This window comes from Schistocerca americana, chromosome 2, assembly GCF_021461395.2.
Source record: "Schistocerca americana isolate TAMUIC-IGC-003095 chromosome 2, iqSchAmer2.1, whole genome shotgun sequence".
Classification (NCBI taxonomy): Eukaryota; Metazoa; Arthropoda; class Insecta; order Orthoptera; family Acrididae; genus Schistocerca; species Schistocerca americana.
The window spans coordinates 232,946,459-233,018,547 of NC_060120.1; the positions used below are offsets into that span (position 1 = coordinate 232,946,459).

A 72,089-nucleotide genomic window follows, 5' to 3' on the forward strand; every position below is an offset into this window, starting at 1 on the left:
TTGGTGGCGGAGTTAACGGATTCGAACGAACAGACACAACTGGTGTTCTTTCATTGCCTGCTTATCAGTTTGGTTCCCGAACCTCTTGCGATATTTCACTCCGTCTTTTCTCGGCTGTGTGCAATGTTTTTCAGTGAAAATTAGCGGGTGTGATCGGTTAACGTCTCCGAACAATGGCATCTGCCGGCCTACTCAATGGCCTAATGCCGTGGACATTATGTATAAAAAATCGCAGGGGTAGACATGTAGAAGGTAAATTGTTGTATGAAGCCATGAACTCCTCTGTGACGGACTACATTGTGCGCATCTTAGCCAAATTTTCCATCCTCAATGTTGGCTTCCTCCAGGTCCAAGCCTTCCTACTGTACTAAGTTGCACAATTCACAAGCTGTGAAATCATCGCCACACCTTCGAGAAACCTTTAACTTCTAACTCTCACTGTGGCACGGTAGTCAACACCACACTACAAGGCTGTGACAGCTATTGTTTTGTAGCATTTTATTTGTGTTTCTTTTATGCAGTGCAGCAATTAACATCAGTTAACTTGAATACAGTCACCTCATATTACGATCGAGAGGAGGTAGGTTAATATTAAGAATTAACGAGTAGAGCAGATCATTTACTTAGCTTTGGAATCGATGCTGTGCCACAATACAAAAGGCAATACAAAAACACGGTTAACTTAATTAGTTCATCGTATAATGAGGTTACAACTGTTAAGCACAGTCAGTTCGTTTGGATCCTCTTTTATCTTTGCCATTAGTGCAGTACATCCCGCGACAAGCGCTTTTCAGTTGTGCCATCCGCTCCGACACTCTGTGCCCTTCTGAGCCTCTGTGTGCTGCGCACCGTCCATCCCTTAGTGCAACGGGTCCAGGAAAGCTTTCACTTGCTCGCTCTTGATGAGGCCACTGTGATGTTCATGTGGGTCCCTGGTTATGTCAGTCTGACGCTGTTGACAAGGCTGCAGCCCTTCTACCTCGGAATGCTAGTTCTTCAATTCCCCTTATGATCTCTGTGTCACTTTGGCATCACCACTGCTCTTCACTTCACGGGAACAGGCTTCCGGGGAATTAAACCTCTCCCAGCGGCTTGACCGACCTCCTCTCGACGCTCTCTCCGCGAAGAGATCATTTTAGCTAGGTTGAGTATCGGGTACTGTCATTTTAACCATCGCCAATTGTTAAGTAGTGATCCACCAACACTTTGAGCTCATTGTCCTTAACCTTTGACGGTTCGCCATTTCCTGACGGAGTGCCCTTTTTTTAACCACTTACGTTCTAATTTATGTTTTCCGCCTGGGTTATCGGCCGTTTTCAACGACGCTCTGATATCGACCACGTTTTACTTTTTATCCTTCGTAGATATATGGCGAAGTACATCAAATCTGTAGTTCAGGACCTCCGTTGTCTCTATGGCGTATTTTATGGACCTTTCTCCAAGTCCCTGTTTCCAGCTGTCCTTCCGTCCATCCATTGGAGTCGCTTTTAAGTCATTTTTCGTCTTCGTGTACTACTGTTCTGACATGGGTGGGTATGATATTAGTTGTTTTTGCGCCCTAAAACAAAAATCAAGCAGACGAATACACTTCGATATCAGTGGCAAATGGCATCGTAGGTTTAATGGCTCCGTCAAAAGGGCGCGTTAACTAAGGCGCGCCGGCCAGTGTGACCGAGCGGTTCTAGGCGCTTCAGGCTGGAACGGCGCGACCGCTACGATCGCAGGTTCGAATCCTGCCTCGGGCATTGATGTGCGTGATGTCCTTAGGTTAGTTAGGTTTAAGTAGTTCTAAGTTCTAGGGGACTGATGACATCAGAAGTTAAGTCCCATAGTCCTCCGAGCTATTTGAACCATTTTTGAACAATCATAGTATAAAGAATAGCAGTCCGTTAAAATGAGAATTTCCAGTGGTGTCTGTTATTTGGTACCCGCTCCTATTAGATTAGATTAGATTAGATTAGATTAGATTAGATTAATACTAGTTCCATGGATCATGAATACGATATTTCGTAATGATGTGGAACGAGTCGAATTTTGCAATACATGACATAATTAGGTTAATTTAACAACATACTTAAGTTAATATAACAACTTTATTTTTTTGTGTTTGTTTGTTTTTCTTTATTTTAATTTTTTTTATTTTTTTTATTTTTTATTTTTTTAATATATTTTTTTTCTTAATTTATATCTAAAAATTCCTCTATGGAGTAGAAGGAGTTGCCATTCAGAAATTCTTTTAATTTCTTCTTAAATACTTGTTGGTTATCTGTCAGACTTTTGATACTATTTGGTAAGTGACCAAAGACTTTAGTGCCAGTATAATTCACCCCTTTCTGTGCCAAAGTTAGATTTAATCTTGAATAGTGAAGATCGTCCTTTCTCCTAGTATTGTAGTTATGCACACTGCTATTACTTTTGAATTGGGTTTGGTTGTTAATAACAAATTTCATAAGAGAGTATATATACTGAGAAGCTACTGTGAATATCCCTAGATCCTTAAATAAATGTCTGCAGGATGATCTTGGGTGGACTCCAGCTATTATTCTGATTACACGCTTTTGTGCAATAAATACTTTATTCCTCAGTGATGAATTACCCCAAAATATGATGTCATATGAAAGCAATGAGTGAAAATAGGCGTAGTAAGCTAATTTACTAAGATGTTTATCACCAAAATTTGCAATGACCCTTATTGCATAAGTAGCTGAACTCAAACGTTTCAGCAGATCATCAATGTGTGTCTTCCAATTTAATCTCTCATCAATGGACATACCTAAAAATTTGGAATGTTCTACCTTAGCTATATGCTTCTGATTAAGGTCTATATTTATTAATGGCGTCATACCATTCACTGTACGGAACTGTATGTACTGTGTCTTATCAAAATTCAGTGAGAGTCCGTTTACAAGGAACCACTTAGTAATTTTCTGAAAGACAGTATTGACAATTTCATCAGTTAATTCTTGTTTCTCAGGTGTGACTACTATACTTGTATCATCAGCAAAGAGAACTAACTTTGCCTCTTCATGAATATAGAATGGCAAGTCATTAATATATAATAAGAACAACAAAGGACCCAAGACTGACCCTTGTGGAACCCCATTCTTGATAGTTCCCCAGTTTGAGGAATGTGCTGATTTTTGCATGTTACGAGAACTACTTATTTCAACTTTCTGCACTCTTCCAGTTAGGTACGAATTAAACCATTTGTGCACTGTCCCACTCATGCCACAATACTTGAGCTTCTCTAGCAGAATTTCATGATTTACACAATCAAAAGCCTTTGAGAGATCACAAAAAATCCCAATGGGTGGTGTACGGTTATTCAGATCATTCAAAATTTGACTGGTGAAAGCATATATGGCATTTTCTGTTGAAAAACCTTTCTGGAAACCAAACTGACATTTTGTTAGTACTTCATTTTTACAGATATGTGAAGCTACTCTTGAATACATTACTTTCTCAAAAATTTTGGATAAAGCTGTTAGAAGGGAGATTGGACGGTAATTGTTGACATCAGATCTATCCCCCTTTTTATGCAAAGGTATAACAATAGCATATTTCAGTCTATCAGGGAAAATGCCCTGTTCCAGAGAGCTATTACACAGGTGGCTGAGAATCTTACTTATCTGTTGAGAACAAGCTTATAGTATTTTGCTGGAAATGCCATCAATTCCATGTGAGTTTTTGCTTTTAAGCAAGTTTATTATTTTCCTAATTTCAGAGGGAGAAGTGGGTGAGATTTCAATTGTATCAAATTGCATAGGTATGGCCTCTTCCATTAACAGCCTAGCATCTTCTAATGAACACCTGGATCCTACTATATCCACAACATTTAGAAAATGATTATTAAAAATATTTTCAACTTCTGACTTTTTGTTCGTAAAGTTTTCATTCAATTTGATGGTAATACTGTCTTCCTCTGCTCTTGGTTGACCTGTTTCTCTTTTAATAATATTCCAAATTGTTTTAATTTTATTATCAGAGTTACTGTTACACACGTTGTCTGCTAGATCGTTTATATATACAGAAAATAATAAAGGTCCTCTCACGCTTCCCTGTGGCATTCTGGCGATACCCTTGTTTCTGATGGTCACTCGCCCTTGAGGACAATATACTGAATTCTATTACTTGAGAATTCTTCGAGCCACACACACATCGGGAAACTGTTCCACACGCTCGTACCTTTGTTAACAGTCTGCAATGGGGCACCGTGCCAAATGCTTTCTGAAAATCTAGAAATTTGGAATCTGTCTGTTGCTCTTCATCCATTGTTCGCAGTGTATCATGTGTGAATTTCGGTATCCTTGTTCCATTTCACATTTTCTAACGGTTTTTCTATGTCGACAGATTATATGAACGTCCTTCGATGTTTCCTGCCCTGCTTCCATTACCAAGAGAAACGCAGAACTGCTTCTCTAATGTGTCGTCACTTAACAGATCCTCAGTTTTCCTTTCCGTTTTTCTTGATATTATTATTGTCAACAATATGGATTCACGAGTTGTTCAGGTGATTGCGCGGTAGTTCTCGTAGGTACCAGTCCGTGCTATCTTCGAGATTGTGTATACGATATTTTCTGAAAGTCTGATGATATGTCACCAGATTCGTAGATCCTACAAATCAATCTCACTTTCCTTTCATGATATTATAAATTCCAAAGGAATGTTACATACGCCATCCGCTTCATTTGATCGCAAGGCTTCCAAATTTCTGTTAAATTCTAACTACGGAGCCCCTATTTTTTTATATTGACTCCCATTTCATCTTCTACCACAGCATCAGACAAATCTCCCTCTCATAGAGACTTCTAATGTACTTTTTCCAGCTATCCACTGGCTCCTCTGCGTTCAGCAGTCGAATTACTCCTCCACTTTTCTTGATGACGGCTTTGCTCTTAATCCACAAGATTTCTTTGTCTTACTCACATACAGAACCCGTCCTACTAACGAACGTGTTTATTTCTATTTCTTCTTGTTTCACTCCTAAGTGACATATGTTTGCTGTTTACTGTTTTTCCTGAAAATTTTTCTTTTTACCTCTGTCGTCGATTACTTTCAATATTTCATCTGTTACCCAAATTTTCTTGACAGTTGACTTCCTTGTACCCATATTTTTCCGCCCAACTTCTGAGATTCCTCTTTTTCAACTGAACTGCAAGTTTTGGTATTCTATATCGCAACGTGTAAAGGCTTAGAGTGCGTCAAATGCACCTCATCATTCCTCAGTACTTCGGTATCCCACAACTTTCTACGTTGATTAAACTTCAGTCTACCGTTCATCCTTAACAAATTGTGACCTGAGTCCCTCCCTGTTCTTGGAAACGCACCACGATCCACTATCTGATTTTGGAATCTCTCTCTCTGACCATGACGCAATTCATATGCAATCTTCCCCTGTCTCCGCGTCTTTTACAAATATACCTCCTCCTCTTGTGATTTTTAATAGTGTACCCGCAGTTATTAGCTGCAGTCTATGACAGAACTCAGTCTTTCTGCTTCCTCATTCCTACTACCAGGCCCATGTTCTTCTATAATTCTATTCGTTCCTCTACTATGGAGTTCCAACCACCCATGATTATTAATAATCTAATTTACATACTGAATTACATGTTTAATGTCCACATAGATTTTGTTTGTCTCCTCAAATTTTGCATGAAATGTTGGCATCTAAACCTGAAAAATTGTTGTTGGCGTTGTTTCGCTGATGATTATGATGAGAACAACCCTGTCACTGAACTGTTCACAGTAATTCGCTCTCTGCTCTACCTTCCTATTTATGACGTACCCTATTCCAGTTACACCATTTTCTAGTGCTGTTGGTACTATCCAATATTCATCTGGCCAGACCAAATGTAATCTTCTTCTCATTTCACTTCAAAGGACCCCCCTCCCCCCTTTGCTATGTTTAGAATGAACCTTCGTATTTCTCTTTTCAGATTTTCTGGGTTCCCTGACACATTCAGACTTCTGATACTACACACATAGAATGTTACCCTTCCTCTGTTATTCAGCATTTTTCTCACGGTACCTCCACCCTTGACGTCCTCTCCCAGAAACCGGAATGAGGGTCCAATAAGCAATAAGGCAGTCATCATTTTGACTCTTTTCTAATTACAGGACACATATCCTGTTGATATAGATTATGCGTCTTTAATGCGGTGGTTTGTGTTACCTTGCGCATCGGCTCACCGTTGGAGATTGCAGTTTCTTCTGCCATTTAGGGGCAGATTCTGACACCAAGGACAAGAGGTTCTCCATTTTTTATGTGAGAATTTGGAACATCATGAACCATTTTACTCTGTCGAATGCTTTTTCTGCCTTAACGACTTTTATGTACGGGTCTTACTCCCATTATCAAACGCAATGTCAGAAGTGTCTCACCTTCTATAAAGCGAAAGTGATCGTGCTTTGGAGGAATCTCAGTTTTCTTTAGTGTGTAACATACCTTCATGACATCAGTTCGCCGGCCGAAGTGGCCGTGCGGTTAAAGGCGCTGCAGTCTGGAACCGCAAGACCGCTACGGTCGCAGGTTCGAATCCTGCCTCGGGCATGGATGTTTGTGATGTCCTTAGGTTAGTTAGGTTTAACTAGTTCTAAGTTGTAGGGGACTAATGACCTCGAGTCCCATAGTGCTCAGAGCCATTTGAACCATTTTTTTGACATCAGTTCACTTCCCCTGTTGAGAAGCTAGGCGGCACATTCCTTATAACCAGCTTAACTCCGTCCGAACAGATCTCGTAAGACCAACGGTACTGACCGACCGCCGTGTCATCCTTAGCCCATAGGCGTCACTGGGTAAGTATATGAAGGGGCGTGAGGTTGGCACACCACTCTCCCTGGCGTCGTCTGTTTTCGTGACCGGAGCCACTACCATTCACTCAACTAGCTCCTCAATTTGCCTCAAAAGGGTTGAGTGCACGCAGCTTGCCAACAGCGCACGGCAGACCGGACGGTCACCCATCCAAGTGTGTCCGATAGCGCTTAACTGCGGCGTTCTGACGGGAACCGGTGTTACCACTGTGGCAAGGCCGTTAGCCCTTATCACCAGATGCGATTATGAAAAACGTCGTTGTTCTGGTCGCAACCTGTCTGATTCGTTTGAGACCCGAAAAATATGCTCATTGGTTCTTAGCTTGGTGATACCCTCTGTGTTGAAGCCGGGGAGTTCCGACGGAGCAGTTGTTGTTACCTTGTCTGGCGCTAGCATCCGGACGGAAAGGTTCTACTTGCTGAGAAGCGGTACTGTTCGCCGGGTAAAATATATCACAAAGAATTTCACTGTACTGCATCAGAAGAGGGGCTGCATACTGTAGCGTCACCACTAACTTGCCTCATTGCTCGCGTCACTACTTGCAATGAGACGTTTATCATCAGTGTCTTGGAACTTATGTATAGCGATGGGCACTGCGGATGTATTATACCAAGCTATTTTCATAAGAGAAGAGACGCAGATCACTCGAGAACTCATTGAGTGGAAGGGATAGGTATAATTTTTCCCATTACCTTCGTGCTTTCTAATTTTAAGACTGTGAATTTGGCAGTCTACCCTCGTCAAGTACTTGACCCAGAAAGTGTTCCAAAACTGCTATGTAAGAAGATTATGCGTCGCTCGGACTGGTTTCTAGCTAGTTAGTGATGTTTTCGTGGCATGTAAGTTGGTTTGAATTTTACGATGTGTGTTTAAGGAGCTGTCTGGCCAACTGCCGCACTGTTCTGGTGTTTGGTCCCCTACTGACTGTGTGCGCAAGTTTGGCTCAGAACAAAACTTACAGGCGGACACTACGCCGTGCTAACTAGTTTCCCATGAAAGAGCACATTTTGGTTTAAGATTACAGTTGCGTATTTTATCTATTTATTGCCCATCATCTGTGAGGTGTTAAAAAGAAGAAAAAGAAAAAAACACGTTGTTTCGGAGCAAGTTGTTGTCGGCGAATGTCGTGTGTGAGATGTACTTCATCCATTTGTAGGTTGTTGTGTTTATACTGATTATGGTTTGTGTCTGCTACTGACTGTGGTAATCTTCTTCAAGGGCTTTAGTCATAGGAGCGGGTACTGAATAACAGACCCCACTGGAAGTTCTCATTTTAACGGACTGACATTCTTTATACTATGATTGTATGCTAGATGTTGTCTCGGAGAAATTGTGTCGGGTACGCAAACGTTTTTGTTTCAGTTATCATTTCGAACTTTTCGATTAACGTGTTTGTCGTACGTTTTCTACCAGCGATCGTCGAGTATTATTTCACTAATCATCATCGTCATCTTGAACAGTTTCCAGCCCCAGCCTCGCCATGTAGTCCTGTTTCCCCACCGTCTTTCTCTCTTCACTCTTGCTCAGCCCTCGCCTGATTTTTCAACACACATTCCTACACACCTTTCGGCCAGCTATCACTTTGTCTTCCGCCTGTTCGTCTCCTCCGCGTCTCCTACTTGTGAGGACTTTCATTTTACACTCTTGCGATCTGCTTACGTCTCTTTTACTCAGTACTCATGTTTCGGACGCACAGGTCAGTACTGGGATGCAGTAACTTCTATACATATTACTGTTTTGCTTTTTTTGTGGGACGTCTCTTTTCCAAACCACGCTCCTAACATTGCTCAAGAATGTCTCTGCCGGTGTGCCACGTTGACTGATCTCTTCTCATTTCTTCCATTTTCGTCTATATCATTTCCCAAGAACTTTTCACTTTCCACTTTCTTCAATTGTTCATCCACAATCCTTATTCTGCTAGTTGCTCAGTTTCTATTTCTAGTTTTTTCACCAATAATTAATGTAATTTTAATGGTGGTTCGATATCTTATATGTGCCGGAAAATCATAATATTATATTCTTCTAAGAAATTTAATTTGCAGTAGCGCTGCTCAGTCGCTATTCGAATGCGGGTTATTCTTCGCGTTTTACTGTTACAGTCAACACTTACGAGACGGAGGCCAAGTCTCAAAGCATGATGTTTGAGCTTAATACTAACTTTATTTTGCGCACAGTATCTACGTGTTCCGCTGAATGTATCAGGAGATACGACGCCTGTGGCCGTGGACCAGTTGCTCGATTGCGACTAAGGACTTGTACCTACACATACAACGTACCCGCTCTGTCGAATGGACGTGTAAAATTACGTTTTAAAACTCGTTTGGCTTGTATCGGGAAACTTAGTGACGCTTTCCGTTGACATTGGGAATTGCACGAAAGACATGACGGGCGGTATTTGTTTTGACTGACTGCAGCTACACATTGGAAAATGATATTACAAATTGCGCCCTACGCTTCTCAAGAGAGACACGCCGTGTAGATACAGCAAGGGGCGGCATAATTTTTTGTCCTTACTGCTACGATTTCTCTTATATCTACTTCAAATTTGCTGAGCGGGTACTATGTGTGACATATCTTTCCCTTATTTCTCATACATTTTTCGAGGTATTATGCATGAGACAAAAAGAGTAACTGGATTTATGCAACCTTTCGCAGTCCGCGAAAAATAATTGTGCATGTGATATTGAATAAATTTAAAAAATTAACTAATAATTGCAAGAAACGGACTTTTATTAAATCAAATGTAGTTATAAGGTTTTATAATGTACAAGCTTTTTTGAACCCAGTTCCCCAGTTTTGCTGCCACATCGAACTGAACCAGGCTGAATAGCTCTGGTAATCCATCACGGGAAGTGGGACGGCTACCTTAAGGGAGTCATAGTTACGACCGCCACCGTGGGATCTGGGGGGCCGGTTAGGCCCCCCAGCACAGCTCCGAGGGTGTTGATAGCGGTCTCGCCAACGTTCTACTCCACAAGCCCCGTGGACGAACTGGACAAACTTACGTCCTTGGGCAAATCCGCCATTCGGACCGAAACAATCGTACATGGATACTTGGGCCGCACTCTTGTCCAGCATCTAAAACTTTCGGCCGTCCTGAGGTCAGAAACCCGGGGTCCTCCCCTTACATCCAGAGAATGTGGGCTCGCTAAGGCTACCTCCACATACGAGGACAGGGCAATCCTACGCCTCGCGCCTACACACTCATACCCCCACTAAGACCGTATCCCAGACACCAACCCAGATCCGACACGTCATTGCCCATCCTAACGTGAGGGCAGGCGGGATTAAGGCCAAAGGCGCCCCCCCTCCCCCCCCCCCCACTCCCCCCGATTTAAGATCTCATGCGCCACACTCACGGATTACGACCTCCGACAACCCCCTCTAGCGGAATGGCACTGCCACTACGAGGCCAACACCATCAGGAGGGCATTGGCAGCCGGTGACCAGTGTGGTTTCCCCCCCCCCCCCCCCCGCCCATTGTACTTGTGTTAGCAGGATTATTCTTGCAACGTCTGACAAGTCACCGCCGAGGACGCTTGCGCGTTACCTCTACCACACATCTCTTGCTGCCACCGGCGCCCTTTGCCCACTTATGTGGGATTGGATTGACCAAATGGCAACTTTACGGGTAAACGCCTTGTGGTCTGAACAGGGACACCGTCGTGGCCCCGAAGAACCTCGAATACTAGTGATTCCCATTGTGTGCGTGGCCCGGCACCTCAAACGCCTTGCCCCGCCGTTTACCCGCGCTTGCTTGAATTTCTTCACGTTGACATTCAGAGCACTGGGCAGAAATCACACTGCGGCAACACCTTCTAGGGCCGTCGCAATGCTTTGTTTTAATTAGACAGTCGGATTCCCCAGTCCGTGACAGTTCTGAGTTGACCGTTGAATGGCGGCCGAAGAGAATCCGCGCCCCCTCGCGCCCCCGGAGGAGTAATGACAACAAAACCAGCGGCTCTATTTGAATCTACGCCGTTTATTGTTTTTAACACATGCTACCAGTTCTGTCACCAAAAGGTGTCATCTACAGGCCCCAAGCGTAACTTGCCATCCCCAACCGCTTTCTTATACAATGAACAGTATCGTACGCAGTGGGCCAAAATTAACTGCATTCCGTACCTAACGTGGCAACAACAAGCCCAACGTGGTCAGTCGACAAGTTGTCGACGACGAGTTGTCGTCTGAAACTGGTAGCATGTGTTAAAAGAGAATAAACGATGTAGATCCAAATACACTCACTGGTTTCGTTATCACTATCCAAGTAGACTGAACGGTAGTTCTGTAGTGGTTACAACTTGTGCCCTCTTATGCCAGGTCTCGTAATATCAACACCGCCACCCTCGTAAACAAAAATTTATCATCGTCTAATGTTAAGTATAAAGTAGAATATTAACACTTGAATACAACCCTCGATGCGTAAGTAATACAAGAAAAATATTGTAACGATTATTTACATTGGGCTTAGATGTAGTAGTACTGGCACAAAATGCTACCTCTAAAGGTTTTTGTTGGCGGTGAAAACAAGATAACTTCGCTGCTCACTAGGAAAACCAAGTACCTACTGTGCTATAGGGGAGATGTTTTCGAATTGAGGGCCGCCATTTGCAGGGAAGAAAATGAATAGTGGTCCATGATTTAAAGGGTACGCATATGACAGACAGCGAAAGGAAACCGAATAACAATATAAAAGGCTGTTTGTTTCAAGATTCCTACAGAGTAATTATGTCTGCCTTAAATGAATTTAGTTTGGTAGTTTTCTACATTAGGTCTCCATCAAAAGACAGGAAGTAATAAATATGTACTCGAGAATGTAGGGTTCGTTTGTTACAAGCGGGAGCGGATATGTGTCAAGTTATCGATTCAAAATAGTTCCATGAAATTTACGAAGTAGCAGATAGTCAGGTTATTTTATCATTCCCTAAGCGTTTCACTTCCGGTTCCGGTTTAATGTTTCCTGGCACGCAATCTGAGTCTGTCGTTTACAATTAATTTTCAGTCTTTAATTTCTTTTTGTATGTCATAATTTTATCTACCTTCCTTTCCAAAATTTTATCACATTTCTCCTTCAGTTAGCTTGACTTGAATAATTGTAACAGTCAATACAAGTTCACTTCATGTTCACCCTTTTTTACTAACTATAGGCATACATAGCCTGTATGAATGCTACTGCCTCTTTGAAGTCACTGTGTATGCGACTTTTCGTCAGATATTTGACATCGCCTACTAAGTGTAAACACAACATTGCGCTGCAAATGGCGTTTTCAGTATGAGAACGCTATATAACGCCAGTAAGCGGTCCAGTAATTGTTAATAACTCTATGATGAGAAACAGCTACCGGCTCAGAGCACTCTAATAGCGTAGCAATGAACTAAGAATTGATGTATTCAGCACCAGAATAGGCGGCCGCTGTGACCAAGCGGTTCTAGGAGCTTCAGACAGGAACCGCGCTGCTGCTATGGTCGCAGGTTCGAATCCAGACGCTGGCATGGATGTGTTTGATGTCCTTAGGTTAGTTAGGCTTAAGTAGTTCTAAGTCTCGGGGACTGATGAGCTCAGATGTTAAGTCCCATAGTGCTTAGAGCCATTTGAACCATTTTTTGAGCACCAGAATGCGCTGCTATATTTATTAGATTTTGAGTGAGCCCAAGCTATTAGCTTCGTGCATAAGTTGGTTGCGTTTTCTTCTTAGTTTAATAAGCGCAACAGATACACGTAACAGAGATTTTAATGATGAATAATACATTCTCCTTCATTATTTACAACAGTCTGCGAATGCTGGTTCGTCGAGCCATGTTCATCCGGAAAGGAAGTTCCTTGAAAGTTGTTCGCTCAAGAGAGGAAAACGTGAAAATCTGAGGGCGCATGTTCGGATGAATAAGGTGTGTGTGGAATGACTTCCCCAACCCAACTGCTGTATTGGTTTTTGTCAGTCTAGCACAATGCGGGCAGGCGTTATCGTACAGTTGCATCACGCAATTTTCCTGGTCGTTTGGTCGTGGTTCTTGGATTGCTTCTACAAGACGTCTCACTTGTTGCCATTAAACGTCAGCAGTGGTGGTTCCACCTCGGAGAAGCAACTCGTAATAAATCACACCGTCGCTGTTCCACCAGATGCATAACATTATTTTTCTGGTTGCGCACAGGTCTTTGTAAGGTGAGTTACTGCTTTGTTTTGGCTAATCCATTCCTTTCTTTTTGTTGTGTTAGCATTAAGACACTATTTCTCGTCACGAAAACGCCACGATTGCACCAACCAATTACTAACAGGGGCCCGCGATACCACTCTTAGACCCTGTTAGATCACGCAAAGCTTATTGATTCTTTTCCCTTTCTTTCCACACTGATCTTATTTTTTCTGCATGGGCTCTCTTTGTTTCCTCTGTCCATTTTGTTCCTGCTGTCTTCGAAGCCTCGTTCTCTGACTTTCTGCTTAAATACCTTTCTGTCCAAAGCATATAAATGATTTATCTAAGCTTTTTGTAGGTCCTTTTTGACCTTTGGTATTCAGGGTATAGTTTTAAGTCCTTCTATGTATCTAAGAATTTTGTGCGTAAGTCTTGTTTTTGGAACCCTAGAGACGTGCCCATAAAATTTCAATCGCCTTTTTTCTTATGTCTGCTGCAAGGTTGGACAATTTCTCAGTTGTTTGAAGAGACTGTAGTCTGCAGCCCTCTTCTGTTTTCTTTGACCCTAGTGTCTTTCTGATTATTTTACGTTCTTCCTTTAATAAGTTTTCTAGGTGATATTTTTTGTGGACTGTCAAGGTTTCACTGGCATATGAGATTTAAGGTTTTTATAATGTATTATAGTGCCTAATTTTAGTGTTTTTGTACAAGCATTTTTTATTTTATACCTTGTAGGTTCTTCGGGGCAATGGCCTTGCCGCAGTGGATACACCTGTTCCCGTCAGATCACTGAAGTTAAGTGCTGTCGGGCGTGGCCGGCACTTGGATGGGTGACCATCCGGGCCGCCACGTGCTGCTGCCATTTTTCGGGGTGCACTCAGCCTCGTGATGCCAATTGAGGAGCTACTCGACCGAATAGTAGCGCCTTCGGTCAAGAAAACCATCATAACGACCGGGAGAGCGGTGTGCTGACCACACGCCCCTCCTATCCGCATCCTCATCTGAGGATGACACGGCGGAAGGATGGTCCCGATGGACCACTTGTGGCCTGATGACGGAGTGCTTTTTTGTAGGTTCTTCCCTAGGCTCTCTTTAGTTTTTGTAGGCGGTTGTTTTGTCCTATTTTGGTTGGTTCAAATGGTTCAAATGGTTCTGAGCACTATGGGACTCAACTGCTGAGGTCATTAGTCCCCTAGAACTTAGAACTAGTTAAACCTAACTAACCTAAGGACATCACAAACATCCATGCCCGAGGCAGGATTCGAACCTGCGACCGTAGCGGTCTTGCGGTTCCAGACTGCAGCGCCTTTAACCGCACGGCCACTTCGGCCGGCTGTCCTATTTTCTCACGCCCCTTAGGTTCAGGGACTTCGCCTTAGTATTTAAAATATGGTCTATTGACATGACCGTATTTTGTAGCCAAGTTTTGGGTGTCAGTTTTTGTGGCGCATTCTTTAATGGTTTCAACCTGTTCGATGGCTATTATCTCATCACCCGCTAGTAAGGCTAAGTCGTCAGCAGAAGCTAAACATGAAATTCTTATGTCGTCCTTGACTAGCCCCAGAGAAGTAACGATCAAGGAGAGAAATCAGCTGTTGTCATTACATCTATATCACAAAGTTGCTGATAGTGTTAATGAAAATTGCTGAGACAATCTGTGTAAATTATGTATGAATAATTTTCTGTGCCATCAAAATGTCAAATACTGATTTTCAGAAGTTGTGATATTGAGATAGCGTTCGGCACGTTAATCACTCAGTTTGTTGCTCACACTGCCTAGCAGTGTAACACCGCTCCGCAGTGAGGCCTGCTTTCAATATTCCAACGCCTTCGTCGCTGGCTGCCGGCTCTGCGGAGTCGGTCGCAGCTGCGCGCCGCTCGCATGACAACTTCCAGTTAGTGTAAATCATGCCCCGCCCACCGGCACCGCCGCCGCCTGAAATTACAAAATTATTTCACGACGCCTTGCGTGCCGCTGCCAGCCAGGTAGCCGCCGCGGGAATTTATTCTAAATAATTATCTGTCCATTCCGCACTCGACTTTCCCAGTATTACCGAAGTTTTCTGCTGTAAAGGAATTCTAAATTAGACCAAAGTGGCCTCGGTCGGAGTTCGTCCGCTGCGAGAGGGGGTGGACAGCTGTGCATTTCCTTTCACTGGCTGATAAAGTCACGCCTGCCTACTCGAGGTCCGTGTCAACGTCAGAGAGGGCGGCGCCAGTTGAGCTTGAGATACGCCCTGCAGCACCGCCCGTCACCTCGGAATAAACCAGTAGTTTTCGTTTTCCTGTTTTAAGATCATTCTCTACTTTCAAGTCAACTACTGCTAATCCTATCATTTTTATTCCACTCTCTTTCTTGACGGAAAAAATAGATACTGATGGATGAAATGGGGATATACACTACTGGACATTAAAACTGCTACACCACGAAGATGACGTGCTATAGACGCGAAATTTAACCGACAGGAAGAAGATGCTGTGATATGCAAATGATTAGCTTTTCAGAGCATTCACACAAGGTTGGCGCCAGTGGCGACACCTACAACGCTCTGACACGAGGAAAGTTTCCATTCGATTTCTCATACACAAACAGCAGTTGATTGGCGTTGCCTGGTGAAACGTTGTTGTGATGCCTCGTGTAAGGAGCAGAAATGCGTACCATCACGTTCCCGACTTTGATAAACGTCGGATTGTAGCCTATCGCGATTACGGTTTATCGTATGGCGACATTGCTGCTCGCGTTGGTCGAGATCCAGTGACTGTTAGTACAATATGGAATCGGTGGTTTCAGGAGGGTAATACGGAACGCCGCGCTGGATCCCAACTGCCTCGTATCACTAGCAGTCGAGATGACAGGCATCTTATCCGCATGGCTGTAACGGATAGTGCAGCCACGTCTCGATGCCTGAGTGAACAGATGGGGACGTTTGCAAGACAACAACCATCTGCACGAACAGTTCGACGACGATTGCAGCGGCATGGATTATCAGCTCGGAGACCATGGCTGCGGTTACCCTTGACGCTGCATCACAGACAGGGGCGCATGCGATGGTGTACTCAACGACGAACTTGGGTGCACGAGTGGCAAAACGTCATTTTTTCGGATGAATCCAGGTTCTGTTTACAGCATCATGATGGTAGCATCCGTGTTTGACGACATCGCGGTGAACGCACATTGGAAGCGTGTATTCGTCATCGCCATACTGGCGTATCATCCGGCGTGATGGTATGGGGTGCCATTAGTTACACGTCGCATTGACGGCACTTTGAACAGTAGACGCTACGTTTCAGAGGTGTTACGACCCGTGGCTCTATCCTTCATTCGATCCCTCCGAAACCCTACATTTCAGCAGGATAATGCACGACCGCATGTTGCAGGTCCTGTACGGACCTTTCTGGATACCGAGAATGTTCAACTGTTGACCTGGCCAGCACATTCTCCAGATCTCTCACCAATGCAAAACGTCTGGTCAGTGGTGGCCGAGCAACTGGCTCGTCACAATACGCCAGTCACTACTCTTGATGAACTGTGGTATCGTGTTGAAGCTGCATGGGCAGCTGTACCTGCACACGCCATCCAAGCTCTGTTTGTCTCAGTGCTCAGGCGTGTCAAGGCCGTTATTACGGCGAGATGTGGTTGTTCTGGGTACTGATTTCTCAGGAGCTATGCTCCCACACTGCGTGAAAATGTAATCACATGTCAGTTCTAGTATATTATATTTGTCCAATGAATACCTGTTTATCATCTGCGTTTCTTCTTGGTGTAGCAGTTTTAATGGCCAGTAGTGTACACTTGTAAGGTATTTTTTTGGTTTTTGTGTGTCATCCATGTGCATGTCAGAGAGAGAGATAAAAAGTTACATTACTGTTGAACAATCTTTGGTTTTGTCGTGGCACAGTCTTTGCCTCTGAGCAGTCTGATACATTCTTAGTTGAAGTGTGGTAGCTGATGGATGTATTTAGTAGGGCTGTGTGTACTTGTGACTGTATCTGCTACATTAAGAACGGACAGCAAGGATGAGGATGGTGTGGTCAATGAAAGGTGAAAGGAATATGAATTTTGAATAATGTGACTGTTTTTGTAGAGAAGAAGTTTGAGGTAAGACTGCAGCCCTACACACCTAACTGGTCGAAATGATTATTGTCAGCTAGTTAACTTGCTCAGAGCACAGAGAAAGACCACCCCATCCCCCTAAATCATGGACTAACATATTAATTGATTAACCTGTTTGATTTTTATAGAAATTCTCTGTTAACATTGTACCATTTTTAAAACATTGTTCACTTTGTTAGGCCTAAGCATTATGTTGTTCAGACCAATGTCATGTGTAAAGATCACGCGAAATTTTGCGCTGTCTTTTTGAATATATACTTTATTCTAAAATCATTTCATAGCAACAGTTACTCTCCCAACCACACTGTTTGTCATTACGCATTACCACAAGCAAACAGTTTGAATATGTATTTAGAAAAGAAATCTACTTTAATCACTGCCTGGTTGCTTGCTGTCTGCTACGGTGCTTTCAAGAAATCTGCAACAATGTTGTCAAGACGCGAGGTAAGTGGAAATTTTGATTAAGATCAGATAATTCCAGAATGAGATTTTCACTCTGCAGCGGAGTGTGCGCTGATATGAAACTTCCTGGCAGATTAAAACTGTGTGCCCGACCGAGACTCGAACTCGGGACCTTTGCCTTCCGCGGGCAAGTGCTCTACCAACTGAGCTACCGAAGCACGACTCACGCCCGGTACTCACAGCTTTACTTCTGCCAGTATCTCGTCTCCTACCTTCCAAACTTTACAGAAGCTCTCCTGCGAACCATGCAGAACTAGCACTCCTGAAAGAAAGGATATAGCGGAGACATGGCTTAGCCACAGCCTGGGGGATGTTTCCAGAATGAGATTTTCACTCTGCAGCGGAGTGTGCGCTGATATGAAACTTCCTGGCAGATTAAAACTGTGTGCCCGACCGAGACTCGAACTCGGGACCTTTGCCTTTCGCGGACAAGTGCTCTACCAACTGAGCTACCGAAGCACGACTCACGCCCGGTACTCACAGCTTTACTTCTGCCAGTATCTCGTCTCCTACCTTCCAAACTTTACAGAAGCTCTCCTGCGAACCATGCAGAACTAGCACTCCTGAAAGAAAGGATATAGCGGAGACATGGCTTAGCCACAGCCTGGGGGATGTTTCCAGAATGAGATTTTCACTCTGCAGCGGAGTGTGCGCTGATATGAAACTTCCTGGCAGATTAAAACTGTGTGCCCGACCGAGACTCGAACTCGGGACCTTTGCCTTTCGCGGGCAAGTGCTCTACCAACTGAGCTACCGAAGCACGACTCACGCCCGGTACTCACAGCTTTACTTCTGCCAGTATCTCGTCTCCTACCTTCCAAACTTTACAGAAGCTCTCCTGCGCAGGAGAGCTTCTGTAAAGTTTGGAAGGTAGGAGACGAGATACTGGCAGAAGTAAAGCTGTGAGTACCGGGCGTGAGTCGTGCTTCGGTAGCTCAGTTGGTAGAGCACTTGCCCGCGAAAGGCAAAGGTCCCGAGTTCGAGTCTCGGTCGGGCACACAGTTTTAATCTGCCAGGAAGTTTCAAGATCAGATAATTGTTTTACTTCTGTTGCGCATTTAACACAAAGACAACCTGCATTCATATCAGTTACAGTTCAGTTCACATACGTTTTGTTTAGTCAAAGGTTAGCGTACGAGTGTAATTTGGATAACAGTTCATGAATATTTAGTTTTGGTGACGTGTGTGCTTTAATATAGTGAGAGGTGAAGTTGTGCTGAATTTCATGCAGAAGAAAAAATAGTGGGGAGATTACACACTGGTGGAAAAAAATTACACCACCAAGAAGGAGTTATGAGACATAAATGAAAGTTGGTAGGCGTGTTTCTACATCTGAAAGACGACATTTGTTCATATTTCGCACCAGTCAGGTAAGACTAACTCTACTAGCGCCGCTATAAGGATGCAAATAAGATTTGCTTTAAATAGGCACTGCAACAACCGTGAGACTTAGTTACCTTTGAGATTGGACGTGCTGAGTTGATGTTAGTCACGAATGCCTTTAAGAGGACAAAGACGCCGTTATCTACACCTCACGGACTTCGATGGGTTCGTGTAATTGAGCTACGAGAAACGGGAGGTTCCTTATGCGTACTGCAGGAAGACTTGGCAAGAAAGTAGCCACTGTAATTGACTGCTGGCAGTAGTTGTTACGAGAATGTACGAACGCAAGAAGACTGGGCTCTGGATGGCCCTGTGCCACTACCGAGAGTGAAGACCATCGTGTTCGCCGTATAGCTCTGGTACATCGTACCGCATCTGCAGCAACTGTATGAGCAGCAGTTGGCACTACAGTGACACAAAGCACTGTTACAAATCGATTTCTTCAAGGACAGCTCTGAGACAGACGCCCTGTAGTGTCATATCACCGACCATTTGCGACTTCAGTGGTGGCAAGCGAGAGCTCGTTGGAGGACGTGAGGTAACAGGCGAGTTGTGACGCCCTGGAGATATTCTAAGTTCGGAATTGGCGTGGCCGTGCTGGGGCCTCTCGGTGGGCAGCGGCCACGTGGTGCCTGCCGAACGTTAGTCAGGGTCCAGCGGCCGCGTGGCTGGGAGTTCCATGGTGAAGCTGTGTCGCTGAAAGAGACTTGTATTCCGAGAGTGCCAAGGATAGCGGACTTTGTGAAACTATCGTGACAGACATTTCACAGTTTGTATATAAATTAATAGTAGCCATACGAATCACGATACCTTAAAAAGAATCATGTACATTACGATTATTTGCACGACGATTCTGATGGTGTAATCAGATTTGCAATATCTTTATTAGTTTAAAGTTTAGTATCTGATGATAAATTATACAAGTAACACCCAGCAACGAATTTCCAAAATCTAAACCTTTCATCCGATTTTGTCGATCGGCGTGTCTTTACAAAGCTATTAATGTAAACCTAAATTGGTATGAATTACAGGCATGTAACTTAAATAGTACATGAGTTATTGGAGGTCAAAGTGGCCGATTACTATCAATCGCATCAGGCCATAACTACTCCACAGTTACACGAAAAAACGGTAGCAGTATGCTTATAAATATTTTTATTCGTCTACGTCTTTGTTTATATTTGGTATAAGATGAAGAAATAGGTTAAATATTTACCGTGTGTTAGAAAGCACAGAGACTTTAGGCTACTGGCCTACCTTTTGCTTCTATTCCTTTAATATATGTTTATTTAATTTATTTATGTATTTAATGATGTGTATTAGAACCTGTTTATGGTCCAGCCGTAAGAATATTTATTTAATTTCAAGTTATTTAAATGTGAACCCAGTATTTCATATGTGTTTCAATATGTTTGTGAGTGTATACTGGCTTGGAGACAAGGAGGGAGCGCTCTAGCCAATCACAGCGCTCGTAACTAACGGAGGCGACTACCGAAGTGAATGGAGGGGAGTCCGGGACAGTACGGCGCGAGGGACGCACAGTGGCGAAAGAGACTTGGAGTGTTGAGCGGTTTGCGTGTTGTCGCGAGAGACAGAAATACTTCAGAGTGAACTTGTGAGATTTCCGAGGTTTCTACAGTGAAGACGTAGTATGTGTTTAGAAGTGAATATCTCGCAGTTGTGTTGTCGTTCATAACTAATTACGTGCAGTAGGAATCTATTGTTTCCCTGTTATTCAATTTATATTTTATTTAATTGCTGGATCATCGACACCAATAAGTGTTTTGCAGAAATATACCACATTCTCAAAAGTACTGCTACTATCGTATTCATCATTTAAGGTCGTTAAGATAGTACCTACAGAGTTTATTTATTGCAATCTTTTATTTATAAATTTCTACGTTACATTCGCAATTGCTGAGTGATAGGAACCATTGACCATTCGATTCATGTGTATATTCATATCGTATACAGTAGACTAACCAGTATTTGGCTTTTAATGTGGCAACTACGTATCCCAGCCCCTAGACTACTAAACCAGCCAAAACTTGTAATGTTTCAACTCTGAGTCTGAGGGTACGTAGTTGAGGGCCAACACCAGGCCCACTTTTTTTTAAAGCCCGCAAAGACAGAGTCGATGTCTGTTGTGTTTTCTGATAAAGGCTGGTTCTGCCTGTGTGTCAGTGATGGCCGCGTGTTAGAACGCCAGCAGAGGGTCTGCGACCAACCTGTTTGCATACTAGACACACTGGACCTAACTCCCCGGAGGTATGGTCTGGGGCGCGATTTCGTATGACAGCAGGGACCCTCTCGTGGTTGACCCACCCACCCTGACTGCAGATCTGTACGTCAGTCTGGTGATTTGACCTGCCATTCGTCAACAGCATTCCAAGGGGTGTCTTCCAACAGGACAACGCTCGTCCATATACCGCTGTTGTTACCCAACATGTTCTACAGAGTGTCAACATGTTGCAGTCAAGCAAATATGGGATATCATCGGACGAAAACTACAGCGTCATCCACAACCAATGTTAATCGTCACAGTATTGAGCAACCAAGTGCAACAGGCATGGAAGTCCATCCCACAAACTGACATCCGGCACCTGTAAAATACAATGCATGCACGTTTGCATGCTCGGATTCAACATCCGGCGGTTACACCGGTTATTAACGTATCACAATTTCACATTTGCAATGACAGCATGGTCGCGCAGGATTAGCCGAGCGTTCTAGGCGCTCCAGTCATGGACTGTGTGGCTGGTCCCGGCGGAGGTTCGAATCCTCTCTCGGGCATGGGTGTGTGTGTTTGTCCTTAGGATAATTTAGGTTAAGTAGTGTGTAAGCTTAGGGACTGATGACCTTAGCAGTTAAGTCCCCTAAGATTTCACACACATTTGAACATTTTTGAACAATGACATAAGTCGCTGTATGTCAACCTGTGAGCTTGCAACACTTATCACTTAATTACGTTACCCAGACAAATGCGTTCCTAGAATTTCGGCACTCTAGACTAATTTTTTTGTGTTACTGTTGCTGCGAATATCAATACCGCCACGTATCTTCATTAGAATACTTGAGAATTGTTCTGATGGAGCTGCGCCAAATCCGGCAGGCCTCAGTATTTGACAACGATAACAACCAGAGACGACCTCGCGGCGTTATGTGACAGACAGTTTCACAGTCAGAGCTACATAACCCGCAACAGGCAAAGATTTGGTCAGTTTCGGTGTGAAGTTTCCGGACCTAGGCTAATATGATTATGAAAACGTACTGCGTATGTGATTAGCCAATCCTAGTGCGTCACAGATTATTCCGGAAATTCCTTATGACGGCTTACGAGCGTCATAAATAAGGGAACATCACCACACAGAACAGAATAGGGAAAGGCAGCGTCCAGACGACAGCGTCTTTGTGTCACATGCCGCCCGACGTCGGACATGAACGATCTGCTAGCCTCGGCGCCCGCGGTCGCTATGTATGTGGGTACACTCAGAGCAGCAGAATGGAAACTTATGGGATATCAGGCTTAGTGGTAGTGACATGGGAGCCGTCCCATATTACACATCCAAATATGGTATATCACTTCCCCCTTAATATTGCAACTTCCTTTCACCACACTTATTGTATTACATTTTTCTTTCCTTTTTTTTTTTTTCTTTCGCATTTGCATTACATAAATTACATTCTCCTCAAGTAGGCAGAAATAAATTATACAGAACCACTTTAACAATTGTTGAGCATGCAGTTCTCTGTAACCTCAGAGAAATTTTTATATACTATGTTCTCTGTATTATTTAAAAAAGCATTAACAACTGTATACCAATAAGATTCTAATAATAAGAAGTCTTTGCGGCAGATTTAGAAGCATCCCACCCACCTTATATTGCAAGGCGGTAGGTTACTCTGTACTGTTAATGAAATAAATAATTCTTCACTTCCATGTTCGTTAACAAGGGACTTAGAATTTCTACCCTGCTACCTTAAAATATCGTCGCAGAGCTCCACGCGCTGCACCACTTACAGCTTGTCTCCAGCAGCTGTCGGACTTCTACAAGCTGCCCAAGCCTACTTCCACTCATCGAGAGATTCGACGGAGGTAAGACCCCTGTGTAAGAACAACACGTCCTTCTAACTGCCTCTCCTGACACGGCACGATCTCTTTTCTATCAGTGTAATTAATCTGAGGTCACTTTCAGTTCTATGTTTGCATTTACAAACCGAACAGACTCGCTACCGAGTATGGGGCAGTTCTGTTTTACGAGAGCTTGCTGAAGACTAATGCGTCCGAATCGTTAATGTGAAAACTCTTAAAACTTTTTACAAGAAACAAGCGTTATTAAAATTGTACGTATATACACTCCTGGAAATTGAAATAAGAACACCGTGAATTCAGGAAGGGGAAACTTTATTGACACATTCCTGGGGTCAGATACATCACATGATCACACTGACAGAACCACAGGCACATAGACACAGGCAACAGAGCATGCACAATGTCGGCACTAGTACAGTGTATATCCACCTTTCGCAGCAATGCAGGCTGCTATTCTCCCATGGAGACGATCGTAGAGATGCTGGATGTAGTCCTGTGGAACGGCTTGCCATGCCATTTCCACCTGGCGCCTCAGTTGGACCAGCGTTCGTGCTGGACGTCCAGACCGCGTGAGACGACGCTTCATCCAGTCCCAAACATGCACAATGGGGGACAGATACGGAGATCTTGCTGGCCAGGGTAGTTGACTTACACCTTCTAGAGCACGTTGGGTGGCACGGGATACATGCGGACGTGCATTGTCCTGTTGGAACAGCAAGTTCCCTTGCCGGTCTAGGAATGGTAGAACGATGGGTTCGATGACGGTTTGGATGTACCGTGCACTATTCAGTGTCCCCTCGACGATCACCAGTGGTGTACGGCCAGTGTAGGAGATCGCTCCCCACACTATGATGCCGGGTGTTGGCCCTGTGTGCCTCGGTCGTATGCAGTCCTGATTGTGGCGCTCACCTGCACGGCGCCAAACACGCATACGACCATCATTGGCACCAAGGCAGAAGCGACTCTCATCGCTGAAGACGACACGTCTCCATTCGTCCCTCCATTCACGCCTGTCGCGACACCACTGGAGGCGGGCTGCACGATGTTGGGGCGTGAGCGGAAGACGGCCTAACGGTGTGCGGGACCGTAGCCCAGCTTCATGGAGACGGTTGCGAATGGTCCTCGCCGATACCCCAGGAGCAACAGTGTCCCTAATTTGCTGGGAAGTGGCGGTGCGGTCCCCTACGGCACTGCGTAGAATCCTACGGTCTTGGCGTGCATCCGTGCGTCGCTGCGGTCCGGTCCCAGGTCGACGGGCACGTGCACCTTCCGCCGACCACTGGCGGCAACATCGATGTGCTGTGGAGAACTCACGCCCCACGTGTTGAGCAATTCGGCGGTACGTCCACCCGGCCTCCCGCATGCCCACTATACGCCCTCGCTCAAAGTCCGTCAACTGCACATACGGTTCACGTCCACGCTGTCGCGGCATGCTACCAGTGTTAAAGGCTGCGATGCAGCTCCGTATGCCATGGCAAACTGGCTGACACTGACGGCGGCGGTGCACAAATGCTGCGCAGCTAGCGCCGTTCGACGGCCAACACCGCGGTTCCTGGTGTGTCCGCTGTGCCGTGCGTGTGATCATTGCTTGTACAGCCCTCTCGCAGTATCCGGAGCAAGTATGGTGGGTCTGACACACCGGCGTCAATATGTTCTTTTTTCCATTTCCAGGTGTGTATGAAGATGGTATGTCCGAAAGAAAGGCTCACCGGCCATTTGACCATCTTCTTCTGTGCGGTTGCACAAACAGTGCCCGCACTCTTACGGGAATCGGCAACACGCCGCGAATAATGAGTATAATGGGCAGGGGCACTATGAATATACCGCGGGACAATAAGTTGAGAATGTGAGTCTCACGGGAGGCGTACCAGAGATATGTCCCTGCAGTCGCACTATCCTCTGTGTCCTCCGTAGCTCAGGTGAACAGCCGGCACGGTAGCTCACAAATTTTGTAGGTATAGTTTATGCACTGGGGAAGGTTTCATTTGCCGTGTCTTACCTCGTGGATAAGTCGGCCATGTACCCAATTTAATATAGTAAGACATCTAGGCCCTAAACGTACTAATTGATTCAACTCAAAGAAACGAAAATACCATTACATAAACAATGGAAATGTAAGATATGGCACGACCATGCAGCTACGAAATACTTACTTGCATTCATTATGCATTATCTGGGATCACGACTTAAAACTCTCTCAAGGAAAGGGTACGAAACAATCTCAAATCACAAAGTGGCTGCATTCGGACAACTGGTCATACATTACAAGGCATGCTGACGGATAGGACATAACATAAAACGTGGACAAAATTTATTTTACGATAGCCCCTTATGTTCACACAAAGGAGGGATGGATCACGTTGATTTAGCATGGGAAGTCAGCACTAAAAGCCACTTGATACAAACAGAATGATTTTCTATAACTCACATGGGTATTCCAGGGAGACAGAAATTAACGAGAGGAGATACAGCTCGTCGTTACGAAATACAAAAAATTAATATAAATATGACGTAAAGTAATTCAGGAGGCAGACTACTATTATTATAATAATAAGTAGTTTTACTTTCTGGATGACTCGGTGGCGAAGGTAACAGTCAAACATAAGACAGGGAATTACTTTGTTGAACTTATGACGCCTTCCGGAATTTATACATCACCAGATACCTACAAGAAATCAAATAAAAATGTGTTTTGTAGGACACAGTAATGACTAACTACAGTACCACTTTGCACAAACTGTATTACAACTATCCAGAAGCGACTGCTGCACTTAGATACGGCGTTTCAAGTTGTTTGGGAAACGAACATTCGCAGACTACCGACACAACTGTGCAGTGTGTGGACCAAGAACATATTTTTGCCACCAGTTGGCATTACAGAATATGCAGTGGCGCCAAGGCACATCAGTTGATGTACACTTATTATACAAAACAATGCGTCTGGTGGATGTGAACCTACTTGCTAAAAGAGACATAAAAGAAATACCCTCTTTGTACAAATGGCAATGACGAAATTACAGTGGAAAAAGGTTACACAAAATATTTGATTAAATTCAGGAATATAACTTGGTGCCACACATCGTCAGAAGCTAAAATCACAACAAATGTGCGACACACAAACTGATCGACCAGTCCATTATGACCACCGACCTACTAGCGATATAAATCCATCAAATCCATCCAGGCGATAGCAGCGTCACTGGCCGAGGAACGAGTGCTCAGTGCTAATCATACACAAGCACAGTGCATGTATCGTAGTATCAGTGAGCTTGCTGTCCGTGTATAGAGTGAGGAAGGTGCGCGATCTGTCTGAGTTTGGCCGATGGCAGATTGTGATGGCCCGGAGGCTCGGCACGAACATATCGGAAACTGCACGACCTGTCACGTGTTCGAGGATGCATTCTTCATAATACCACACGAGGGCGCGAATCCGTCATCTTCCAGGGGAACTGCTCCTTGACACCCGGACGGCGGGACGGGGACAAGTTGGTGACAGCTCCATTACTCTGGGGAATATTCACTTGGGTATCCACATGCCCATTGGAGCTCGTCTACCTCTACATCTACATCGATATTCTGCAAATCACATTTATGTGCCTGGCAGAGGGTTCATCGAACCACCTTCACAGTTCTCTGTTATTCCAATCTCGTACAACGCGCGGAAAGAACGAACACCTATATCTTTCCGTAAGAGCTCTGATATGCCTTATATTATCGTGGTGATCGTTTCTCCCTATGTAGGTCGGTGTCAACAATATATTTTCGCATTCGGAGGTGAAAGTTGGTGATTGGAATTTCGTGAGAAGATTCCGTCACAACGAAAAACGCCTTTCTTTTAATGATGTCCAGCCCAAATCCTGTATCATTTCTGTGACACTCTCTCCCATATTTCGCGATAATACAAAACGTGCGGCCCTTCTTTGAACTTTTTCAATGTACTCAGTCTCTCCTATCTGGTAAGGATCCGACACCGCGCAACAATATACTAAAAGAGGACGGACAAGCGTAGTGTCGGCAGTCTCATTAGTACATCTGTTACATTTTCTGAGTGTCCTACCAATAAAACGCAGTCTGTGGTTATCCTTACCCATAAGATTTTCTATGTGTTCCTTCCAACTTAATTTGTTCGTAATTGTAATACCTAGGTATTTAGTTGAATTTACGGCTTTTAGATTAGGATGGTTTATCGTGTAACCAAAGTTTAACGATTTCCTTTAGCACTCATTTGGATGACCCCACACTTTTCGTTATTTAGGGTCAACAACAAATTTTCGCACCATTCAGATATCTTTTATAAGTCGTTCTGCAATTTGTTTTGATCTTCTGATGATTTTATTAGTTAATAAATGACAGCGTCATCTGCAAACAACTTAAGACGGCTGCTCAGATTGTCTCACAAAGCGTTTATATAGATAATGAATAGCAAAGGGCCTGTAACACTACCTTGGGGAACACCAGAAATCACTTCCGTTTTACTCGATGAGTTTCCGTCAATTACTATGAACTCACCTGTCTCGCAGGAAATCACAAATCCAGTCACATAACTGAGACGATATTCCATAAGCACGCAATTTCACTACGAGCCGCTTGTGTGGTACAGTGTAAAAAGCCTTCCAGAAATACGAAATCGATCTGAAGTTCCTTGTCAATAGCACTAAACACCTCATGTGAATAAGTAACCAGTTGTGTTTCACAGGAACGATGTTTTCTAAACCCATGTTGACTGTGTGTCAATAAACCGTTTCCTTCGAGGTAATTCACAATGTTCGAACACCATATATGTTCCAAAATCCTGCTGCATATCGACGTTAACGATATGGGCCTGGCGGCAGGTGGGGCCGAGCCCTTCAGTCTGGAACCGCGTGACCGCTAGGGTCGCAGGTTCGAATCCTGCCTCGAGCATGGATGTGCGTCATGTCCTTAGGTTAGTTAGGTTTAAGTAGTTCTAAGTTCTAGGGGACTGATGACCTCAGATATTAGGTCCCATAGTGCTCCGAGTCATTTGAATCATTTGACATGGGCCTGTAATTTAGTGGATTACTCCTACTACCTTATTGGTGTGACATGTGCAACTTTCCAGTCTTTGGGTAGGGATCTTTCGTCGAGCGAACGGTTGTATATGATTGTTAAGTATGGAGCTAATACATCAGCATACTCCGACATGAACCTAATTGGTATACAGTCTGGACCAGAAGACTTGCTTTTATTAAGTGATTTAAGTTGCTTCACTACTCCGAGGATATTTTCTTCTACGTTACTCATGTTGGCATCTGTTCTCAATCCGAATTCTGGAACATTTACTTCGTCTTCTTTTGTGAAGGCATTTCGGAAGGCCATGTTTAGTAACTCTTCTTTGGCAGCACTGTCTTCAATAGTATCTCCATTGCTATCCCGCAGAGAAGGCATTGACTGTTTCTTGCCACTAACATATTTCATATACGACGAGAATCTCTTTGGAATTTCTGCCAGGTTTCGAGACAAATTTTCGTTGGGTGTAAGACACCATAACGACCAAGGAGTATCGTACACTGGTTGCAGACCTCGTACACCCTTTCTTGACCATCATGTTTCCCGGCGGCATGTGGCGTTCGCTGGGTTATTCAGTGGTTTGGTATTTAACTAATTTGTAAATGGAAATCATAATTTTATTTTATTACATTGAGTAATTACTAAATAATTTTTCTCCCGGCTAAAGATTTGATCAAGTTGCTAAAGAACTCCAAGTTAACGTCGTGTTAAAGTGTTGTCTGCAAGTTGTGTAAGTGTCACTAAATCACAGTTCATACAACGGATTCTATACAACAATGGATTATGGTGGAAACAGTTATCTTCAGCAAAATGATCATTAAAACCACCGAATATCAGCCGCGCACTACACTGACGTATGTTACCTGAAACAATATTCTTCGCAACTCGTGCGTAATTAATTTCGGATCCATACATCAGCTAGAAAAGTTTTATTATATCGATCGTGCTATGAGCACTGTTTTTAAAGAACCAATCTGATTCGAATTATTTTCATTAAAATGAGTTCGGGAGCACCGGTGCACATTTATTTTTACACATTTGTGTTACGTTCGGCATTTATGTCTGCAGAGTTGCGTAATTTGAATTTGCCGCTGAGACAATTGTTAAGATGTCGGCAGACAATTTATAGACACTTTCTATTGTTAGAGCAAATAAATATTTTAAATGCTTATTGAACTTCACAGAAACTCTACTTTCGTATTGTGCACTATTTAGACTTCATCAAGCAAACATTTGATTTGTTTTTAAGGAAAACACAGACAAAAACGCGATACAAATCGCTATCATCAGTGGCTGCGCTCCTTGCAGCGGAAAGAAATTATTATAAAAGATAATGCTTACTGAGAGAGGAATTACAGTTACAAATAATTATACACTCATGTTTATAATAATAATGAACTCTATTTTCAAGTAATAATTAACAAATAAATACAATTTCTTAACAGACCTCACTTTGATATGCGTCTTGCGTGCTGAACCTACAAAAGCCAACCAACAAAAGGTAAAAACAAAAGAAGACAATCGCAGATCATAAAAGGAATTTACAATTATGATTGTCTTTGTATGATACACATCGATATGTCCAATTACATCATAAAATATTATATAAATAATTAATATTTATCATCTTTTTTAATATGTTGAATAGATAATGTTTATAACTGTTACAGGCATAATTTCCTCTCGTCGCGCTGTGGCCAAAAATTTATCACGTGGGTGTTTCAATGCCCCTTGGGCTGAGAAAAAAAATTAGTTTATCTATTGTATATTTTTTTATCAGTTCACGTAATTCACGTAGATTTGCTACTCTCAAGATGCAAATGTTTAGTTTCAATGTTGTTTTAGACATGACAAAATTATAGTTGAATCGAGTAGTTTAAATGACTTCAGTGACTGTATTATCTCGGAAATTGCTGCGGATACTTCCCGGATTAACTTATCCCCCCCCCCCCCCCCATTTGGGTTCACTGGACTCATAAAACCGGGAATAAAACCGTCCAAGGGGCTTCAAGAACATACAGACACCTACTTTTAACAGTCAGGCTTGACATGAATGTAATAAAATACGCTGGAAAATGCAAATTTCTGACTCTGTTGTAAGCATCTGAGATAATGAATGTTTTCTCATGGTGGGGTATCATAAAATTTCCAAAGTCACTCATTTATCGAATGTCATAAGAATTTGCTACTGATGTCGTAAGACCGCCCCCGTGTCGAGCCGTTGGACCGCAGACAGGTAGTGGCTGCTGCTGGACCGCCCCCGGCCGAGTCGGTGGGAAGTCGGCTGCCGTCGGCTGCATCGTGGTTTGGATCTGCTGCTGGCTAGAAGTCGCGCTGCAGCAGGTCTTGTTTCTCCTTTCCCGCGTCCGTCAGTTTAAGACGGGCACATGAAATCTCAAAATATAAGCATCAGTGACAAGATAATTACTATTCTCATCCTGTGGAAAAGTTTATTAGTGTCCATTTCACTTGCATTCACACGGATGGAATTAGACTGTTTTTGGAGTATGTTCTGTATTTTGACACTGTACAACACAATGTAGTGATTCACATGTAAGTTTATCACAATATGCACATTTTGAACACTGCACCGTTAATCATACAAGGGTCCGTAGTGTGCTTCGTTTACTTAAGCGGAATGTAAATATTTTCGTGACGCGCTGCGTAGCCAACGTTGCATTATTGTTTTGCCGCGCGGCTGGCTGTACAGTCTGTCACATTAAATTTGGCACGCGGAGACGCTTCATATCAAACTACTAAAGGTCATCAGTTCAAGTTAATTATTAATACAGTCAACAGTACTCAACGTTCATAGCGTTGCTGCTAACTTTGACACTCCAAGAGCATTCATAAGGTTACGTGATCACAGTTTTTAAAAAATGGCTCAAATGGCTCTGAGCACTATGCGACTTAACGTCTGAGGTTATCAGTCGCCTAGAACTTAGAACTAATTAAACCTAACTAACCTAAAGACATCACACACATCCATGCCCGAGGCAGGATTCGAACCCGCGACCGTAGCGGTCACGCGGTTCCAGACTGTAGCGCCTAGAACAGCACGGCCACTCCGGCCGGCTAGTTTTTAACACTGTTCATCATTATTCACAATGTAAATCACAGTTCTTCACGCGTCCACTAGTTCCTGCGAAACACGTTTCACTGTTCGGATTGCTGTCAGTAGCTTTCCACAGTACTTAACAGACACTTTCCTAGTAATGAGGTCTGGTACACTTGCACGTAAGTTCATATTACCATGACTGAATAGCAAAATTTAAAATTTTACACTATCACATGAACATGAGACAATATAAAACTTTCAGAATCTGCTACATTATCTTGTCCATGAGATCATTACTGAACTGTCCAAATAACAGTACATTTTCATTTTTATTACCGATACATATATTTATATTTTTTATTTTTTTATTGAGAGTGTTATTTACCATGTTTTTGGGACAGATGTCCATGTTCGGTTTATCTAACAGGAATGTTGCTCATAAGAGCATTTTAAATGATTTCGTAACGAAACCGTGTACGTAAATCAGTACACATTCAGATTTCGCTTCACTAGTGGTGAAAGCAGTTTATTTTTTTATTTATTTGTTTTGTTTCTCAGTCACACAGCTCACACACCACCAACACTCACTACGTGTGTGGGACTACATGACTCGATCTTATGAAAATATTTTTGTGATATCCATTCTTACACACGAACAAATATATTACTTAAGCATTTTAATCATTTCTAAACTACGTATAGAAAGGTAAAAGTCCTCACATTTAATGCAAGAACGCTCAAGTGTTTATCAAGTTATTTATCCCTTTTAGAGTAAAAATACATTTATTATGGGGATTCTCTACTCCTTGTTCAAATAATTCAACAACATTACAGTGTAATACTTGACATAAAAGCTTATAAAATAATACATACATAATATTATCAAATTATTACTGCTAATTATTTTACCATAAACGTTATATTTACAGTTGTGGGGTGGTGCACTTGCACTTCCGATTGGTCCTTTGTATCACTTCGTTTTTCTTAGTCCAGGGGACCGAGTAAGATGTTCTGCAATAGGTCTTGTGCGGATATACTGTCATATTATACTGGTAATCTTTTATGATTCCAGGGCGTTCAGTGAATACTTCGAGGTATCCAGATAATAATTCTGTTAATTGACTAGCCTCTTAAGCATTAATGCAAGTTGCCTCCTGTACTTTCTCTTCTATTGTTGTGACAATGTCACTCACGTTGCTGGGTGCATCGTTATTTCGATTTTTGTGACACATCAGTGGGTGCTTATGATCCAACACTAACAACTTCTGTTTTCTGACAGAAATATTCATTTTTCTCATCAGCGGAAGGTTCGCACCGAACTCCCGATTCAGCATTAATGTTATGGGTCGCTGTTGGCACTTAAGTGCACATGTCCCATGGGCGAGATCAATTACAGCATCTCTTTCCCGAAGGAAGTCAAGACCCAGAAGCAACGGTACTGACAAGTTATCCATTAGTAGGAACGTGCATAATAAGCGATCATTTCCCAAGGAAACTTCCACCTGCGTCTGGTATTTTATACTCTGTGCCTTTTTTCCCAATGTCCCTATAACCTTACAATTTGCAACCGGCAAAATCGGCAATCTCCTTATCTCCGATACCTTCTTGAAAAACTGCGTGTTCATAACTGATACATTCGCACCTGTGTCAAGCAGAATAGTAGTTGTTACACCATTTACAGCTGCGGTGACGCTTGCTTGGATATTTTCCCTTTGTGGCTTATCAGAGACAGCAGGTTCCTGATATAGCTCATCTTCGATCCTGTTGCCATCCTGATACCGTATCATGTTTATTTTTTGTTCCGTCGACCTATTGCCTTCATTGTTGGCCTGGGTCACATGGCGAAGGCCTACAGGGACCGAAATTAGTTTGTTGGCTTCTGAGTGTTTTGTTTTGTTTCCGAAGGTACCTCCACTATTCTCATATTTTGTAAGTTTTCAGTCGGAGGAGGCCTGCTTGGATCCCACCACGCTGGATATTGATTGCTTATTATAGGTATAGCCTGTACATAATTTATTGGCTGACCTAAATTGACAGAATTTTGCTGCGGCTGCCAATGACTTGGCCCTTGCTTTCACCAATATTCACTGTCACCCCGCATATTTTTAGGCTTCTCTTTATATGGACTGTCTGACCTGTTGTCATTTCGTCTCTTTCGGTTGCTATTGTTATTGTTTGGGTTTTCATTGTGGTACGGCCTCTGATTACCATTCGGTTGTTGGTGTTCTTCGGCCTTTTGATAATTACTGTTATTATTATTAGGATAACCAAAATTTTGGCTGTAGGGATTCCTACTACTATTATTATTATTGTATTTTCCGTTACTATAAGCTTTACTTTTATTTTTCTCTGGACTACCTTCGCCCCTATTTCCATTATTTCCATTCCATGAATTTTTTCTATTAGTACTATTATTATTCCTGATCACGTCAGAATTTTTTCTGGTGTCTTCTTGCACTAGATCCAGAGAATCAATTACATACAGAAATTCTTTGAGCTCGGTGTCTGTAACATTAAATAATTTTTGTCTAATATGTATGGGTAATCTAGCTTTTAACACTCGCAATAAGTCTCTAGTGGTTACTGGCTCATCCCAGTACCGGGTCATGTTAATATATTTTTCAAAGTACTTTCTTAAGGAACCTGACATCGGATTGTACATTTCTGCATTGTAAACAATTTTACGGAGTCGCTCTTGAGTTGACGCTGACCAGAATTGATCAAGGAACGCCTTCTCAAAGACGTTGAAAGTCTTGCAAGTTTCTGTTGCATTTAATGCCCAGAGCGAAGCATCACCAGAAATATGTGAAACCACAAATTGTATTTTCTGTTCTTCTGACCATGATTTCGGAAGAACACTTTTGAAGTTTCGAATGAAAACTACTGGATGTATGTTTTTCTTTCTTTCTTCGTTAAATATTTGAAACTGTCTATGCTTAATCAGGCTTTCTTCATGCATCAAAGTAGTTAAGTCCATGGAATTGCTATCATTCGCAGGTGGTGTGGTTACTTTATTACAAGTACATTCTATTCCACTATTATTGTTCCTTGGTGTCACATATTGCTCTGGTAATATCGGTTGATTACCAAAATTTGATCTTCCTTCTGGTGCATTAAAATTTGACGTCAGATTATCTGCGATCTTTTGCCTGTCAGTACCAGTGTTGTCATTACTACATACTGTCAGATTTTCAAAGTTTTGATTTTCAGAGCGTTGTTTTTCACGCTCCTGCTCTTTAATAGTAAACTTTTCAAATAATGCTGTTAGCATATCCTGTATGGACATAGCTTGAGCATTGCTAACTTCTGCCCATTGCCCAGAAGGAATATTGTCATTAATTCCTAACTGGTTGAATGCAGGAGTGTCAGTTTCTTTTGGCAACTCCTCGGTTTTACTACCACTCGGGACATCAGTTTCTAAATTATCATTCATAATTAAATTTTCTAATAATTCGACAGAAATATGGGTAGATTGTTCTACCTGAGACTCTGATGTCATCTCTGCATCAGTATGCTCATTCGGTTTATTTTTCTTTTGTTTAACGATTCTATCACCAATATAGCACAGCAAATATATAAATCACTGACAAGTACCAATTGACACAAAATAAACTTATAACTAACACACATACGCAGATAACATTTAAAAATATTATTCTCGCAGCCAGAATCTTCAATTATTACTACTTATGGCTCAGGTACTGACCTTACTTTTGAATTGCATTCGCGGCAACTGTTGTGTGCTGCTGTGTGTATATTGAACATGTACAATTGTCCCTACCCATGTGACGGTGGTGAACTGCACTGCTTACATGAACTTACTCCTGTGACTCGCGTCATGTCAGTGTTCATGAAACAAGTAAATATAAAATGATTAATAATTTGTTTTGGTACTCCGTACCTGTAATAGATCATAATTTCAATTATTAAAATCAATAAATGCGCATTGGTGGTCTCACGTTGGGCGCCAGCGAGGTGTTCGCTGGGTTATTCAGTGGTCTGGTATTTAACTAATTTGTAAATGGAAATCATAATCTTATTTTATTACATTGAGTAATTACTAAATAATTTTTCTCCCGGCTAAAGATTTGATCAAGTTGCTAAAGAACTCCAAGGTAACGTCGTGTCAAAGTGTTGTCTGTAAGTTGTGTAAGTGTCACTAAATCACAGTTCGTACAACAGATTCGTACAACTATTGATTAAGATGGAAGCAGTTATCTTCAGCAAAATGATCATTAAAACCACCGAATATCAGCCGCGCACTACACTGGCGCATGTTACCTGAAACAATATTCTTCGTAACTCGTGCGTAATTAATTTCGGATCCATATATCAGCTAGAAGCGTTTTGTTATATCGATCGTGCTATGAGCACTGTTTTTAAAGAACCAATCTGATTCGAATTATTTTCATTAAAATGAGTTCGGGACCACCGGTGCACATTTATTTTTACACATTTGTATTACGTTCGGCATTTATGTCTGCAGAGTTGCATAATTTGAATTTGCCGCTGAGACAATTGTTAAGATGTCGGCAGACAATTTATAGACACTTTCTATTGTTAGGGCAAATAAATATTTTAAATGCTTATTGAACTTTACAGAAACTCTACTTTCGTATTGTGCACTATTTAGACTTCATCAAGCAAACATTTGATTTGTTTTTAAGGAAAAAACAGACAAAAACGCGATACAAATCGCTATCATCAATGGCTGCGCTCCTTGCAGCGGAAAGAAACAGTTAACACAGATAATGCTTATTGAGAGAGGAATTACAGTTACAAATAATTATACACTCATGTTTATAATAATAATGAACTCTATTTTCAAGTAATAATTAACAAATAATTACAATTTCTTAACAGACCTCAGTTTGATATGCGTCTTGCGTGCTGAACCTACAAAAGCCAACCAACAAAAGGTAAAAACAAAAGAAGACAATCGCAAATCATAAAAGGAATTTACAATTATCATTGTCTTTGTATGATACACATCGATGTGTCCAACTACATCATAAAATATTATATAAATAATTAATATTTATCATCTTTTTTAATATGTTGAATAGATAATGTTTATAACTGTTACAGGAATAATTTCGTCTCGTCGTACTGTAGCCAAAAATTTATCACGTGGATGGTACAGGCAGTGACATTGTTCGTCATGATATTGAGCCGTGTCACAATTCCAGTAGCGTGATGAAGTGATTTGTGGAACACAGTTCCTAGTTCAAGTAAATGTGCTACCTCCCCAACTTGCCATATCTGAACACGATCGAACACATGTCGGGTGTGACTGAACTTGGCGTCAGAGCTCACTACCCCCCATTCCAGGATTTACGGGAAGTAGGTGATTGTGTGGGCAGGCGTTGCGCCAACTCCCTCCAGCGACCTACCAAGGACTCATTGCTTCCATGCCACGACGCACCACCGCTGTTATCCGTGACAAAGGGAAGCAGGTCAGTAACGGGAAGCAGTTAATTCCATAAATTATCTGGGAGTAGGCATTAGGAGAGATTTAAAATGGAATGATCATATAAAATTAATCGTTGGTAAAGCAGATGCCAGACTGAGATTCATTGGAAAAATCGTAAGGAAATGCAGTTCGGAAACAGTGGAAGTAGGTTACAGTACACTTGTCCGCCCACTGCTTGAATACTGCTCACCGGTGTGGGATCCGCAACACAGGGTTGATAGAAGAGATAGAGAAGATCCAATGGAGAGCAGCGCGCTTCGTTACAGGATCATTTAGTAATCGCGAGAGCGTTACGGAGATGATAGATAAACTCCATTGGAAGACTCCGCAAGAGAGACGCTCAGTAGCTCGGTACGGGGTTTTGTTCAAGTTTCGAGAACATACCTTCGCCGAGGAGTCAAGCAGTATCTTGCTCCCTCCTACGTTTATCTCGCCAAGAGACCATGAGGATAAAATCAGAGAGATTAGAGCCCACACAGAGGCATACCGACAATCCTTCTTTCTACAAACAATCCGAGACTGGAACAGAAGGGAGAACCGACAGAGGAACTCAAGGTAACTTCCGCGACACACCGTCAGGTGGCTTCCGGAGTATGGATGTAGATGTAGATGTAGGTGGAGAAACCGGCTATTAGGTAGGTGGTCAAAACGTTCTGGCTATAAGTCAATGTTGCGATGGTAGCTTTTGACGACTGTACCTACTGAGGTCATTGATTTCAGAATTTGTAATGTTAATCTATGGAAGGACTCAGTTCTGAAAAAGTCTTCCTGCCGTCCGCACTCTTCTATCAAGCTGTCTCTCTAGCCAATCCGCTGGCTCCTTGTTTGAACTTTCTGAACTTTCCTCCCCTCTGTTAAATTACTGTTGTTAAGCAGTGCGGGGCCTCGTTTAAATTTTCAGCAAACTGGTCGGGCTGTCTCGTGTGAAGACTTGGACATCTTCGTTGCTTACGGTTCTGCAAGGTGGCTCCTAACCTCACACCTCTCGCACCTCAGAATTCTGTTATCAGTTACGGTCTGCTTGGCGAGTCGGCAGAACCTCTCCCACTCTGTTAGCTGGTTTCCTGGGAAGCCTCTCGGACCACACCTAGTCCGAAATACGGTATGGTGACCGCTCTGAGATTAGCCGGAGACTCAGACTATGCCGGGGGCAGGTGGCTTAGCCACTTGGCCGTACCGGACCTTGCGAAAGAGTGGTATTCACTCTTGAGTGCTACATGGACTTCGCTCCACCGTCAAAAACGGGATTCAAAGTCGGTTTCTCTGCCGGAAATACAACATTCGCGAAAGCTACAGAAGGATTTGCATGCAACTACCACTGTGTAGATAGAGAAAAATAAGATGTTAATTGACATCCTAATCTCCTCAATCACTGACTTCTGCTTTCTGTAAACGGGAGCATACATCAACCGAACTCAAACCACATGAATTAAAGTACATTATGACAATAAAGCATGGGACATGCCAGTCCACCAACAGACTCTCATGTACCTAATTGCATCTAATATTTGTAAACTGTTACGTACGAATAAGACAAGCCGTAATTCACATGCAAGTTTTTCCCTGAGTCCGTATTTTTTTTTCTTTCAGAGAAGCCTTTTTCCTCCAAGAATATCACTGTATTTGATTTTAGAATATGCTCTGGGATACTGCAACAGATGGACGTCTGTGGTTTTAGTGTGTAACTCTGGTCATCCGATCCCTTAAGTCTTTTTATACAGGAGTGTGGATAAAGTCGAAAGCTTCATGAGACTGTTCAAGAATGATGCTATTGTATGTAGAGAACTCGCAGTGCGAGAAAATTGTAGCGAAATGCGAGCAGACGCTTTTTGTAGGGACTGACTCCCGTCATAAACAAGTATAGCGTAAAACATGTACATCTACTCTACGTTTCACACCTAAGTTCCTTGTAGTGTATTCAGGAAACCACTATAACACTACTGCTCTACCATTCACTCTCCAACAGCGCACGGGAAAAACGAACAGCTAAATATTTACGTGTGAGCTCTGATTTCTCTTATTTTGTCCTAATTATCATTTCTCCTTTTGTAGATGGGAGTCAAAAAATATTTCAGTATGTTCTATGTAGGGGGAGAAAATATGGGGTTGAAATTTCGTGAAAAGATCTCGCCGCAACAAACATCGCCTTTGTTTTAATGATTCCCACCCCAACTCGCGTATGATATGCGCTACACTGTCTTCCTTCTTTAGCGATAATACAAATGACCTGCCCCGCTTTGAACTTTTGCGATGCCTCCTGTTAATCTTACCTGGTACCGATCTCATACCGAGCAGCAGCAATGGAGAAGAGGACGGACAAGCGTAGTGTAGACAGTCTCTTTAATAGCCCTGTTGCGTCTTCTAAGTGCTCAGCCTTTGGTTCACCTTCCTTACAACATCGTCTATGTGACCGTTGCAACTTAAGTTGTTCGTAATTGTTATCCTTAGTGGTTTAATTGAAGTAACAGCCTTTAGATTCGAGAGATTTATCATGTAACCGAAATTTAACGGATTCCCTTTACTACTCAGTGGATGAGCTCACACTTCTCATTACTTAGAATTAACTGCCGCTTGTTGCACTATGGGGAACGCTAGATATAACATTTTTTTTCCAGATGATCCTTCGGTGAATTTTGACCTTTCTGACAGAAAATCACTAATCCACTCCCACAACTGAGACGATATTCCGTAGGCATGGAATTTGATTAAATGTCGTTTGTGAGGAACTGTGCAAAAACGAGCGGTTTCGCCTTATGTTATTAGATTAAAGAAATGATAATTAATCGAAACCCCCAGCTGACAACTGGTGTTGTTGATACACGTCAATAGGGACAGCTGAAAATGTGCGCCTTGACCGGGACTCGAACCCGGGATCTCCTGTTTACATTGCAGGCGCTCTATCCATCCTTTTTTTTCTTAGAACCGCTTTTTTTGTATATTTTATTGATTCATTTAATTTTAATGTCTCAAAAAAATCATATATAAAAAAGAAGGGAAAGAAATATAGGGCTGAAGTGACTTCCTCGTCACTTCACTGGGAGTACATCCTATCCCTCGAAACAACATTCCTCCAGAATGGTGTGGGAGTGTTAAAGTCTTGTATTTGACCTTAAACAACATCCATTGGCTGACATAGTATCCAAAGACCGCCATTAATCTGTCAGCAATACCATGTGGCATTGGCAGTACCTGTGCCAGGTGCGGCAGTCGCGAGGCCAGATGAACATTAGTGTAGTCCACCATTTGGAGCAGGTCGTGCGTTCGGAGTGAATTGTTGCGTATGTGCAGTCGGACGTTCTGGAGGAGACGTCGACAGCTCGCCGCCGCTGATTGCCGTAGCGATCGGGTGAAGAATACACCTAAGCATCGCAAGATGTCCACCGTCGTAAACGGACTGTGCAGAGCGTCCAGCCCTCGACCGATGTGCATGATCTTGGTTTTATTCATGTTGACCCTGCTACCCGCCGCTACTCCGTACGTAGTAAGAAGGGTAACCACCTGACTTACTTCGTTCTCCGACCGGACGAGTATCATCAAGTCGTCGGCATATGCACGACACGTGAAGGAGCTCGCACGGAGTCGGACGCCTGTTAGAGTCCGTCTAAGAGTCTGCATCAATGGTTCGAGCGCTATTGTAAACAGTATCATCGACAAGGGACATCCTTGCCTAACTGAGCTGCAAACAGGAATCGTTCCTACCTCCCTGCCATTGACTCTCACCGTCGAAGAAGCGCCGCGAAGTAGGCGCATGACGGCGGCAATAAAATTCTGTGGTATCGCCATGCGTCGCATGGTCGAGTCAAGGAAATCATGGTTGATCCTATCAAAGGCACTATCAAAATCCACCGATACGAACGCCGCTCGCATGCGACAAGCTTCCGTCAGGGAAATTACGTCACGGTATTCGCCGAGGATAGAACGTATGTTGCTCCGAACCCCTAGACAAGCCTGGTCTGGTGGTATTGTCTGGGATATTACAGTCTTGAGCCTTGCCGCCAACATTCGCGCAAAGATCTTATAATCAGTATTGAGCATCGTGAGCGGTCTAAATTGATGGGCGCTGACACTCGCTGTCGATTTCGGTATTGGTATAAGTATTCCCGCCATGAACTGCGACGAAACGTCCGTGGCAGGGCTCAATAACTCATTATACATCAATACCAACTGGGACATCATTAAATCCGCAAATGCGCGGTAAAGTTCGAGTGTCAACCCATCTGGCCCAGGAGATTTATGCACCGCACCCTTCGCGAGTGCGCCCCGGATGTCATCTTCCGTTAGGGGTTCCAATAGCGCCTCTGCATCCGGACCATCCACCTCCGTGTGGATCTGTCGCAAAATTTCTTCTCCTGTCCGATTGTCCGTCGGCGTCCCAGTGAAAAGGAGGCGGTAATGCTCCAGAAACTCAGCAGCAATGTCCTGTTGTGACGTCAAGGGCCGACCATCGTCATCATGGAGGACTGTGATTAGGGATCGGCGATTACGCGCATGTCCCTTGGACACATGATGCATGCCAATACGTTCTCCATCGACGTTGTCCAAGCACCGAGCACGGATCGAAAGCCCCTCCAGTCGACGTCTCGTTATCGATAAAATGCAGGCCTGAATGCGATGGACTTCCGCTTGACGCTCAGGCGACGGGGCCCTGGAGGACAGGTCGCGGAGCACCATGTAGTAATAATCAAGTGTATCTCGGAGCCATTTCGCTTTTTTCTTGCCATACGTGATGAGAGCTCTTCGTATCGCCGGTTTTGCACACTGCAGCCACCACGAAAGAACCGTACGGTGCAGCGGCAGACGGAGAGTGCAAGTCTGCCATGTTTCTTCGATCCGCAGGCGACATTCGAGATCCACCAATCAGGATGAATTAAGTTTCCAGGAACTACGACTCCGCCAGACCCTCTGCCGTGGGAGGGTTAACGTGCATAAATATGCAAGGTGATCCGTAAAAGCCGTGGGCCAACGTTCAGCAGCCAACACGTGATCTCTTAATCCGTCAGAAACATAAATCCGATCCAGCCTGCTCGCCGAGTGGCTAGTAAAATACGTGTAGCCCTCTCGCTGCCCACGGATCTTTCCCAGATGTCCATAAGGGCCATGTCCCGGCAGATCGTGTTCAATGCGTGGCAGGAGCTGAAATTAGGAGTTTGATCCTTTGGTGTGAGTACACAGTTAAAATCCCCCCCCTACCAAGATGTGGTCATACCTTCCATGGAATAGGGGGGGGGGGCAATCTCCTCCGAGTAGAATCGTGTACGCGCCTGTTGATTGTCAGATCCGGACGGTGCATAGATGTTGACGATACGAATGCCGTTCACGGTCATAGCCAAACCCCGAGCCGAAGGAAGGTAATCGAGGTCACACATCGAAAAAAATGGTTCAAATGGCTCTGAGCACTATGGGACTTAACTTCTGTGGTCATCAGTCCCCTAGAACTTAGAACTACTTAAACCTAACTAACCTAGGACATCACACACATCCATGCCCGAGGCAGGATTCGAACCTGCGACCGTAGCAGTCGCGCGGATCCGGACTGAGCGCCTTAACCGCGAGACCACCGCGGCCGGCGTCACACATCGGAATCCGTTCCCGGACTAGTATCGCTGTGCCACGTCCTCCATCGGGAGTCGGCGCTAGGTAAGTGCTGTATCCGTGCACGTCGGGAAAAGCAGCATTGCAGGTTTCCTGCATCAGCAGAATATCAACGTCAGTGGCGTAAATCATGTCCCGGAGAAGTTGCATCTTTGCAAGCGAACGTGCGGTGTTAATGTTCACTGTGCCCACCTTATATGCTTGGTTCGTTGTTGTTGTCATGCTCGTGTCATGTCATTGAGAAATCCAAGGGCTTTAGTCCACTATTCGTGCTCAGAGGGGTGCCCGCCAACGGGCTGCCCTCCTTTGTTGTCGTTCCGTGGTGTGCATCCTGTAGGTGAGTGGTCATCATTAGGGGGTGGCAATTCCTGTATGTCTTCGACTGGTTCCGCCCAGTCGCAGTGGTCATCCATCCGAGAAACGTCCTCTAATGTATTTCGACGTGGCTGGTGGGACATTGGTATCCCTGACTCCTTCGTCGGCAGCGCTGGGTCAGTCGGTGTCAATGAAGAGGGACCATCTGAAAGGCGGGACATCCGGTCACCATCCGACGGAATCCTGTCAGCGTCCTCTAAAGGCACGTGTTCTGTGTCAGACAGGTCTTCGGCTAGGATACGTTCCGTGTCCCCTAGGCTAGGGGCCGACGCGTCACCCGAACTATGGCGACGCTTTTTGCGACGCTTCGGCGATCGCTGTTTGCGTGCCCTGCCCTCTGCTGCCTCACTGTGTTCGTCAGTCGTTCGCTGGTCCGTTGCCGGCGCCACCGTCTGGACCTCCACTTCCACGTCTCTTGCTACATGTGAGTTTTCGGAAGGTTCCTCCCTCAACTGTCGTGACATGGATGCAGGGACATTCTCCGAGTCACCTCCATGCTCCCGTAACTCGGTCTGCTCTTGCATAAACACGTCCTTGTCACGCTCCGAACTGGGCAACACCTCCCGGCGAGCCACCGACACGTACGTCATCGGCAGTTGCGTGGGAACTTCTCGCTGTGACGCTTCCCCATGTGGTAGTTGCACGATGCGGCGTTGTATGCACTCCGAGCGGGTATGTCCTTCTCCACCACAGCCAGAACAGGTGCGTGGCTGGCCATCGTAGATCACAATAGCTCGACATCCGCCAATGTATAAATAAGACGGGATATGTTTAGTAAGGACGATCCGCACCTGACGCACGCCGCTAAGCACAGGATACGTACTAAAACTTACCCAGCGCTCAGGCGTATGACTAACAAGGGAACCTCCCCATCGCAACCCCCTCAGATTTAGTTATAAGTTGGCACAGTGGATAGGCCTTGAAAAACTGAACACAGATCAATTGAGAAAACGGGAAGAAGTTGTGTGGAACTGTGAAAAAATAAGCAAAATATACAAACTGAGTAGTTCATGGGAAGATAGGCAACACCAAGGACACTGGGATCGCAGGAGCGCCGTGGTCTCGTGGTAACGTGAGCAGCGGCGAAACGAAAAGTCCTTGGTTCAAATCTTCCATCGAGTGAAAACTTTTTTTATTTTCAGTTTATGTGACAAACTCTTATGTTTTCATCACTTTTTTGGGAGTGATTATCACATCCACAAGAAAACCTAAATCGGGCAAGGTAGAAGAATCTTTTTACCCATTCGCAAAGTGTACAAGTTAGGTGCGTCGACAACATATTCCTGTCATGTGACACACATGCCGTCACCAGTGTCGTATAGAATATATCAGATGTGTTTTCCTGTGGAGGAATCGGTTGACCTATGACCTTGCGATCAAATGTTTTCGGTTCCGATTGGAGAGGCACGTCCTTTCGTCTACTAATCGCACGGTTTTGCGATGCGGTCGCAAAACACAGACACTAAACTTATTACAGTGAACAGAGACGTCAATGAACGAACGGACAGATAATAACTATGCAAAAATAAAGAAAGTAAAATTTTCACTCGTGGGAAGACTTGAACCAAGAACCTCTCCTTCTGCAGCTGCTCGCGCTACCACGGGACCACGGCGCTCCTGAGCTCACGTTCTCCTTGTTATTGCCTATATAGCACATGGACTACTCAGTTTGTATATTTTGCTTATTTTTTCACAGTTCCACACAACTTCTTCCTGTTTTCTCAGTTGATCTGTGTTCAGTTTATCAAGGCCTATCCACTGTGCCAACTTATAACTAAATCTGAGGGGGGTGCGATGGGGAGGTTCCCTTGTAAGTACCGTTCCATATGGTCGCAGCGATTCAGTAACCATCGATTCTGGCACCTCAAACGGCAATTCAAAGATCCGAATGACCCTCACAGCCAGTCCTGAAGGAGCTACTGTTACATCGCTGATATGGCCATCAGAGTGTCGAAATTTAAATTCTCTTTGAGCAGCGGAGAGAGTTCTTTCACACGCAGCGTCATCGGTCATCTTTACGTACATTGTACTGCTTACAATGGACAGGTGTATTCCAATTATGTCTGCAGCAGGTAAACGAACTTCTTCCCTCAAAAAACGCTCTATTTCGAAAGCTTTGGGTCTGGCAAATTCGTTGTCGAACGTAAACTGGATCGTAGTCTTTCGAAAATTGTGTGCCATGGCGATCGAGTCAGACAACAACACGCGCGAGTACCGGCGGTGTAAACACTTCCTCGTCCACGCGCGCCCGCGGCCGGGACAGCAGGTCCGTGCCGCGCCACCGCCTAAAGCAGACTTCCATCTGAGCCACCGCAGGCACAGAGGATAACACACCTGCTGAGACTTACTCCTTGCGCGCTTCCCGTGAGACCCACATTCCCGACTGTCGACAACTTACTTTCGTAGTGTTCCTAAAGGATATTTCCTCATTTACTCATTACTTCTGGAACATTACGAATGTGAGTTGTGGACAGTTGGGAATGTGGGTCTCTCGGGAAGCGTGCTAGGGATAAGTCCCTGCAGCCGCGCTGTTCTCTGTGCTCTCGGTGGCTCAGATGGACATGTAAGCAGGAGATCCCGGGTTCGAGTCCCGGTCGGGGCACACATTCTCAGCTGTCCCTATTGAGGTATATCAACAACACCAATTGGCAGCTGAAGGTTTCGATTAATTATCATTTCTTTCTAGAAAAGCTGCATGGTCATCATTGGTATCTGTTCTTTCGGAACAGTTACTATCTTCATATATTATTAGATTACACAAACACTGGACATACATTCATTAAATATAGCAGATGAGTTTGCTAAATGGGGAGAGAACTACATGAAACTATCCCTAAGATGATGTGGGGGGAAAATGCTATAAGGAAATGTAGCCGGAAATACGTTACGAGAAAAGTACACCCATTTGAAGGAGACAGAAAACCTACAACTTACTAGATTTCAGTGATAGGAAACACACACAAGAACACACCAGGCAAGTGCGAATTTACTGTCCGTACTAGCGTTTTAGCACTGCACTCAAATAGGCAGTGAGCTGGAGTACCGTGAAATATTAGCTAGGTAGCTCTTCGTACCACCAATGTCAAGTTTTTCAGCAAGTGAGCCAGGTCTCCCTCAGGATGTGCCTCGAATGTGGGGCGCTCTGGAGGGGTGACTGGTGCCACGAGACGGTTGGCAGTTATCACGGTCCACACATTTAGGCCGAACCAGTGCTGACGGTTCGGTGCACCATACCATGGAGATTCTTCGTAGACCACACACGGGTGCTGGGAAGGTTTACGGTACCTCCATCGTAAAAGTACCCTTACCTGTGAATACGGTCGGTGACAGAAAACCCAGCACTGTGGTGGCATGTGCGACGAACCGGTGAAAAAACCTCCGCCACAGAGGCTGTCCGTAGATAAAGGCGTGTGTCCATTGGAAAGTAACTTCCTCAAGTATCTTACTCACCACTTGCTTTGGCGCACACATCAGTACAAAATCTTGTGCAAGATTACTTCTGGAAGTTCAAAATGGTTCAAATGGCTCTGAACACTATGGGACTCAACTGCTGTGGTCATCAGTCCCCTAGAACTTAGAACTACTTAAACCTAACTAACCTAAGGACATCACACACACCCATGCCCGAGGCAGGATTCGAACCTGCGACCGTAGCAACAGCGCGGCTCCGAACTGGAGCGCCTAGAACCGCACGGCCACCGCGGCCGGCTACTTCTGGAAGTCACTTGTGAAAATTTATTTCTGGATCTTCCTGAAAGTGTTTGAATAAAGAAAGGTGTGCAGTTATTCACATGAGCACTGAAAGAAATTCGCTAAATTTCGGTTACACGATAAGTCACACAAATCTGATGGCTGTAAGTTCATCTAAATACTTAGGAATTACAATTGCAAATATCCTAAATTGGAACGATCACATAGATAATGTTGTAGGTAGAGAAAACCAAAGACTGTGATTCATTGGCAGAAAACTTAGAAGGTGCAACAGGTCTACCAAAGAGATTGCTTACACCTCGCTTGTCCGCCCTATTCTGGAGTATTGCTGTGCGGTGAAGGATACGCATCAAGTGATACTGACGGATGACATCGAAAAAGTTCAAACAATGGCATATCGTTTTGTATTATCATGAAATAGGGGAGATAGTGCCACCGAAATGATAGGTGAATTGGAGTGGCTATCATTAAAATAAAGACTTTTTCGTTGCGACCTATATCTACATCTACGTCATTACTCTGCTATTCACAATGTGCTTGGCAGAGGATTCAATGAACCAGCTTCAAGCTGTCTCTCTACCGTTCTACTCTCGAACGGCGCACGGGGAAATAGAGCATTTAAATTTTTCTGTGCGATCCCTGATTTCTGTTATTTTATCGTGATGATCATTTCTCCCTATGTAGGTGGGTGCCAACAGAATGTTTTCGCAATCGGAGGAGAAAACTGATGATTGAAATTTCATGAGGAGAACCCGTTGCAACGAAAAACGTTTTTTTTTTTTTTTTTTTTTTGTAAACGTAAATAAGTATACAATCTCAACATCATCAGCAATCCAACTTCTTTTTTCTTCGTTTTATGGGGGGAGCACAAGAGAAAGAAAACATATAGGCTGCGGATCAGAGCTATCCGTGAATAGGATAAACATGTGTAAGGAAAAGAAATTAGAAGATGAAGAGAAAAGGGAAGAGAAAAAAATTAGGAATACTTGCTGCCCCATGGTGGTTCAATATGCAGAGTATCCTTTTAGATGTAGATGCTCCACTTTGGCGCGCCGTCAGAACAACGTCCATTCTATCTTTGACCATTAGAAGGAGATCGTGGGATCGTCCAGTATTGGCTGGCACGTTCCATTGAGATTACAGCTCCGAGGCAGGTTGGTGAAAATACTCTGTAAATAGTCCGCAAAAGTGCCCAGATATTGTCGATGTCGGCGAAGGGTGTGGTGGTGTACTTGGAGGCGTGTCCAGAAGTTCTCCAGGTCGACAATGTCGTCCCTGAAGAGGTAGTTGATAGCCATGCCACTGATCCATGTGATGGCGTGCCACTTATACGATGGAAACTAGGTCGTGTCAGGATATATCAGCATGGTAGGAGAGACGTGATGTGGGGGTACTCAGAGGTAGAAAGCCACAATCTTCTGTATGAGGGTCCAGACATCTCCTGCTGGCCCACACTCAAAACGATGTAAATCTGTATCTTCGACATTGAACTTGAGGCACAGGGGTGAGTCCACCAGCGCGATGTGATGCAGTTTCTGTCTTGTACTATATTTGCCGTTCACGAGAAGGCACCACGTCGCTGTGGTGTCGGTGGTGTGGTATGGTTGGTGGATCGTTTTCCAAACTGTAGGCCATGAAACCGGGGGTTGACGTACTTCGACGGGGTTTCTGGGTGGGTACGTTCGGAGAAGGCGGTAGATGTCACCGGTGGTCGTCTTCCTGGTCCTGGGGAGCTCGGTGCATATGTATCTGTGTTTCAAAAAGAAACGACCGACGTGCGACATCGGAGGTAGGATATGTGCCACACCTCTTTGACTATCCGTATACGTCTTACTCCTAGCTCCAAACAGCCACATGTCATCGTTCATGCGTCACAACCTGCACCAGTAAACATTTGTAATTGCCGTACAGGGCGAACGTTTTAACTGAACGTCGCTGCAAGTTACCGGCGAATAAATTCGATAACCCAGCGACTGTGTTCTTAAGAAGTAAGATGAAACGTTCTTTCGGACATGCATGCACGTCTGAAATAAAATTGCATCGTACTTCCTAACAGTACAGCCACTGCAGTATCGTGCTCGATGGTCGGTTTTCATGTGGACGTACTACAATACGTGTCCCCACCGCATCCCATACCTACTCTATGGGTTTAAGCCGGGGGAACGAGCAGACCAGTTCATCAGCCGATTGTCTTCTGCTTCTAAGAGCTCTACCACCTGCGCTGTTCGAAACGGGCGCGTACCGTTATCCATGAAAATGAAGATCCGCAAGCACCCCTGAACACACGAACAGGAAAGGAGTGTAGTGTCAGAATAACGTTGACTACTTGTAAGTGCACCACCAAGCCGTTCATCTTCGACAATGCTGGAAGTAAGCTCACATGGCGTGAGGTGGGAAAACGGTCGACGATGATAGTTTTGGTGGTACAGGCGATATCCTGTGGGGAGGCATAACGTTGCATGCGCGTACTGACCTCAAAATTCACATAATTATTGACCCAATTTAAAAATTTAAAGTGAAATCGTAATCTTATTCATTAAAAGGTGTTTTCTTACGATGAAGGTTTAACACAGTAAGACAGGTATTACAGTTAGACACTGGGTATTTCTCGAGGCAGCGTAAGAGACGGTGCGAAAATTACCGAGAGTATTTTAATCCAGTATTTGAGAATGAAAGTGCTTAGCGATTTCTAACGATGTTCACACTCAATTTCAAACTTTTTTAGAATCTTTTTGTCACTGACACGCTCCACAAAACAGCGAAAGGAAAACAATTTATCGCATACTATACTTTTTGCAGTTCATGCAGTAAAATTTCAATACTCGGAATCACGTTTTCGTTTATTACTTCTATTAGCAGAACATCCTGCGGAGAGTATCTATGTATACCAATGAATGTACGAGTAAAATTGGTCATTTCAAGACATATAGTTCGAGAGATGTGACGCCATAAACATTACGAAGCGTGAAGAATTAGGTCTCCGTAAAACAGAGAGTAAATTAACCAGACTGGTAGTCATCTAGTCTTTGATGAGAGCACTTAACGGCTGTCAGCAACCTTAAAACATAAATTCAAACAATTTCTCGTCTTTTTCTCGCTTACCAGTTCTTGTTACGATTTTTTGATAAGCCTATATGGGTGAATAACCGCAAATTAATAAAACAAACATAATTGTGATTTGAATGATTAATTTTTCATATTTAACGTCAAATTTTTAATACGTGTACTCATCTGTAAATTAACAAGACGTCTGCAATTGTTTCATACTTACCAGTGGGATAAGGGGTGGGGTTAATGGTATCACTCTAATACTGCCATCCAATGCCTCCTCATACAGACGATGAAGCAGAGGTCGTTTGCTGACGTCTGCTGGTTTTCTTCGCTGAGTTTCTAACTACTCAACGTTATTGAGACACTGTACTCCATCACCATATGCCTCTTTTCAATGACGAATTTGGCCCTGCTTGACTTTTATGGATGACAATACTTGACCGCGTTCAACAGCGCAGATCGAGAAGCTCTAGGAACGAGAGCCGCAAGGAGTGGCCGCACTGTCTAGGCGCCATGTCACGGATTGCGCTGCCCCTCCCGCGGAGGTTCGAGTCCTCCCTCGGGTATGGGTGTGTGTGTTGTCCTTAGCATAAGTTAGTTTAAGTAGCGTGTAAGTCTAGGGACAGATGACCTCAGCAGTTTAGTCCCGTAGGAATTCACACACGTTTGAAAATTTTTTCTTGGAAGGAGAAGGTTTCCGGCAAAGAGACTGGCCTACTAGTTCCCCCAAATGTGTGGTATATGTTGGGGAGACTTACATTATGTGATCAGAAGTATCTGGGCACCTAGCTGAAAATGACTTACAAGTTCGTGGTGCCAACCACCGGAAATGCTGGAATTCAATATGATGTTGGTCCACCTTTATCCTTGATGATAGCTTCCGCTCTAGCAGACATACGTTCAGTAAGATGCTGAAAGGTTTCTTGGGGAATGGCAGCCCATTCTTCACGGAGTGCTGCACTGAGGAGAGGTATCGATGTCGTACGGTGAGGCCTGGTACGAAGTCGGTGTTCCAAAACATCCCAAAGGTGTTCTATAGGATTCAGGTCACGACTCTGCGCAGGCTATTGCATTACAGGGATGTTATTGTCGTGTAACCACTGGAACACAGGTCGTGTATTATGAACAGGTGCTAGATCATGTTGAAAGATGCAAGCAGCATCTCCAATTGCTCTTCAAGAGTGGGACGCAAGAAAGTGCTTAAAACATCAATGAAGGCCTTTTCTGTGATCTTACCATACAAAACAAGAAGGTGTGCGTGCCTCCTCCATGAAAAACAAGACCACGCCATAACACCGCCGCCTCCGAATTTTACTGATGGCACTACACGAGCTGGCAGATGACGTTCACCGGGCACTCGCCATACCCACACCCTGCCATCGGATCGCTACATTGTGTACCGAGATTCGTCTCTCAACACAATGTTTTACACTGTTCAGTCGTCCAATGTCTATGCTGCATACACCAAGTGAGGTGTCGTTTGGCATTTACCGGCGTGATGTGTGGCTTATGAGAAGCCGCTCGACCATGAAATCCAAGTTTTCTAAATGGTTCAAATGGTTCTGAGCACTATGGGACTCAACATCTTAGGTCATCAGTCCCCTAGACTTAGAACTACTTAAACCTAAGGACATCACACACATCCATGCCCGAGGCAGGATTCGAACCTGCGACCGTAGCAGCAGCGCGGTTCCGGACTGGAGTGCCTAGAACCGCTCGGCTACCGCGGCCGGCTCCAAGTTTTCTCACCTCTCACTGTCGGCGGTCTCTGTCAGTCAACAGACGAGGTCGGCCTTTACGCTTTTGTGCTGTACGTGTCCCTTCTCGTTTACACTTTACTATCACATCGGAAACAGTGGACCTAGGGATGTTTAGGAGTGTGGAAATCTCACGTACAGACGTATGACACAATTTACACCCAATCACCTGACCATCTTGGAAGTCCGTGAGTTCTGCAGAGGGCCCCATTCCGCTCTCTCACGATGTCTAATTACTACTGAGGTCGCTGATATGGAGAACCTGGCAGTAAATCGCAGCACAATGCACCTAATATGAAAAATGTAAAAAATGTAGCTATTTGGGGTTGTCCGGATACTTTTGATCACATAGTGTATTACACCGTGTTCACAAGCACCAACGACCACCCAGCAGTTGCCAACGGCGCTGGTGGAGAAATTAATCGCCCTCCCACAAGAAATCCTTACCAACCTTGTGGCCAGCATTGGAGCACGTGGAAGAGCAAGCATTGCCCTTCGTGGTGATCAAAAAGCCTACTAAGAACCATGTCTTGGATGTTGTAATGTCCAGTGGGCCGTCATAAATCGCGGTGACTCCAGAGTAATTATCGTCTTTGAATAGAAGTGTCATTTCTGTTCGGCTGATTGCGTATTTCTTTGAGTTACCTTCCAGTACTGCACTGTAGCAGTTCTCATTACGTATGGTCCAAGTTTCATCGACCTCTGTTACTTGATAGTGGCACATTATTCGAAACATACTTTCGTCCTTACGATCAGCACTCCGGAGTAAATATGATCAACAGACTTCATATACCTAGTTTCCGGAAACCCTTTAACCCAGAATCACAATGTAGACTGTTGGCGAAGGTTCGAGTATAAGGAATAGCTTCTCAGATATGTGAGTGTCTAGAAGAATTTTTACGTAATACAATGCGGCACTTCGTCCTGGCCGGCCAGTGTTCAGCAGGGGCAGAAGCATCCTGTCCGAAGCTCGTGGTCGTGCGGTAGCGTTCTCGCTTCCCGCGCCCGGGTTCCCGGGTTCGATTCCCGGCGGAGTCAGGGATTTTCTCTGCCTCGTGATGACTGGGTGTTGTGTGATGTCCTTAAGTTAGTTAGGTTTAAGTAGTTCTAAGTTCTAGGGGACTGATGACCTCAGATATTAAGTCCCATAGTGCTCAGAGCCATTTGAACCAGAAGCATCCCCAGAAGCGCCAGAGGAAACTGCCATAGGATTCTTCTTGCTCTCTGTATGCAAACGACCTGTCCAATAGGCCGATCGACCTTCTGCCGCACACTTGATGACGCTGTAGTGTACGGGAAGATGCAGTTGTTTTGTGGCTGTAAGGAGGATGCCGGATGACTTGGACAGACTTTCTGTCTGGTGCCATCAGTGGCAGTTTCCTGTGAATGTGGAAAAACGTAAATTAATGCATATGAGCAGGGGAAAATTCTGTAATGTTAGAATACAGTATTAGTGGCATGCTGCTTGAAACATTCACGTCGATTAAGTATCGAGGCATGCGAGCATATGGCGCTACCTAAAATGTCAGCCCGATTAGACGTGCACTTCACACTTGCCGGCCGGTGTGGCTGAGCGGATTTGGCGCTTCTGTCTGAAACCGCGCGACTGCTACGGTCGCAGGTTCGAATCCTGCCTCAAGCATCATGTGTGTGATTTCCTTAGGTTGGTTAGGTTTTAGTAGTTCTGAGTTCTAGAGGACTGATGACCTCAGATATTAAGTCTCATAGTGCTCAGAGCCATTTGAACAATTTGAACATCACATTTCAAAAAAATGCATTTGTACTACGTATTAGGATGTTTCATACTGGAGGCAGTGGTTGCTTGTTCAAATGTGCAAATCTGTGTGAATTCCTAAGGGACCAAACAGCTGAGGTCATCGGTCCCTAGACTTACGCACAACTTAAACTAACTTATGCTAAGGACAACACACACACCCATGCCCGAGGGAGGACTCGAACCTCCGGCGGGAGGTGGCGGCTTGTAACCACGCATTCGCAGTTATCTCTGAATCGGTTGGTTTGCACATCTGTGCTCAATGGAGCCTGATAAACTCTGGTTAATCTTAATTTTCTGGAATCTTAATTTTTCGTCTCTTCAGACGAGGTCCGGTTCAGCTGGTCCGTGTATGTGAACTCGGAGGTACACGCCATTATTCGTCAGAAAATCCTTATCAGCACGTTGGTAAGTCACTGCGTAATGTTGAGACTGGTGTTTACAGTGCAACTTCTCGGCTACTTTCAGTTTGGTTACTGTGTATATATTATAATGCCAACAATTCTGGATGCATTATGTTAACGTACATATGAAGGGCTTATTTCAATAGTGGTACAAGTCCTTTACCTCCACTTTTCTGCCTATAATGCTTTTGCAGTTAATGATCCAAACAAACAGAAAGAAAGGTTCAGCTCTAGCAAGAAGCCATAAGCTTGGATATTTCTGATATCTCAACTGCAGATTTTTCAGCGCTCATTTAACTTTAGGACTCTGTATCTCACAATGAACGAAAATGGACTTGTACCACTACTGAAATAAGCCCTTCATATTTTTCTTCGATCTCTTCGTGATTCACACAAGAGCAGTCTACAGCAGTTTTGATAAGTAACTGTATCACATTCATGGTCGACAGTCTAACCATAATGGTTAATGCTACAGACAAAGTTTTCGTAAATACAGCACCGAATTGCACCGTGTTTCTCCTGGTGTCGAGAGTCTCTCTTAGCAACGGTAATTCTTTATCTCTAAATCCAGAAGCTATAGCATGACTCGGATTCTTCACTGTATTGTAGCTCCCCCCCCCCAACTGCCTTGGTAATTTGATTCTCAGATGATAAGACAATATGAACATATCACTTCCAAACAGATCACGCTGCAACGAAGACGAAAGCACTGAGGATTCCAAAGGCTTTCGTCAGTCATCGGCTGACATAAGAGGCATAATATTAATTTACGTAACGTACCTTCCTTAGAAATAAATAATCACAAACACCCGAGAAAACCAAGGGCTCCTGTGATACCACAAATAACAAATATTTATTTATGTGTTCCGTCATTACTCGTGTGTTTCGGTAGCTGTGAATCGTAAGTATTACTGACACTGTCCACATATTCCATGCTGCTTTAGGAGAGTATCGCAATAGGAGATTAGAAATTTCGGTGTTTCCCACAGGATGACGGCAACCATCCGCCTCTGCTTCATGCGTCAGTCATTGACTGTGTGTCTGCATGGAAGATATAGTTTTTGACTGGGTCATCGACGTGATGTTACAGATCACACGAGTCATCGATCCAAAACGCTTGTGCCATCCCTAGAATTGTTACTGTCTAGCAGTTTATTATCTGAATGCGCGGTGTCTGTTATTTCACACATTTCCACCAGGCATTCATATACTCGTAAGTTATTCGCCTCAGTTGGCTATGAATCCACCACATTCATTGCGGATGCACAATTATGTTCGACTCCTGCGGGAATCTCAGAGTAGCGAGCATGGAGGACATGGATGCCGACTGAAGATAGGTGGCGTTCAGTTGGAGGGCGGGTCGGCCGGGATGCTTGCAGAGATGGCCCGCCGAGTTGCGATAAGCAGGAGTTCCTGGGTTCGAGCCCCGGTCCGGCACACATGTTCACTCGTCTCCAATCATTCCGCATAAAGGCCCGCTGCAGCTGACGATAATAGTTCCTTCCGTTTGCTTTCCCTTCCCCCCCCCCCCCCCCCCCCCCCTCCACCACCTTCAATTTACATAACATGGCAGTTTATTCTCAGATTGATACGATTTATGCTTTACAAAGAGGTCAGTTTTCGTCTATGACGTGTAGACAACCAACGCCTTCACCACTATTATGTATTTCACGTCATTCGCTCACTTTCTAAAGACACCACAGAAATCTAAAAAATGGTTCAAATGGCTCTGAGCACTATGGGACTTAACATCTGAGGTCATCAGTCCCCTAGAACGTAAAAATACGTAAACCTAACTAACCTAAGAACATCACACACATCCATGCCCGAGGCACGATTCGAACCTGCGATCGTAGTGGTCTCGTGGTTCCAGACTGAAGCGCCTAGAACCGCTCGGCCACACCGGCCGGCCACAGAAATCTGATGGATCTTGCCTTTCATGTGGAGCTCCTGTAGAGCCACAAATCCCTAAAGATCTGCCTTTGTCAAAGTTACATACAACAGCAAATTTGCTCACTATCTGCACAGAAATTCTGTCGAATAATTTTCTTGCAGCTCTGGCATTATGTATAGTCACTGTACTGTGTTACATTCTCTCAACAGGACCTAGGCGAAGTCGGTTCGGTGATAGAGCGTTGAACTTCGTCCATAGTACTCGTAGAACATCATCATCTCAAGCAGAGAATTTCTACAAATATTTCCAACGATGTGATAAGAATCGGTGAATACATTGACTGTGTGATCGTCATGGTAAGTACTACTGACTGACATATGTCCACAGGAGTGTAGTTTCAGAATCTAAATGAAATGAATCGGAGAAGAACGTTCTAAATAACGACAGGACATTTTATTTCATAATAATACCACTCATCGATTGGCGTCGCTTTTGTTTTCAACCAAAACATTCAGACAATAAGCATTTTAGGAGAACATGGATGAAAGTCTGCTGCTTTGGTCATGAAAAGTGTAGTAGCTGTCGTAAAGTCATCATGAGAGCGTAGATTCGATAATTTAATTCGGTCGTATCTTGGCGTTTACATATCAATAGCCTGAAACTTCAAAGTAGCTAAAAGCGACGTTCCCAAAAACACTGGGATAGAGCGTGTCTTAATAAAAATTATAGCAAAGATGCATGGCATCCGTATTGCCGATTACTATGCTGTTAGTCAGGGCCAGGGCAACAATACCGTGCCCGAACGGTTTCCTCGGAAATAGCAGCCAACAATAGGGCACTCCTATATAAAGAGACGCGCTGCTCCTGAAATTCAGACCACTTCAGCAGCAGGAGAGGGCAACACAGGGCGACGGCGACTTTGTGCGGCCAGACTTTCTCACGTAAGTATCGGTAAGTATGTCTCTCCACAGGTGGCTCAGAGAATACTCGTCTGCGACTCTTCACCACTGCGAATCTTCACCACTGGGACTCCTCACATCTGCGACTCTACACGCGTGCACGAGTGCAAGATGGTTGTGGCTACTACGCGTCTGGGCCTGTATGTCTGAGACTCATACCCGTTTGGAGGTACATGTCTGTGATATTATGTGTCTAGGATCACGCATCTGGAAATTCTACGTGTCCATACTCTTCATATCTGTCAGTCAACTCTGCTGGGACTGTACATTGCGCGACCCCGAGTCTACGCTTTGCATCCACGGGTCTACGCTTTGCATCCACGAGTCTACGCTGCGTATCCACGAGTCTACGCTTCGCATCCAGGAGTCTACTCTTCGCATCCACGAGTTTACGCTGTACGCCCATGGGACTACGCCAGGCTACGGGTCCGCGACTCTACGCCACACGCCCAGAAGTCTACGCTATGCGTCCACGAGTTTGCGGTTTGCCTCGGCCGAGTTAAGCTTTGGCTTGGCCCGTCACTGGTCCGCCTAGGACAGGCCGCGCCACGCGTCGGCCTGACGGGCCCTGTATCCTGCTGAGGCCTGCCGACCTTTTAAGGTTTTGTTGCCGGCCTTTTCAGGCCGTGCGCAGGTCACGTTGCAGGTTCAGAGCTTCGGGAAGTCGAGGCCGCAGACGAGTGGGCGTACGGCGTCGACGCGAATGGACGTACGGAGTCTGCGAGCGGACCTGGAGCGTCGAGTGCACGCACAGCGTCTGCGACCCCACGCACATTTGAGTCTGCTACGCATCGGCGACTGCAAGCTGGCTGTGGCTACTGACCTGTGGCTCTTACGCGTCTGGGGCCATACACCTGTGAGCCTTACCTCTACTGGGACTGTACACAGCACGATCCCGAGTCTAAGCTTCGCAACCACGAGTCTACGCTGCACTTCCACGAGACTACGCTACGAGTCGGCCATACTACGCAGCGGCGACTCTGCCCACTCCACCCACTACGTCTGCCACGCACCGTCGACCCTGAGGACGACACCTCTGCATGACAGTTCCCTCAGTTCCGACCAGGGTTTTAGGGAGGTTTCCCTTGGTTGTAAGGCGAATGCCGGAACTGTATATCCCCTCCCATCGATGTAGAGATAATTCATGTAAAGAAGAAAGTGACAAATAAATGCAATAAGCTTACTTTGCTCGTCTTCAATTAATTTTCACGTGAATAAATTGAGTAAAATGACATTGACATTTACTGTGCCTGAGACAGGAAGCTGTATGTGTTCAGTGTGGTACACAGAGAGACAGAGATCAGTAGACGTCTCGTAGGTAGAAAACATTTCTGGTTAGTGCACAAAGTTTTCACAAAAAGGGCTGAAAAATTACTCGTTTTGTATGCCATTGATAGATAAGCTGTATGCTGTATGCACTTGACAAATAAGCTGTATGCCTAACAAGATGCATGCCTTTGACAAATAGAAGAGAAGTATTCTCTTGACAAATAAGATGTATTCTCTTGACAAATAAGATGTATGCTCTTGACAAATAAGATGTATGCCCTTGTCAGATAACATAGCTTCAGCGGCTAATTTGTGCTTAGCATTGAAAGAGATAAATGCTGCTTGGTATCCACTCAGTTTTTTTTTTTAAATTATTCAGCAAAAGATTTTAATAATACAGACCTGTTCATATTTCATCAAAATACGAGCGGTATCTGGACCAAGCAGTCTCCGGCAGGCTGTCTACTTATGCACCCGTCTTCAGTGCAAACATTCTCTTACATTTTACTCTGACGGTACATTATGCGAGGGCTATTTTTTTTCTCTTTTCCATTCTCTTACCTTATGCTTTGGCTATTTTTTTCTCTTTTCTAACCTGCAATCGGTCACTTAATGTAAACTGCAGTGAAAATAAAAAATGTTTTATTTGATACATTTAGCGACACCTTCAAGCCACATCTCTATATAGGCAGCCGCTCCGACGTGGACATTTGTCATAGCGTGGCAGCATCTTTCCAACGCCCTCGTCACAGAAGGCAGCCGCCTTTCATTTCCGACAATTCCCTAAGCTGGTCTGCAGCTCGTTGTCTGAGCCAAACTGCTATCCTTAAAGCCACCGGTTCGTGTGAGCGAACAGATGACAATCAGAGCCAAGTCCGGACTGTACCGTGGTTGATCACTATCCATCGAAAACACTGCACGAACGTCTTCGCAACACATCTGCGGAAAGCTTCACCGAATTTCCACTATGGTTGCCGTTTCGAAACTGATCGTAGGTTGAAAACAGCGTAGTCCTCGTGGTAGTATGTTCTGTACAGTTTACTGGCTGACAGCATACTGCCATCGTAACAAATAATTCGGGGCGCTTAAAAAAGAAACAAAAAGCCACACGGGTCGACATGTAAAAAGTATATTTGTACCAATATGGCCAGATAACTAAATACTGAAATATTCAGTGTTTCAAATTATACCTTTGCATAGGGATAAACGTATCACAGTGAGAAAAGGAAATTACCCGGCCTCGAATCGAAATGCAGCGCCGTATTAACGACTATTCCTCTTGTATTCTAACTAGGCCGAGTCTCGAAATTGAGATTTTTCACACCTGCCCCCCCCCCCTTTTTCCCCGCATACAGAAGTTTTCATCTGGTTTGCGATTATCACCCCCTCATAACTAGTATAAAAGCTAGAGTATGGAAGCAAAAAAAAGCAGAACTTCCACTATTCATAAACAGATGTTGTCACTGTAATCACCTCAGTTTAGCCGAAGTGGACACCACTTTCGACATCTAAGATAAGAAAACGCGGTACAGAAGTCTCATCTGTCCAGATTTATTTTAAATACAGAGATTATCCACAAACGAGACAAACTACACGTTGGTCAGCCTCCTCGGCCATTGATTAGTGTCTTCGAACATATGGGCAACGCAGCAAATACTCAACAAGAAACTCATTTTTATAGAAATAATTAGTTTCTATAAACGGAAAGAACAAGACGATAAATGCAGCTCACCTGCCAAGCGAGCTCTGATTTGCCTTATTCTATTAAGATAACCGTTTCTTCATATGTAGGTGGGCGTCAACAAAATATTTTCGCATTTGGAGGAGCAAAGGTGATGGTCGCAATTTCATAAAACGATCTCGCCGCAAGGAAAAACTCCTGTGTGTTAATGATCGCCTCCCCAACTCGAATATCATATCAATCACACTCGCTTCAAGATAATACGATTGGAGCTGCGCTTCTTTGAACTTCGTCCATGTCCGATGTCAACCATATCTGGTAAGGATTCCATACTGCACAGTAATACTCTAGCAGAGGACGGACAAGCGTAGTATAAGCATTTATCTAAGTGTTCTACCAATACAAGGCAGTGCTTAGTTCACCTTCGCCACGACATTTTCTATCTGTTCTTTCCAGTTTAAATTGTTCGTGATTGTGATACCTAGGCATTTAGCTGAATTTACGGCCTTTAGATATAAATGATTTATCGTGTAACCGAAATTTAATGTATTCCATTTAGCACTCATGGGGATGACCTCACACTTTTCATTTTTTTCGGTCAAGTGCCACTTTTCACACCACACAGACATCCTGTCTAAATAATTTTGCAATTGGTTTTCATGATCTGGTAACTTTATGAGACAGTAAACGACAAACTGATATAGACATACCTATTAAAATACAGAGAAATGTAAACAGGCAGAATACGGCGCTGTTGTCGGCAACGCCTATATAAAAAAAGTATCTGGCGCAGTTCAAAATGGCTCTAAGCACTATGGGGCTTAACAGCTGAGGTCATCAGTCCCATTGAACTTAGACCTACTTAAACCTAACTAACCTAAGACATCACACACATCCATGCCCCAGGCAGGATTCGAACCTCCGACCGTAGCGTCTGGCGCAGTTGTTGGATCGGTTACTGCTGCCGTAATGGCAGGTTATCAAGATTTAAGTGAGTTTGAACGTGGTGTTGTACTCGGCGCACGAGCGATGGGATACAGCATATCGAGGTAGTGATGGAGTAGAGATTTTCCCGTACGACCACTTCACGAATGTACCCTGAATATCAGGAATGGGGTAAAACATCAAATCTCCGACATTGCTGCGGCCGGAAAAAGATCCTGCAACAACGGGACCAAAACGACTGAAGTGAATCGTCAACGTGACAGAAGTGCAACTCTTCCTCAGGCTGCTGCAGATTTCAGTGCTGGGCCATCAGTAAGTGTCAGCGTGCGAACCATTCAACGAAACATCATCGATATGGCTTTCAGAGTCGAAGGCCCACTCGTGCACCCTTGATGACTGCACGACACAAAGCTTTACACCTCGCCTGCGCCCGTGAACACCGACATTGGACTGTTGATGACTGGAAACATGTTGGCTGGTCGGACGAGCCTCGTCTCAAATTGTATCGAGTGGATGGACAGGTACGGGTATAGAGACAAACTCAAGAATCCACCAGATACGTCTAGATACGACTCTGACAGGTGACACGTACATAAGCATCCTGTCTGATCAGCTGCATCCATTTTTTTTTTTTTTTTTTTTTGTTTTGTTTTAGGGCGCACAACTACAGTGGTCATTAGTCTGGGCGCTAATGACCACCGTAGTTGTGCGCCTTAAAACCACAAAAAAATCCATTCGTGTCCATTGTGCATTCCTAAGGACTTGGGCAATACCAGCATGATAATGCGAGACCCTACATGGCCTGAATTGCTACAGGGCGACTCCAGGACCCTTTTCTCAGTGCAAACACTTCCGCTGGCCACCAAACTCTCCAGACATGAACATTATTTAGCATATCTGGGATGCCTTGCAACGTGCTGTTAAGCAGAGATCTCCACCTCCTCGTACGCTTACGAATTTATGGACAAAGCTACAGGATTCATGGTGTCAATTCCCTCCAGCACTACTTTAAACATTAGTCGAGTCCATGCCACGTCGTGCTGCGGCGGTTCTGGGTGCTCGCGGGGGCCCTGCACGATATTACGCAGGTGTACCAATTTCTTTGGCTCTTCATTGTATGACCTTACCGACAGGAAATCACAAATCCAGTTGTAGAACTGCGAGGATAATCCAGAGGGACGCAATTTTATTAGAAGTCTCTTGTGAGAAACGGCATCAACAATCTAGAAATCTTAGAAATATGGAATCGATTCGAGATTCTCTGTCGACAGCACTCATTACTTCGTGGGAATAAAGGGCTAGTTGTGTTTGAAAAGAAGGAAATTTTCTGACTCCTTGTCATGCCTCAACAGATAGTTTTCTCTGAGATAATTCATAGCGCAGTTATATTTATTCTGCAAAATATATTCTTCAATTCGTGGTGGGGATGTTAGCGACTTTCCGTCCTGTCCCAGGGTGAGGTAAAAATGTCTACGTAACTGCACGCTTCCTGATCGGTCTTGTTTCAGCATCAGTCCTATGGAGAATATGATATAGTCGATACAACTGTTAAGCAGTATTTTCCGAATACCCCACGTGATTTCGTGATACCAACTCATTTTCCCTTCCAAAAACTCTGTCGCTACCCAGGGAAATTCTGTTGAGTCTTTCACTGGGCTGTACTGAGCTGATGTGGCCCTAGCATTAAGTTTTTCCATGTCTGTTGCCACCCCTACTTGATGAGTACTCGAGACACAGGGGTAGTTCTCTAGAACAGGTTTCACCAAACTTTTGTATCTGGCTTCAGTTAAAGATGCAACGTTTCTCTCAAATTCCTTCCAATAAAGCAAACGTTTCCTGTCGCCTTTTCTGAAACTGATATCCCGTATTCGTAGAATAGCAAGATATCTGAACAGTGTGTCAGGCACCAAAACTTTAAGAACAATCATGCAACTGGATACTACTGTGTTCTTTCTGTTTGTTACGAAGAGGCCATTGTGAAAATACCAAAAACTTACGAATGTGTGGCATTCAGTGCACCAGAAATAAACAAAGTCGTTACAGATTCCCTTACAAACATTCAATGACGACATAGTCTTATGCCAACGAACATTCTGATAGTGGTTGGGATGCTATTTGATAAATCGGTTTCGCATATTCAACACATTACCGGTTCTATGGGAAATGGATGGAAATCGTCAGATGTGATGTACATTATAGACAAACAAATGATTACTTCAGAAAATTTGGATGAGTTATTCAAGAGACAAAGCTTCACAAATTGAGAAATTCAATAAAACGTTAGTCCAGCTCTGGCTCTTGCATCCTTATACACACATCCAAAAAAGTTTTGCATCACCTGTACAGAAAATTTGAATAGAGGTCAATGTAAACCTTTTTACTGCTCACGAAAACCACACATTGCATGCAGTACCACCATACAGCGAGTCCTTCAGAGGTGGTGGTCCAGATTCCTGTACACACCAGCCGGCCGCTGTGGGTGAGCGGTTCTAGGCGCTTCAGTCCGGAACCACGCTGCTGGTACCGTTGCAGGTTCGAATCCTGCCTCGGGCATGGATGTGTGTGATGTCCTTTGGTTAGTTGGGTTTAAGCAGTTCTAAGTCTAGGGGGACGATGACCTCAGATGTTAAGTCCCATAGTGGTTAGAGCCATTTGCACTGTACACACTGGTACCTCTAATAACTAGTAGCACGTCTTCTTGCATTGATGTATGCCTCTATTCGTCGTGGCATACTATCCACAAGTTCATCAAGGCACTATTGGTCCAGATTGTCCCAATCCTCAATGGCGACTCGGCGTAGATCCCTCAGAGAGGTTAGTAGCTCACGTCGTCCATAAACAGCCCTTTTCAATCTATACGGTTCATTTTCGGTAGGGTTCATGTCTGGGAAACATGCTGGTCACTCCAGTCGAGCGATGTCGTTATCCTGAAGGAAGTCATTCACAAGATGCGAACGATGGAGGCGCCAATTATCGTCCATAAAGACGAATGCCTCGGTAATATGCTGCCGATACGGTTACACTGTCACTCTGAGGATGGCATTCACGTATCGTACAGCCGTTACGGCGCCTTCCATGACCACCAGCTGCGTACGCCGGCCCCACATAACGCTATCCCAAAACAGCTGGGAACCTCCGCCTTGCTGCACTCGCTGGACAGTGTGTCTAAGGCGTTCAGCCTGCCCGGGTTGCCTCCAAACACGTCTCCGAAGATTGTCTGGTTGAAGGCCAATGCGACACTCTTCCGTGAAGAGAACGTGATGCCAAACCTCAACGGTCAATTCGGCAGTTTGTTGGGCCCATCCGTACCGCGATGCTTGGTTTCATGGTTGCAAAGATGGACCTCGCCACGGACGTCGGGAGTGAAGTTGCGCATCATGCAGCTATTATGCACAGTTTGAGTCGTAGCACGACGTCCTGTGGCTGCACGAAAAGCATTATTCAACGTAGTGACGTTGCTGTCAGGGTTCCTCCTAGCCATAATCCGTAGGTAGTGGTCATCCACTGCAGCAGTAGACCTTGGGCGGCTGAGCGAGGCATGTCATCGACAGTTCCTGTCTCTCTGTATCTCCTCCATACCCGAACAACATGGCTTTGGTGCACTCCGAGACGCCTGGACACTTCCCTTGTTGAGAGCCCTTCCTGGCATAAAGTAACAACGTGGACGCGACTGAACAGCGGTATGACCGTCTAGGCACGGTTGAACTACAGAAAACATGAGCCGTGTACCTCGTTTCTGGTGGAATGATTGAAACTGATCGGCCGTAGGACTCCCTCCGTCCAACAGATGCTGCTCGTGCATGGTAGTTTAGATCTTTGGACGAGTTTAGTGACATCTGTGAACAGTCAAAGGGACTGTGTCTGTGACAGTCAACGTCTATCTTTAGGATTTCCGGGAATCTGTAACTTTATTGCAGTTATTCGGCATGGCTGTCATCGATACAGTTGTAAGGGCTTGCCCTTAATGCTCCAAACGTTCTCAATTTGCTGGCCAAGACAGGGTTTGACAAGCAGGGAGACTAGCAGTAGAAACAGACGCCATGTGTGGGCGGACATTATCTTGCTGAAATATAAGCCGAGGATGGCTTGCCATGGAGAGCAACAAATGGGGTCTTATAATATCTCGACGTACGATGTGCTGTAAAGGTGGCACAGATGACAACTAAAGGCGTCCTGCTATGAAATGAAATAGCACCCTACGCCATCATCCCCGGCTGTAGGGCCGTACGGCGGGCGACAGTCCTGCTGGCATCCCACCACTGTCCAGAGCGTTTCCAGACACGTCTTTGGCCTGGAATCTCATTGACTGGAGTAGAACTGTCTTCAGTGATGAGTGTCTCTCCGAACTGAGCCAAACAGCATCAAGGCAGTCAAAAGACTGACAACTCAAACAAAAAAAAGAAAGAAAAACAGAGAGAGAGAGAGTGAGAGAAAGAGAGAGAGAGAGAGAGAGACTCGGTAGAAGAGTGGCACTCGTAGTTACGCTCAATGCGGAGCAGATACGGTTTCGGTCACTTTTTCTTTCCCATTTTTTTTAATCCACATTATGGACGAGGTCTTTGAATACAATACAGATCATGTAACGCTAATATGATTGTCCTATGTAGAAACCTTGTTATTTTTGTGATCAAATAATAACTCTCAATTGCCACTTCGTTCCTTTCATCAATTTAAGTAAAATTTATTAAACTACTTTTGCGAGACAGTAGCGCTGAATAGTTACGAGGCTTCCACCGATGCCTTGGTAATTACAGAATCAGTATCCCCTTTTAATTCGATCGATAGATCAATATTGAGCTACTTCTGCTCCGAGCAGTTAATTCAAATATCAGAGATTTCTTAGCATTAGAAAATTAGTTTCAGGTTACAGTTTGCATCGAGAGCTCCAGGACAGTTACTCTGTAACAAAGTTATGTGCTTAGGTAAAAATCAGTAGATAATTTCAGATGCCAAGAGAATTTCTGTTGCGGTATCTATGGTTGTCTGTGACCAATCATTCCTGAGGGTAGTCAGATCGCGTTATAACATTTCCTTTGAATTTTATTCACTTGTGAAGGGGGTGTCCTTGATTAAGCAATTTCTAGTAGAGCTTTAATATCCACTCCCACTAAGGTTGTCACGTCCACTTTAACACACACACCACTCACCGAGAACAGGATGCATGACAAAATTCCCGGCACCGTGTTGACCTGTGCGAGGAACCAACGACAAAACCGTCGCCGGGGAGGAGAATCCATAGGTGATAAGAACGTGCCCACTTTGTAAGTAATGCGGATAGTGACGGTCGTCGTGGAGAATCTTCCACACGGTTGACTGGCTTACCCCATGCTGCCTGGTGCTGATACTGGGATCACTGCCAAAGATCCATTACCTTTACCTACCTCTAGATACCGTTCCCTGCACTTGATGCTGATCCATTAGGTAATATCAAGAAAAGTAAGAAAACTCTCAAAATTTAGCTGTGGTCACTTTGTTTAAATTTTTGAATTGTTTACTTGCTATTGTTGAAAGTTTTGATACCAAGTGTATACTTTGACCTATCTTGAAAGCTACCGCAAATATGAGGAAGTTACGTAATGTATGTGACTGTTTTTTTATTATTATAAAGCAACATGAAGTTGACAATTTGTGTGTATAATTGTACTGCTTAAGTCCTGACGCATCGTGTACAGGGTAGTCAGAAACAGTCTGAAAAGCTTGTGAGGGTGTTACTGAGTAGGATATGCCTCGAAGTAACTGTTAAGAGAAAAATTCGATATGATGCTCTGTTTACAGTCTAATAGGCCAGTCAAGCCGTTCCGCACAAAAATTCAAGCGGCCCACCAGAGACAATAAGTGTCAGTTTTTCTGGTAGTAAAGATGAAAGAACACGAGACGGCTCAGCCTTTGGCTCGGGTTCGGTCCCTACTACCGTACCACGTACCATTTTTTTATCGCGCTCTTGTTCTGTTTTAGGAAACCAAACGAAGAACACGTTTGGCGACACCGTTTCTGGTAGGCCGCTTTAACTTCGGGGTGACGAACTGACTGGCTAACTTCAATGCTAATGAGCTCAGAAACGGCGCAACGTATCGGACTTTTCTTTCTCAGCATTTGTTTCTCAGCACATCCTACCTTGCAACAACCTTTCAAGAATTTTAGACTCTTTCTGGGCACCCTGTGTGATACCATCTATAAAAATTCATTGTGGCTTCAAAAAAAATTTTTTAAGCAATTCATTACTAACTAGCACTACAATTCAAATAACCCAACAGTAGCTCACTGTTGTTGATGTGGTCTTCAGTCCAGAGACTGGTTTGATGCAGCCCTTCATGCTACTCTATCCCGTGCAAGCTTCTTCATCTCCCAGTACTTTCTGCTACATACATCCTTCTGAATCTGTTTAGTGTATTCATCATTTGATCTCCCTCTACGATTTTTACCCTCCACGCTCCCCTCCAATACTAAATTGGTGATCCCTTGATGCCTCAGAATATGCCCTACCAACCGATCCCTTCTTCTAGTCAAGTTGTGCCACAAATTTCTATTCTCCCTAATTCTATTCAATACCTCCTCATTAGTTATGTGATCTACCCATCTAATCTTCAGCATTCTTCTGTAGCACCACATTTCGAAAACTTCTCTTCTCTTTTTGTCTAAACTATTTATCGTTCACGTTTCACTTCCATACATGGCTACTTTCAGAAAAGTCTTCCTGACACTTAAATCTATACTCGATGTTAACAAATTGCTCTTCTTCACAAACGCTTTCCTTGCCATTGCCAGTCTACACTTTATATCCTCTCTACTTCGGCCATCCTCAGGTATTTTGCTCCCCAAATAGCAAAACTCAATTACTACTTTAAGCGTTTCATTTCCTAATCTAATACCCTCAGCATCACCCGATTTAATTCGACTACATTCCATTATCCTCGTTTTGCTTTTGTTGATGTTCATCTTATATCCTCCTTTCAAGATCTTCCAGGTCCTTTGCTGTCTCTGACAGAATTACAATGTCATCGGTTTACCTCAAAATGTTTATTTCTTCTCCATGGATTTTAATTCCTACTCCGAAATTTCTTTTGTTTCCTTTGTGTTTGCTCAATATACCTATTGAATGTAATCGGGGATAAGCTACAACCCTGTCTCACTCCCTTCCCAACCACTGCTTCCCTTTCATGACCCTCGACTCTTATAACTGCCATCTGGATTCTGTACAAATTGTAAATAGCCTTTCTCTCCCTGTATTTTACCCCTGCCACTTTCAGAATTTGAAAGAGAGTATTCCAATCAACATTGTCAAAAGCTTTTTTTAAGTCTACAAATGCTAGAAACATAGGTTTGCCTTTCCTTAATCTAGCTTCTAAGATAAGTCGTATGGTCAGTATTGCATCAGCTCACTATCGTACATTTAATATGCACTTGGGACTGAAGAGGTAATCCAAGTGTGACTTTCACTGCAGCAGCATTGCAAAACGTCAAAAGACAATTAATAAACGCAGTAGATGTGCTGCCCACCTTTTATAGCGCGTTGTCGTCGGCACTTGCGGGTTTCTGCGAGCGGTGGACCTTCAGAGGTGAAAAGCCTCCCCGAGGAAATTGATTTCTTCACGCTCCGATGACTGTCGGCGGTGACTGACCGCAGCAGCGGGATACGGAGTACTAATTACTCGCCCACGTCATTAATTTCGAGCAAGGCCGCCGACGCCCGTATTTTTCCGTTTAAACGATTTCGCTAACGCGTGTTTGCGGCGGCGGCGAGGACGGCAATTAGTCTCCCATAAACCAGCACCAGCGCAAGTACGGTGAAAAAAAACAAGAAGAAAGGGAAAAAAAAGATCGGTAGGAAGGAAGAGGCCTTTACGGCGAGTTTGGCAAAAACGGCCGCGCTTCGCCGCTCTGCCCACAGCGGCGGGCGAGTCCCTATTTCGTCCCCCCCAGGAACAATGGTTGCGGCCACTAGATGCTATCCCTGGCCGGGTGCAATTAGCCCCCACCTCTCCCTTCCTCGCCTCCCCCCCCCCCCTCCTCCACCGCCACCCCGTGCGGTAATAAGCAGTTACGTGGCGCTCTTTCCCCGTGTTTTTGCTCCCCGCGCGCCGGCCAGAATTAACATGTCAAACAGTAAGCCGGCACCGCTACGGCAGAGCGGCAAACATCGGGTCCGCTGCTCGGCCAGCGGCCCATCCATCACCGTGGCTTCTGCCCTACCTAGCCTAGCCTCGAGTACCGTCCCTCGCTCATACTCATAACCCCCTCCCCCCTCAGGGCTTCCATATCGTATCACGAATCTTCCCAATTCAACGGATACCAGCTGCTGGCAGCATGCTCACAGGTAAAGTCTGCACCTACGTACGAAGTGAGATCAAAAAACAATGGGAATTTTTTTTAAAAAATCTTTATTTATTCATCAGCATTAACTTTGTCCTCGGATACAATGAAGAGCCAAATAACTGGTAGATCTGGCCAATATCGTGAAGCCCCCCCACACATACACACCGAGCACGCAGAAGTGCCGCAACACGACATGGCATGGACCCGAATAACGTCTGAAGTAGTGCTGGAGGGAACTGACACCAAGAATCCTGCATGGCTATCCAAATATCCGTAAGAGTACGAGAGGGTGAAGATCTCTTCTGAACCGCACATTGCAAGGCATCCCAGTTATGCTCAATAATGGTCGTATGTTGGGAGTGTAGTGGCCAGTTTAAACTCGGAAGAATGTTTCTGGACCCACTCTGTAGCAATTCTAGACATGTGGGGTGTCGCATTGTCCTGCTGCAATTGCTCAAGTTCGTCGGAACGCACAAAGGATATGAATGGACGCAGCTGATCGGACAGGGTGCTTACGTACGTGTCACCTGTCAGAGTCGTATCTAGACGTATCACGGCCCATATCACTCCAATTGCACACGTCCCGCACCATTACAGAGCCTGCTAACATGCAGGGTCCATAGACTCAAAAGGTTGTCTCCATACCCGTAGACGTCCATCCGCTCGATACAATTTGAAACGAGACTCATCCGACCAGGCAACATGTTTCCAGTCATCAATAGTCCAATGTCGGTGTTGACGGGCGCAGGCGTAAAGCTTTGTGTCGTGCAGTCATCAACAGTACACGAGTGGGCCTTCGGCTCCGAAAGCCCATATCGATGATGTTTTATTGAATGGTTCGTACGCTCACACTTGCTGATGGCCCAGCATTGAAATATGCAGCAATTTGCGGAGGGGGTTGCACTTCTGTCACGTTGAACGATCCTCTTCAGTCGTCGTTGGTTCCGTTCTGGCAGTATCTTTTTCTGGCCGCAACTATGTCGGAGATTTGATGTTTTACCGGATTCCTGACATTGACAGCACACTCGTGGAATGGTCGTACGGAAAAATGCCCACTTCGTCGCCACCTCGGAGACGCTGTGTTCCGTCGCTCGTGCACCGACTATAACGCCACGTTCAAACTCACTTAAATCTTGATAACCTGCCTGTGTAGCAGCAGTAACCGATCTAACAACTGCGTCAGACACTTCTTGTCTTATATAGGCGTTGCCGACCGCAGAGCCGTTTTCTACCTGGTAACAGATCTCTGTGTTTGAATAAGCATGCCAATACCAGTTTCTTTGGCCCTTCAGTGTATAATACAATTGTGCCAGCGCTTTTTACAATCTTGGAAGCACTTCTGGAACTTCCCGTTATGGTGTACAGCTGCTACAGTGATTATGATTTTATCTCATCTGTCGCGTCCTGGCACAGATGGTGCCTTTACCAACATAGAATTGTTTTACATGGCGCAATCAGGACGATGGCGACATCGGTGAGCTTCTCTGAGATAGGAGTCACTCTTCACAACCTTCGTATTGGAGATGAGAGGGAGAAAGAATCTCCTTGGTTGATCGGGAACCTGATAATGTCAGTATTGTCAACTATAAAGGAGAATGTCGCATACAGATTCTGCAGAAGTTGTAAGTTATTACATTGATGTAACGCTTTCAAATGGTTCAAAAGGCTCTGAGCACTATGGGACTCAACTGCTGAGGTCATTAGTCCCCTAGAACTTAGAACTAGTTAAACCTAAGGACAACACAAACATCCATGCCCGAGGCAGGATTCGAACCTGCGACCGTAGCGGTCTTGCGGTTCCAGACTGCAGCGCCTTTAACCGCACGGCCACTTCGGCCGGCTCCATGTAACACTTTCATCGAGCTTTTAGACACGAGTGAGGTTATACAGAATTAGAGTAAGTGGGTGTCAGATCTACTTCCCTTTCTATACAGCTACCTAACGAATTAACTGAGACTCGAGTGCTCGTAGTCGCACACGTTCTACTAGCTAATGGCTGCCTGGGATTGTTTCCGTGTTACCGAATCGCCACTTGGCTTGAGTTTGTGATACTTGCAAGGAATGACACTTTTACGGAGAGGAAATGTGCTGACATCTGCACGGAGCCCAGGACACTGTGTAAGTAGGCTGTTTAGGTTTTTATGTTGGCAACGCCGCGTAGCGCTCTATAAGAAAATCACTGGCTGTGCTGTGTGCGGTCTGTGGCTGGTTGGCATTGTTGGAATATTCGCTATTGTAGTGTTGGGCAGTTGGATGTGAACAGCGCATAGCGTTGCGCAATTGGAGGTGAGCCGCCAGCGGTGGTGGATGTGAGGAGAGAGGTGGCAGAATTTTGAGAGCGGACGATCTGGACGTGTGTCCATCAGAAAAAGTAAATTTGTAATATTGGATATCATGATATATATATATATATATATATATATATATATATATATATATATATATATATATATATATATGATGACTTTTGAACATTATTAAGGTAAATAGATTGTTTGTTCTCTATCAAAATCTTTCATTTGCTAAGTATGCCTATCAGTAGTTAGTGCCTTCAGTAGTTAGAATCCTTTATTTAGCTGGCAGTATTGGCGCTCGCTGTATTGCTAGTTCGAGTAACGAAGATTTTTGTGAGGTACGTGATTCATGAAAGGTATAGTTTATTCTCAGTCAGAGCCATTCTTTTGTAGGGATTATTGAAAGTCAGAGTGCGTTGCGCTAAAAATATTGTGTGTCAGTTTAGTGTTGATCAGAATAAGTAAAGAGTGAAATGTCTGAGTACGTTCAGTTCTGCTCAGCTGTTTGAAATTAAATAACGTAAGAGGTTTATCAGCACAGTAATTTATTAATTTTTCTAAGGGGATGTTTCAACTGTAGGTAGTGAACAGGGTGTTCCAGAAGTCCGCTACCTGCGACGTGTTCTGGAGAAGGCCAAAACCCATTTTCTGCATAAAGTTCCGTATCCCCGCACTCTTTCGTAGTGTGCGTGACTTTCTCCCAGAGTTCAGTATTACAGTTGATCTCTGAATGGCAAGTAGTGTTCCGTGTCTTAGTGTTGAGGTACCTGAGTTCACTGGGACAACCAAAGTGAAGCCTTTACTGATTTACAACGGGCGTATTATGTAGAGCACTGTACAAACAAGAAGACACTTAAGGTGTTGTATAAACTTGAAAAAGAATAAATGCTAAGGAAGACTGTCCACAACAAATAACATAGTTTTCGGTAAAGTTAACCACGTTTTTATTCAAGATGAAGCAGCAAATGAAGTGCAAAAAGATTTTGTCAACGAAAAGACGTGGGCAAAGGAAACAGACGCTACAGTTTCATCGGTTTATGTCGAAGAAACAGGGTGGCTCTTAAATCGAAGCTACGACTTAGTAATATCGTTACCAACAAACAGATGTGGGAAACAAACGTTATATTGCATTAGGCGAAAAGATCCCACTGATTCTAGAGGAATATCCTTTCAAGGAAATAATTTACTTATGAATGATGGTAGCAGTCTTTTACTTGCAGATGACAACAGCGGACTGAATGACAGAAAATTGGTGTTTGCCAGCAAAAAGGGGAAAGCATATCTACGAAACTGCGAATCATTCTTTGGACGGAACGTTCAAGAGTTCGAGCAAGCAGTTTGTACAGTTGTCGATACTCTTCGACCGCCTCAGAACTTCTTGTGGGGAGAAAAACACCTTTCTAGTTGTTTACGATTGCTGCCAAATAAAAACTGAGAAACATGTGAAAATTTTTTTAAAATTTGTTAAAACTAAAGTGCCTGGAAAGCCCTGCATCTCTGATGATGGATTACGTAA

General features: G+C 44.2%; 1 non-coding gene and 1 pseudogene across 1 annotated transcript; one reads left to right on the forward strand and one right to left on the reverse strand.

The window, feature by feature from the left end:
- Positions 1-13,687: 13,687 nt before the first annotated feature.
- LOC124596789 lies at positions 13,688-13,805 on the forward strand (annotated as a pseudogene).
- Positions 13,806-17,603: 3,798 nt separating this feature from the next.
- On the reverse strand, positions 17,604-17,678 carry Trnap-cgg. The gene has a single exon. It is a non-coding gene; the product is annotated as a tRNA-Pro (tRNA).
- Positions 17,679-72,089: the final 54,411 nt, after the last annotated feature.